Source organism: Gallinula chloropus (assembly GCF_964237585.1).
Source record: "Gallinula chloropus genome assembly, chromosome: 3".
Lineage (NCBI taxonomy): Eukaryota > Metazoa > Chordata > Aves > Gruiformes > Rallidae > Gallinula > Gallinula chloropus.
Window position 1 is genome coordinate 62,178,064 of NC_140087.1, and position 72,089 is coordinate 62,250,152.

The 72,089-nt window shown below is 41.1% G+C and overlaps 1 protein-coding gene across 1 annotated transcript; it reads left to right on the top strand.

The window, feature by feature from the left end:
- Positions 1 to 16,317: 16,317 nt before the first annotated feature.
- On the top strand, positions 16,318 to 58,817 carry CENPF (centromere protein F; the record flags this gene model as incomplete). The annotated part of the gene is made up of 19 exons (XM_084260995.1): positions 16,318 to 16,479; positions 17,821 to 18,017; positions 19,819 to 19,931; positions 21,106 to 21,197; positions 22,534 to 22,798; positions 24,307 to 24,509; positions 29,834 to 29,959; positions 33,895 to 34,023; positions 35,624 to 35,746; positions 39,223 to 39,358; positions 40,498 to 43,934; positions 45,447 to 47,720; positions 48,255 to 48,407; positions 49,843 to 50,019; positions 50,759 to 50,920; positions 52,537 to 52,723; positions 53,374 to 53,850; positions 55,509 to 55,702; positions 58,608 to 58,817. 19 exons carry the CDS (start codon positions 16,318 to 16,320, stop codon positions 58,815 to 58,817), a joined length of 8,817 nt encoding a protein of 2,938 aa, XP_084117121.1.
- Between the last annotated feature and the right edge of the window lie 13,272 nt (positions 58,818 to 72,089).

Genomic DNA, 72,089 nt, shown 5'->3' on the forward strand with positions numbered 1-72,089 from the left:
GACAGGGACCCCACAGGACATGCTACATTCACTCTGGACACCGACCGGTCCTGACACAACCAGAAGCAGCTACAAATGCCTGCTGAGTTTTGAGGTCTCCTGCACTATGCAGAGTTACACAATGGAACTAAAAATCACACTCTGATCACAATCCCAAACTTCAGCTCAGGTCTCCTTCAGTACCTTTAGGATCTAACTTTTAATCTTTTATTTTATAGTTTGGGGGTTGTGGGGTGTGTGGTTTAAGCAATTGAAGAGGTGGAGGCAACAGCTTTCACAGTCTCTGTATACAGAACCAGTAAATGTAAAAAAATTGAACGAGACTTTTTCACATAAAAGTTTCAGAGAATCTTGTGCACAGGCATACTCTTCACAGGAGGAACATCTACAAGGTAATGGACCAGGAGCTGTTCCAGCGGAACTCCACAAAGCATAATAGGCCAAGGAAGGATGCACTTCACAGTGGACTAACAGAAAAAAAGAACACTCTTACAGCATCTGCTCAGTATAAAAATTAATCCATTATTGAAATCTTTTTGTAATTGAGCTGAATACACATGTACAAATACATTGCATACTAAGTATTATAGCCTGGCTCCTGCAAATTCTTGTATGCATGTTTATTATTATTACATATATAAAAGAAATTCCGTGACTTCAAAAGTGCTATTCATCAGTATGAATTTAAGCATATGGGTGGGTCTTTGCAGGACTCAGACCCATAAGCTACTGAGCAGAACTGCCTGCTGAAAACTTCATACCTTTGTATACTACCAGCAGTCCAGCTGGGGAGCTGGAGTTCAAGTACACTTTTCACACTGCCTACATCTATGCTAAATTTAAACCCAGATTAAAATGAGCTACTTAAGTAATATTCAATCCAACAACCTCAACTGGATATGAAGAGGAACTGAATGAAGAGCAGCCCCTTTGGCTGTAGCAATGTCAAAGACACACAGAAAAAAGAAGTTGATAGAGTTACCAGAAGTACATAGACAACTCTTTTTGGTTTTGTTTTTTTTTTTTTAATTATATTAAATGCTTTCCCCAACATTGGAAGAGCCACTGGTGGCCAAGACAATTTGCTAAGCACACAAAAGCAGACATATTTCATAGACAGACATTCCATACCTAAGTTACAGTAACCGACTAATGAGCTTCTGTAGGACAAGAACGACCAGGAGAAAAGTCAGTCATTACTACTAACACTGGTTGCTAGTTAACCCTTGTGAACAGCACTGCATCAAACCTCCTTTTGCCACCACTACAGAAGCATTTAAAAGACACGTTTAAGACTCTAAATATACATACAAAAGCTCAGTTTGCTCAGTACTGAGATCAGTTCTGCAGTCCTCGCTCTGGCCTTGATCTGCACCACCAGATCTTCTTGAGGTTGCATCAACTCGGCTGTGCTTTCCAGCTTCCCACACACAAATGCAGAGGCAGAACTGACGGTCACAAGCTCCACCACAGATTTGGGGACAACCTTTTACGTTATGGGATATACTTGAAACCATACGTTTACAAAGCTCCTAACTTTCATATCATGACCCATATGATACGCACAACTGCCCTCTGCCTGTAAGCAACTCTGGCACAGCCTTCTAAAGAAATCAAAGTAAGTTCAAGAAAGTACTGCAAATAACAGAACGGGGCCTAAAGCTTATTTGCATTACTATAATATCAACACACGCTTTATTTTACACCATGTAACAAGTAGATGTCAGCTACAGGCCCCCCAGAGGGCATGAGTAAAAGCTGTATAATCTGTATTTTGTCACTCATATCTGATGGGACATTCTCAGCTTAATAACCAGAGAGCGGTCCCTGCTGGGACTGCCTCCCCTGTCCCCCAAAAGACCTGACTACCTTTTCTCATAGTACAGAAGTTGGCAGGTGGTGACTTGTGATTTGGGGGGAGCCATTTTATAGGTACACATTTCCAAAGTCTGAAGAACTTCAGCGTATAACAGGGCTTTCAGAATAACCAAACCCAGCAGCAGTTATCTGCACGAAGCTTAATGAAAAACAAAGATATGGCATCTGGTAAAAGTATTTCGGGATATATGCTCAAAGTCCCAGAAAACTTTTTGGGCAACACATATTGAATCTGAGCTTTTACCAGTCACTGTTTTTCCCCACTTTGTTAAAGTTACAGAAAGCCAAGGAGATACTTACAATGGCAACGTGTGATCGTTTTATGCAAATCAGAGATAAAACGTTCTCGACAGGAAAGCTCCAGCACACATTATATGCACGTACCACACATTTATTATCTAAAGGCTCGTCCCAAATGCACCCCAATAAAGAGAGCTAGTGCGAGATCTTAGAAACTCATTGACTTTGCCACATCAGAAAGGAGAGCAGATGTCATTCTTCCCTGCCTCGCTGCGATCTTTCCTGCATAACTCTGCGTTACATACTTGCTGAAGACGAACGGCCAGTTTAGGCTTGACTGTAACTAACAAAGAACAAGGTAAACCCCTGGGCGGGGGAAGACAAACACGGGCACGCCGCGGTGTAAATACGAGCAGCCCAGCTGTGAGCTCCCCCGCCCGTTCCCAGCTATTTACAAATACCTCCTGATTATACAAATGCCACGTTATCTGGGTGTCTGGCAGATTAAATTCACAGGCTGGACGGACTGTCCGAGGCTCCTTCACCGCAGGTCACCGGCTGGCATTTGTAACCCAAGCTTTGCTATTTTCGTAATTTACAAACAGGAGCGTACGCGTCGCTGCGCTGTAACTGCACATCGCGGAGCACAGGGAGCCTTACCCAAACGCTGCCCATCGCACACAAGAGCGAAAGGCGTAACTCAGGCTGTTTCAAAGTCAGCGCGGGCGGCTGATAGGCGCGGGGACGCGACCGAGCCCAAACTCCAGCAAACTCGGCGGCGGCGGCTCCTTACCTGCTCGGCGGCCGCCCGGGCAGCGCGGCGGCTCCGGCTTTGTGCGCTCCCGCGGGAGGCGGCTGTCCCGGCCCGGAAGGCGGTGGCTGCCGGCGGGGACCCGAAGCGGGCGGGGAGCGGGGCTGGCCGCTCCCCGGGAGGGTGGGGGGGGATAAGGGGGGGGTGGGGAAAAGGGAGACCCGCTCCCGCCGCCCCGGCCCGGCCGCCGCAGGGAACTTCGGCGGGGCGGCCGGGAACTGGGACCGCCGGTGGCGGCTCGGGGGGCCGGGGCGCCCTGAGCTCCTGCTGCCGCCCGCGGGGTGCGGGAAGGAGGGAGGCAGGGAAGGAGGGAGGGGACTGGTGTCCCGCGGGGGCGAGCGGGGCCGGCGGGCGGGCGAGCCGGAGGCGGCGGGGCCGGGGCCGGGGCGGCGCGGGGAGTCACGGCCCAGGAATGCCAGGAATGTGGGGCGGCCGCTGCGGCCCGGAGACGTCGGGGACGCGACTTGGGATTTCTTTTCTCCTTTTTTCTTTTTTTTTTTTTCTTTTTCTAAACTGTTTCCCCCCTCCCCAAGGAAGGAGGAGGGCTGAAACCCACCCCGCGGAGGAGGGGAGAGGAGAGAGGAAGAGGAGGGCACAGGCTCCTGCCAATCCGGGCGGGTGCCGGCTGCAGCTCTCCCGAGGAGGGTAGAGCTGCCAGGCGTGGGGCGCCTTCCACTCCTCAACTCTGCTCTCCCGCTCCCATCCCCTCCCGCCTCCCCGCCGGGGGGAAACGGCCGGCCCCTTCCCCGCCCCTGCGGCCGCGCGTGTCGGCGCGGGGCCCGAGCCCGCCGCTGGGCTCCGCGCACGTGTCGGCCCGGCCCGCGGCGGGATGGAGCCGGGCGGGGGCGGGCCCGGGGCCCGGCGGGGCAGCGCGGCCGGGAGGGAGGCGCTGCGGTAGCCCGAGGCGGGGCGGGGGGTACCCCAGAAGGACTCGGCGTGGGACGGAGTGTGCGTGGAGCGTCGCTAAGGCAGGCTTTGCACGCGTGGGCCTTGCAGCTCTGCGTTCCCCCTTCCCGTCGTGCTGTACGTGGGCAGGGTGCCACCCTGCTTCCCTCTTGCCTCGCGTCTGCCCTTCAGTAACCCACTCCCTATTCATCTCCCCTAGCCTAGTGTTAGAAGGCCCCCTGTTCCTCCTAGTTTTCCCTTTTGAGCCCTTTTGGTCTCCCACTTAGAGCGTGACCCTTGCCCCTGGAAGGGCCGTTCTCACTGCTTCTCTAGCTGTGCCGAGGGCTGATGCTGGAGATGTGATGGGAAGACCCATGGTGCACCCATCACGCACGTCTCACTGGAAAGCCAGGAGAAGACCTGAAGTTGTTTTGAAACGTGGTGGTTGGCAACTACATGAAATGCCCAGGATGCTGGGTGCTTGGCTGATGTGGGAAAGCCCTTCTGCTGTAAGAAAGAGAAGGGGCAGAGAGGGCACCATGCTTCTGGAAGCGAGGGCTACTGTCAGGAAGGCTGAGGTTGCAAATTAAATGGATCACACTGGAACAAACAGGCTTAAGAACAGCTTGACCATTAGAAATGGTGTGCAGATGCTCTTGCCTGCCATAGCTGACGGGCAATTTGCAAAATTAGTTTTGCTTTAGACTACATTTCTTTAAAATCATCCACATTCTGCAAAGCATATTCTGGAGAGAAGTACTTCTGGTGACTGTGGGCGCCTGCAGAAGTGTTGAAAGGAGGTAACCCTCTAAAATGGACACCAGAAGTTACGGACTCACAGGAGGAGTTATGAAAACAAAATGAGAACTGCTTCTATTTTTTTGTTGTTGCGGTTGCTGTACTTTTTTTCCTGCTTGCACACCTTACTGAAGGAGTATGTGAGCAGATTGTTGGAGTCAGGATTACTCAGATTAATAATGGTGAGAGGATCAGGAGCTGAGAAATAGCACAGATTCTTGATTTTGATAGATAAGTAATTGTATTTAAATACTGCATGTGGAATCACAGGCCTATGCCTTACCTCTGGCATAATAATATTATAATTACATTTTGCAAGGAAAGTCCTTTTCATCCGAGACTCTCAAAACATTTTACAAACACCACACCTTAATGAAGTAATTATCCCCATTTTACAGATGGCTTCAGTGAGGCACTAAGAAGTGACACCATTTAAGATTTTAACTTGAATGATACTTGACCACGTGTAGATACAGAGCTCTGAGTAATGATCTGGAAAAGACGTCAGGTGTCAGAATGAGATGATAAGACTGACCATAGAGCCACTGCGCTCTGAATTTACACAGTTCAGCTTGATGCTAGAAAACAGCTTTGCCCTACTGTGAGGGTACCATGCATCAACACTAGGGTTTAACTTGTCAGGTTCTCCCCATGCTGGGGCAGGTGTAAGGATCTTGGTTTTAAGACAATAAATAGTGTCTTTTGCATCTATGCCTCCAGGTGGTGTGGTGTGCTGGCTCCCTTAAGTCTTCCAGTTGGTTTTCTGCACCGGTCACTTTCATGCATTTGAAGAAAATTTATTTGACTGTAAGTGCCAATGAAATAATGTTGCATGAAGCATACACATGCTGACAGGTAAAGGTTTTGGAGGGGAGATTTTATCTGTTGGCTACTTGCAGTGTGTAGTCCCCCAGAAGAAGTAAAATCAGGTAGAATACATAAAATCAGACTACTTGTCAGCAAAAGCTTTTACCAAAAGGTCAGCTCAACAAACTGCAAAATTAAATGTGTTTCAAAACTTTGCAACCAAGAGAAGCTCCTGAACCCCAGGACGCTGAAGACCATTAACTTTTTTCGTGAGATTACTTAATGCCGTGATTAATGACTGCATTAGACTGTCTGAGATTGTAGCAGTAGGTGCTTTGGAAATCACACTTCTGAGATTACAGCCAGTTACTGCAACGAGTCTTCCATAAGGAGATCTCTTGTGTCGGTGCTACTACTGCTTCCTAGGACCGCTGAAACCTGTCATCTTCACATATGTCTCTGTTCCCCAGTAGGTACCGGGAGTGTGTGACCCTGGGATTAAAACCAATAGCGTCTACCTGCAATGTGGGGAGTGGTTTTATAGAATACTAAAGCTGGAGTAGATGTTCCTCACGCTGTTCAAAAATGTGATGTTAAAATGATAGAAATCACTGATTTGTTTCCAAACCGTTGTGCTGGTTCAAATTTCTCCAGAAAACTTTGATGGTTAATCTTCTGTCAATTATATGTAGGCTGTCTTACATATTTCTATGTTGCTAGGGAATTGTGTTTTGACACCTGTATTTTTTTTAAAAGATGACAATTCTAAAATGTATTTAGAGACTTGATTGATTTGCTGTAACAATTTATGGAATTTACCTCTTACGTATTCCCTCTGTGCTGGTATAATTTTTTTTAAAGTTAATTTTTATACTGGTTCCTTCTGTAATGTCATCAGGATTACTATATTAAGATGCCCTTCCAAATAGTAGACTAGATGGAATATTATTTACTGACATAGGATTGTACCTCAGTTACCTTAGCAACCAGTCTGATCTTGGGGCATGTAGCAGCACATCCCTGTGTCTTAGTTTTCTTCTCCAGAAATTGAGATGATAGTGATCTTAAGAAGGACCTTTTTGATTTGCAGATGAAAGCATTGTATAGGAGAGATTTATTTTTTTCCAAACTGTGGATTTGACAGGCTTGAATGCCTTTTTAAAACCCTTGTGAAAATAAAAGCCCAACACCATTCAGCTTAACCAAATGGTTACCTATCAGCAGAGGAAAACTGATTTTATCTGGGCCAAAATACAGTAGACATTTATAATGTCAGTATTATCTGAAGCTATTAGCATTGAATTTTGAAGTGTCTTGGTACCTTGCTAGCAAGACCCGTATTAAACATACTTAGAGTGTGTTTTAACTGAGGCTGAAGTATTCTAGAGTCTTGTTATAACATGGAAAAGTCTCAGTCCTTGTTGGTTGGTGAAACCATGTCATAACCTGTTTCATATAAAACTGTCTTTAAACTGTGCTTAAGCAACAGCTGGTGGTTTCTCCTGTGAACAGTAGATGAGGTTTAATTAGTCTTACAGTCATCTACTTTACAATCAAATCAAAGAATGCAGTTGCAACACATTCCCAATTTGTATTTTAAATGTGACCCTAACTGTGTTCCTAAAATCTCTGACATGTGCTGCAGCTGGTACGCTGACCTAACAGTAACTCAGACATAAAGTTAGTGCACTAGCAGAAATTTCCATTCCTGTAATCATATTTGTTCTTTATAAATTGATACTTTTAATGTTTGAAGCTTACCACAAAAAAAAAAAAAAGGGCTTACTTTTCTAGTATTCGGTGCTCTCATTAATTATTCCATTTAATAGTGCTTCTCAGAATCATCTCTTAGAAAAGGAATTTGGATTACACAATCTCAGAAAACAAACCTGTTGCCACCAAGCATGAGCTAACATGTTATAGTACTCTATGGCTTATCACAAGCAAGCCAGCACCCTGTTTTGGAGACTAGAAAAAGTTTTGGTTGATTACCTGTGCAAATAAACTATGCTGTGTTGAATATTCTAGCTTGCTTAAAGTTGTATCCTCCCTGAGGACTTACTTAATACCAGCCTCTCTCTTCAGCCCTTCGGTAAGAGTTGTAAAGTGAAAAACTTCTTAAGTGTTTGTGAGTAGCGAACATTTGATTCCATGGTTGTAAGTACTCCAAATGGGACTTAGACACGACCTTTCTCTGCAGCTCTTACTGCTGTCCAAGCCAGAACAGCCTTATTACTGTATTAATAACATATTTTTTCCAGATTGATCACAATTTGGATACTTTCAAATGTATCATTTAGCATTGTCTTTACATCTTCAGATCTCTGAAAATGGCTGTCTCCTGAGCCAAAAAAAAATCGCTAGCTCTAAGAGAAGTTAATTTAGTTAATTTAGCAGCATGCCTTGAAGTCAGCATACACCACTGATCTGTAGATACTTTAGCTGCTGCTCATGTGTGATAATTATGCGTCTCAGCGTGGATTTAGGTGTCTGACTGTGGGCACCCAGTTGAAAATATTTGGTCACCACTTAGAGATAAATGGTTTCTTGAGAAAGCAAAGAGCTAATGTTACAATCTGAAATGTGGGTTTGGGACTGTCACAAATTTGTGTAATGTGAATTGAGCCATTAATGTTTACTTACCTCTGTGAGATGGGTGTAAGACCACGCTTGGATATGAGAGTACTGTGAAACTTTTTGAAATTAATAGTGAAGGGCAGTGTGAAAGAATAAAACCTCAGCTAGATGTACCTCAGCTTTTTGAAACCTGCATATTGTTTCTAATAGAGCCCTGATTCTCATTCTCATTTTTGGTCAATATTAACTCAAAGCAAGTTTCCTGTTAATTTGGGAATTCTGAAAGGTATATTTAAATACTGATTATTTTCTGTGCTGACTCTCATTTGCATGATACAGTAGGTACCCTGGAAAGATTTAAAACACACACAAACATTTTCTGGAAAGGATTCATACAAAAATGGTATGAGAATTAGCAATAAAACAGTTGGAATTTAGACTTGTTGAGGAGAAATGAGGAGATAAAGTGATAAGCAAAGTCATTACGATGTAGCAGGCAGTTGTTTCTTGCATATTTACTTATTTTATTGAATCATTCCAGCTTGTGGTTCATGAACTATGGCTGTTTGAGATTGCTTTCCCACTGCAATTATTTGGGTGACTGAAAACTCTGCCTGTAAAAATGGCAGAAGTTGAGGTGGTTATAATGTGTGCATGATAAGGAGTCGAACTTTTGTCTTATCTATTCAGCCTTTTAAAAGACAGACACTGGTAGATTTTAGATACAGCCTTAAGATAGGTAGAAGCTAATAAGATACTTGATTAGTTTGTCATGAGTGGTTTAAGTGATGTTCTCAATCATTTCATGACTGGTAAAAGATTTGGCCAGTAGGTGAACAGTAAGAAGCAAGTATAGATTCTCAGACAAGGCCTATATCAAAGTGTGAGATATACAGAGATACATACACCATTACAAAAGAAAAACAAACTATGAGCTCAGATAACTCATAGGAACGGGATATTCAAATGGAGATTAGGCATAGCCACTACAGCCATGATAATTGATCAAGAATTTAGAAGAATAGAGGTCAACAAGCAAAACTCAAGATTTTTGAAGGCGAAGGCAGTCATGCAGATGATGGCCACATACCACTGTGTCAGTTGGCCTTTGAGGAAAGAGAAATTAAAGACTTAAAGGTGATAAGAGGGAGGAATGAACTTAAGGTAAATCAAAGAACATATTTAGAGAGTCCTTACAAAAGAAAGAAGCAACATAACTCACCTGTGAGTGTTTTTTACATGAATCAATTGAAAAATAAGTTGGTAGCAAAGATTGAAGGAGTCAGAGATGGCTATGAAAAGTGTATGCCTTTTAGTTTATATGTAGTGCACTTATTTCTTAACCACTTCTCTCTCTCGCTGGAAAAGAATGATACTCAGAGCAGATGCACCTTTGTACAGTTAAGACTACAATCCTAACAAAAATGGAGGTCAAGGGAAATGCAAGCTATGAACATGTGAAAATCAGGAAGGAGTGGGACATAAAGGAAATCTGTTCCCATCTTAGCAAATTCACCCTGAAACCTGATTACTCCTTGCCAATAAGATATAGAAATATTGATATTATCAGGATTGTTTTGTGTTTGTGTGTGTCAACATCTGTAGTGTGAAAGATTTGCCTGGTATTGCCATTTCTAGCTGGCAGCAGAACTATAAAAAGAGGGAATTTGCCATTAAGAAAAAGAGTTCAAATCTTATTTACAGCTCAGTTAACTGGTAATTTGAAACCCTAGACAATATGGACTTGATGTGTCATATCATACTGTAATTGCTGTAATTATTTATCATTTCCTTCACTGCACATTAGTTCTTTAAGTGTTATGCTAATGGCTGTATTCACAGTGTTTAAAAATAATTTTTTAGAACAGGAAGGAAAGACATAAATACCTTTTCACTACTGTAACCGTTGCTAATAGCTGCAAAGCATTCACAGTTCTTCAGGTCAAGACAGTATGTGTGCTAGCATCTTTTATCTTTGCTTTCTTCTTCCACCTTTCCAGTATGCTAACAAGTGTTAAGCAACTAACAGCCCCTTCTTATTTTCACTTCTTTATGTTGTTAAATAATTTTACTATTGTTTGTGGTAATGAGTCTATTAGCGTAACTGCTCAGCAGCTTTAAATTTAGAGGTTAACACTTCTACAGAAGTTTGTAGGCTATTAAAAATCACAGTAATGCTACACTGCATGCAAAGGTCAGGAAATATTTCCCCGTGGTGAAAGTTATTCAGAGTAATTGCACTTAATATGTAAGAGACACTTAAGTGAAAGCAGAAGCTGTTCTACCCTTGTAAAGCATACAAGTTCTAAAACACAAGAATCCACTTACTGTAGGAAGATTTCCTACCAGATAGGTGTTGGGGAGTAGAGCATGGGAATTTAGGGTCTTGCTACGTAGTATTTTAACTGATCTAAGATGATGCTGCCACTCTTGTGCATATACCCGTTTCATCTGTTGAGCTGGGTCAGGCATTTATCTGACCCCACAGCACAGAATGTTGGAGACCCAAGCTGCATACAAGCTGATGTTACTAGAAAGGTCTTTGCCTACTATATTACCCCTTACCAGTTTAACCACCTTGCTCGGTAGTTTGGATCAGCACTGTGGGTTGTCATAAGGGAGCAGTGACAGTATGCAGCAGTTGGGGGACAGGAGGGAGTGTGGGAATGTGGCAACATTGCCTTAAGGTGTTTTAGGCTGCTGCAGAGCCGCACCCCGGGTTCCTGTCCAGCACCTCCATGTGATTCACTGTGTCACCTTAGACAAGCCAGGTAACCTCAGTCACCTTTGCAGTACCAGGAAACCTACCCACTCGCGTTTGGTAGGCTGTATGAGACAATGTGATCACCAAACTGTGGAGCAGCTGTAGGTATTTTGTCCATTAATAAGTTCATCCAGTTGATTTTAGTCAGTACGAGCACTTCAGTAGCAGTTTCCCTTAGTATGTAAGAAATACTATAATACAGGGGAAACGTCCCATTTCCTTTGGGAACAGAGTTATAGTTTGTGATACGTGATACGCTGTGGTCTCTGATTTTGTTATTGAACTGCAAAAAAGGTTGTGCAGGTCACTTCAATCTTTTTAAAGAGCATAAGACAACACAGTTAAGAAAATAAGGTTTAAGGTTCTCTATGTATCCTAATGGCACACTCCTTTGCATTGTTCTGTTCACTGAACAGGTATGGGTTCTGTGGAGAAACACAATTGTAGGAAGGATAGGAAATCTAAGGGTATACAAACAATCAAACGTATTTTACAACAGTAAAGTTGTAAGTACAAATACATACAAAACACAAATAAAGCCCCATAGATCACAGGGCTTTAACGTGCAGACTTCACCTTGCACCTCCAGCACTAACACCTAAACGGCCGTCATCTCAGTTACCTTCCAGCACTGGCAGAGATGGAGAATTCTGTTTTCCAGAGGCAAGAGGCATCACTTAGTACAGGGTGGGGTTTGGGTGAGGCTGAGGGAAATGATCTGTCTTTCTTCTCTTTCTCCCAAACCTGGCAGAACGTTTGCCTCTAGTTGCCTCTACAGGGAAGCTGGAACCACTCAGACGCAGAACGCCTGGCCCATTTCTCTGTTTTTCTGAGTGAATGGGATTGCTCCAGCTCTTCGGGTGCTCTTTGATGTGTGTGCATGTGTGTGTATATGTGTAAATATATATATATGTATAAACATGAAATAGGCTTTACCTGACAAATTCTGAGTCTGGCAAGGACACATACAGGTGAAAAGCTCTGTCTGGTTTCTGGTCTTTGCAGTGGCCAAGCAGGGTGGGATTTTCTCATCAGAAGCTCTTTCCCTTTCTCTCCCTTCCAGTTTTGTTCGATCGTGTGCTTTGACAGTAATATGAACCCAACCTTTAGTGTTTTTTGTTTTCTACTTACTGCTCTGGCTTTACTAAAAACTTACAGTAAAGAATGCAGGTGAAAAAAAATAAAGGGTGGGTTTTAACATTTGTTAAGAACTGAATGGAATTTCAAGGACAGAGAAAACCCACTTCACAAGGCTTAGGTAGTTTTCTCTGCTCAAAATCATGGAGTCCACCAAATCAGGGAATTTTGAGAGCCTCTTTGAAAGGACTCAAGAATTCTAGCCAATAGAGAGTAATAAAAATAGTAACAAGTGTTAGGCAAACTGATGGTTACTATAAAAACCCTTTATAGCATCATTTTTACTAGTAGTTGACCTTATTCTTGTATCTTATACTTCAAACTTAGACTAATATTTTTCTTTGTAATTTATATTTGCTTCTGATAATTTTTATAATACTTATGCAGCTACTCTGTGAAATAAGGTTGATATGAGCTAAAAAGCAAGTTTCTACACTCATGAGTCCTTTTATCTTTCATGATAATTAGTTAATCACTGCAATAGTCAAGAATGCGAAATATGAAAGAATTCGTTTGTAATTCATTATTGACAGAAACCCATTACAAATCTAACCATTCTTAGAAATAGGCTGTAGAATAAATGTTCTCTCATGTTTAAGTTTACAACAGTGGCCTGGTGTTCTTATTTTTTTTTTTATCCTCGGCTATCCAGCCATTCATCAGATTCCCAACTTAAAAGTTTTGCATGCACCAGCTGATGTTTGTTTTTCATGCCTTTTGAGAACCCTGAAGGCTGTATCTACTAATTTTTTTCCCCCTTTTGAAAAATATGCCACTGGTCTTGGAAGGTAAAACTGTTTTGCTTAAGTTTTCCACAAGGGATTAATCATGATGCAGTAGTATGCATGCTAGCTAGCACTCCCTGTCCATCACTGGTCCCGCTATAGCATCTGCAGAAATTGAAAACAACTTCTGCAATTTAGTTAGAATTAAGTACCATTTGTTACTGTCAAATGAGAAGCACTTGCTCAATATAACATATACAGATTATTTACATTTTACGGAACATTTGCCCCTTGCCCACCAAGTGGGGTTTCCCTTTTAGTTCAGACTAGCCCTTGGCTTTCATGGATTATTTGCAGTCCTATGCTAAGGGTTTCCCACTCCTCCACCAGTTCCCCTTCCTCTGGTGTTCTGTGCTGTCCCCTTGGTAACACCTGCACTGTCATCTCTAAGGGTGCAAGAAGTTAATTACAGGATTTTCTAGCTTGGTGTGGTTTTGGTTTTGTGGTGGTTTTTTAATTCTCATTTGCTAAGAGGTATTTACGATGGATGGGTTCCATCAAACTCGGTTCTGGGCCTAGTGTGGAGATTTTGTAACAGTAGTATTCCTTTATAATTAAAGATCTTCCTAGCTGATGGGTGAGCTGTTTAACTCACCAAGGAGCACTCATGCAACTCGATTTCCTAAATGTGATTAAAGGAACAGTGCTCGAGTGAGAGGCAGCACATTTATCTAGGTGGGATGATAATCAGATCGGTGATTCCCAGATTCTGATAGAAAACATGTTGTTTCAGCCCTCCCCCGCCCAGGGAGGGAACACCAGGGGGAAACTTCTGGAAACCAGGCACCCGGGGGAGCTCACAGCAGCTCTTAGAACCCTTAAGCCTTCGCTGTTGCCATTTGCAGCCAGCCATCCATGTTCGGAGCACTTAGGGAAAAAAGCGGTTTGTTGTCTGTTTTGTTTTGTTTTAAAAAAACACTTTGTGGTTCCTTTTTAGAGCAAAAACCTGGGACACTGGGCTGAATCGTCTCCTCTGCGCCTCACGCCCCCGCCCCCTCCAGCCCTCAGGGGCAGTTTGGGCAGAACGAACGCTAAACCCGCTTCCCGATCCTTCGGGAGACCTGAAGGGAATGGGTTACGGCGGGGGCAGTATCGGGACAGGGGCCGTTTCTTTCGCAAAGCTCCGGTTCTCTGTGGGATGGCCAGAGCGATGTTGGATAGCGGCGCTGCCCGGACACCTGCTGCGCCTCCGACCGCGCTTTCCTCGCAGCCCGCGCCCCCTCCCCTCCCCGGCGGTCCGTACCGCGGGGCTCTCCCGGTGGCGTTGCTTTGCGGGAGGGCGCCAACGGCTCGGGGCGGCGTTCGCGGCTCCCTGCGGGAGAGCAGCCGCCCCTCCGAGCTGAAGGCAGCTTCCTCTGAGGCCAATCGCAACCTTCGCCCCGCCCCTGCGCTGCCGCCTCCAATGGAGTTTGAATGCTTCCGAACTAGCCAATCACCAGGGCTGGCGACCCTGCGCTGCGCCCTCATTGCTAATGAGGCGAGGTCCGCGTGGCGAACGGCGTCGCGGCCGGGCCAATCAGCGCGCTTGGGCGCGCCATTGCATGGGCGTGTACAACCGCCGCGGGGACAGCGGCGGCTTTGAATCGTGGTGGGGAGAGTGTCCCGCGGCGACGTTCCGCTTGTCGCTGGGGGCCTGGCTGCCGGAGCCTGACTGCCGTTGGGTCCCGGCCGGCGTTTGGGTGACTGCCGCTGGATGCCGGTCAGCGTTTTAAGAGTGAGTGAGTGAGTGAGTGAGCGAGCGAGCGAGCGAGAGAGAGGGGGGATAGGCGGGTGGGGATGTCAGGCAGCCCGAGCGGGCCGGTGGGCTTCGGCACGCCGTGGTGCGCTGTGCGCCTTGCGGTACCTTCTAGGGGCCGCTGGTTAAGCCGGGTGAGCGTCATGGACAGGGCACTGCCTCGGCTTTCCCCGCGGGCGGGCGGGCGGTGTCTGCCTTCGGCGCGGCGTGTCCCCGGGACAGCCGCTCTCTGGGCAGAGGGGCGAGCTCGGGGAGGGTCGTGACAGTCGAGCCCCCCGGCCGCGGGCGGGCTGCGGCCGCTGTTGTTACTGTGAGGTGACTTCTCTTAGGAGTACTCCCCGAGCTGTGCAGGTGTCTGGAGAGAATAAGCCCGTGCTGGATCCTCCAAGGGTGGAGTATTTGCAGCAACAAGCAATAGAGTCGTGTGAGTGTCTCAGGCTTGTGCTTACGGGCTAAGTGCCGTACAGCTGGCTCTGCCGGCAGGGAGAGTTCTCAGCAGCAGCACTGGCTTGAGGGCTTCTGCAAGGGAAGGGGCATAGCTGCGGCCTCAAAACCCCCCAAATCCTTCGGGGTTTTATTCAAGGCTTTCAGGTTAAGCACCACAGAAGTACAACACAGTCAAGTGCTGCCTGGATGGTCATATTCAGAGCTGTGGTCAACAGCTCGATGCCTAAGTGGAGACCAATGATGAGTAATGTTTTTTGGAGGTCGGTGTTGGGAGTGGCACCGTTCAGCATCCCGGTGGGCGACACGGGCAATGGGATTGAACACACCCTCAGCACGTGTGCAGTTGACACCAAGCTGTGTGATAACTGTTGATGTGCTGGAGGAAGGGATCCTATGCAGAGGAACCTTGGCAGCCTTGAGAGGTGGGCCCATGCCAGCTGAGTTCTGAAGGTCAACAAGGCCAAGTGAAGGGTCCTGCATGTGGGTTAGAGTAGTTCTAAGCACAAATGCAGGCTGGGTAGAGAATGGTTTGAAAGCAGCCCTGAAGAGAAGGACTTGGGATGTTGGTGGACGGGAAGCTCGACATGCCCAAAAGTATTGTAGACTGCTTCAAAAGAAGCATGACCAGCAGGTCGAGGGAGATGATTCTCCTATTCTACTCTGCTCTTGTAAGACACCACCTGGTATCAGAGCTCCCAACATAAGGAGGGGATGAACCTGTTGGAATAAGTCCAGAGGAGGGCCACAAAGATAGGCTGGAGCACCTATGAAAACAGACAGAGAATTGGGCTTGTTCAGCCTGGAGAGAAGACAAGAGATCTTATGGCAGCCTTTCAATACCTAAAGCGGTCCTACAGCAAAGCTGGAGAGGGGCTGTTTACAAGGGTGTGTAGTGTTAGGACAAGAGGTAATGGACACTGAAAAATGGTAGATTTAGATTAGACGTTAGGAAGAAATCCTTCCCTGTGAGGGTAGTGAGGCCCTTGGCACAGGCTGCCCAGAGAAGCTGTGGCTGCCCTCTCCTTGGCAGTGTTCAAGGCCAGGTTGGATGGGGCTTTGGGCAGCCTGGGCTAGTGGAGGGTGTCCCTGTGCATGGCAGGGGGGTTGGTCTTGAAGGTCCCTTCCAACCCAAACCGTTCTGTAATTCCATGATTTGCAATTACAAGAATATAACCCCTGCTATTATTAGGTGATTAATTTATATGAGGCTTTTAAATCTCATTTTAACTGGACAGAAGCGTGTCAAAAGAGGACTGAACATTAAAAGTTGCCGCTTTGTCCTTAGATCAGGAAAAGCTCATGGGTTTAGATCACTGTTGTCAAATATTGTATTCTAATCACTGCTAAGTTTTAAAGAAGTCATTTATATTCTCCTCTTTTAAGGTCTAATTGTGGTTGTCTTTGTTTCAGGGGTAGTATCATCTACCTGGTACTAAGCAAGAATCCTGTCAATATGAGCTGGGCTCTGGAGGAATGGAAAGAAGGCCTCGCCCCCAGAGTCCTTCAGAAGATTCATGAGCTGGAAAGTCAAGTAGACAAACTTAAAAAGGAGCGTCAGCAAAGACAATTCCAGCTAGAGTCTTTGGAGGCAGCTTTGCAAAAACAAAAACAGAAGGTAATATAGGTTCTACAGTCATTTCCATAAAATGTCATTCTCTATGCCAAACACAGTTGTAAAGATTTATTATGTGGTTATTGTTAGGAGGTGGGTTAGTGGTGGTCTTTGGGTTTTTTCTTCCCACTGACCGACTGGAAGGGTAGCATAAAACAAACGCCTTCATCTTGCTTCATACTCATCATATTTTCCATTCTGTTTAAGTCTCTGACTCTTAATAGAATTCCTGCCTCCTATCTGTGTTTGGCTTGATTTTCCATCTCCAGGTGTTTGTTTACTTTAAGGCTTTCCTGCATATCTTCATGATTAGGAAAAGAAATTGCTTTTTTGTTACACCTGTTAAAATTTTTGATAATTTGATTAGGCCTGCTTTTTACTGTTTCACCTTGGCTGTTTCACCTTGGATACTTAGTCTTTTACGTAGTTTATGTAATTCTCTGCTGTCCTTTTGTTTGTTTGCTGGTGTGTTGTTTTGTTCGTTTTTTCTTGTAGAGACTGCATTTTGGTGTTTAGTTTTCTTTTAGGGCTGTAGCTTTACATGTCACCTGATTCTACCCTGTCAGCTTGTTAGCCAGGAAACCAGAGACCCTCTTGGTTAGGGTCCTTCTATGCTTCAGATCAGAAGTGACTCATCTGGTTGGATTTTGTTTTGTAATGGTTGAGCACAGTCCAGAGAAAATTTACAAGTGTTACTTCTTACTCCTTTTAGGCTGCTACAACTTTCTTGCAAAACTTAACCCTAATAGTTTCCTGTGAGTTTCCAGGTACTTGTCTCAACAATCCAGTGGAACTGCTGTTCTCCTCAGACGAAAAGAAGGGACGTGGTGTCCTTTAGAATTTGCAGAAGCCGCTGCTACCTCTTCTTCACTACTTCTTGGTCAACATAATAATGCTGTGCAAAGATGTAGCCTTCCCCTCAGAAGCTGGAGGGGAGGGTCTATTGCCAATTTCAAAGCTGTGACCCCTGATAATTATTGTGCTTTCCCTGTTCTACTGAGTCAAGTTATTCTGGTTTCTAAAACTGATAGTCTGGAAAGAAAAGCGAGATGATCAATGAAGAATGTAGACCAGTGTGGATTGTCAATATTTAAGGACCATTTTTATTAATTTTCTCTAATCAATAACTAGAATTTTTCAGTGTTGCTAAGTTGAATTTTAGGAAATGAGTTTTTGTTCCCCCCCAAGAATGTTTAAACAGTGCATATATTTAAGACTTTCAGGATTTTGCAATGCTAGGAAGAAAATAACTGTTTGCAAACTTTGTTATTAAAATAGTAATAATGGCATAGAAGCATAGAGAGGCTTTGAGATGTTTTTTAAAATTGTCTATGTTTCAACTAGGTTGAAAATGAAAAAAATGAAGCTGCGACACTAAAAAGAGAGACCCAGAGCTTGATGGAGTTATGTGATAATCTTGAGAAATCAAAGCAGAAAATTTCGCATGATCTTCAAGTAAAAGAATCTCAAATCAGCATTCAGTCAGGGCAGCTGAATTCCAGCAAGAAAGAAATTGAGAGGCTAGAACAAGAGCTGAAAAGGTAAGGATTTGCTGTATGTCTCTAACCTAGGTGCAAAGTTTTTTTTCTCATGTTTTGCTCATTTAATATGTCCTTTGTGGCCTCTAAGTTTCTCTTTGGTCCCAAAAATCTAAAAGCATGAAATTAAGTTTCAAATGATTGGCCTTTTTTTTTTTTTTTACATACACACACGCATATAAGGACTTCATAAATGTGTGTGCCACGTGAAGCAGTTAACACCCATAGCTCCTGTTTAATTTGGGATAATTCTATGGTGTCATGTGAAAAGGGAGATACTCATCCTGTGACTTCGAAAAACAAAAAAATTCCAACAATCGTTCCCCCACCCCCTGATCTGGTATAACTGAGTTGTTTTGCAAAAAGTAACCTGCAAGAGAGCTTGGAGTTGCAAGTAAAGTGTGTGGACAATTCCATCTGAGATCAACTCTAATGATTAAATATGACCACTGGAAGATGGAGGCACAAATGTCTGGTGAAGTGGAAGAGGAAGCTACTAAAAGTAATGGTGCTGTGACTGTATCCGGTTTTGGTGAAGTGCCTAGCTCATAACACTTCCTGTAAACCCTGTTCCTACCTAGACAACGTGTATGTACTGTCTGTAGATGTGTAATGCAATTCATACAGTGAAATTTTCTGTACTGCAGAAAATCCTTCATCTGAGGGTGCTACACAAGTGGAAAAGAGTTGCCCATTGTGAATGAAATGTCATGCAGAACTTGCTCTCATACTAGAGGCACTTTCCCTGCTTTAATAAAAAGTATTTCTGAAACTTTGTGGACGTCGATAAGGCTGAGTGTTCTGATGATGCAATAGATTGTTATGCTAGTAGTGGTAATGCAGAAGAGAGGGGTGAGAGTGTGATGCCAGGTTCTTAGTAGTTTGTTTTGGTGTGGGGTTTTTTTACGGCCTGAAGTGCCTCTACTACCTTTAACTTTTGGAGGCTATGTCTCATACGTGGCTTAACAGATGCAAATAAAGAGGAAACTGTTAGCCATCTTGGCTTTTCCCATTGACTTCCCCTTCCTTGGGAAAACTGAAGATAGTTCAAGTGTTTGACTGTTGTGAGAAAGCTATAAACTGTTTACGGCGTGTAGAAACACCAGCTTTGTATAAGGAGTTTTACAGACTCATCGAAGAACAACCTGGAGAGATTCAACAGGGCTGATAGAACCACACATGTTTTCTGTATCTGCTGTCAAATGTTGACCCAGAGAGGTAGTGGGCCTAGGACAGGTGTTCTATTTCCAATATTGTTCAGTAAACTGGACTTAATGTCCTCCCCATTATATTACTTTGCATAACTGTCCAATGCAAAAGATCATTAGTTATTACATGTAGCTTTATCCTGGCAATTGGTTTTGTTTTTTATTATGTTTTGCTTTATGCTGATAACTGATCATTTACTGCTTCATAACAACTGACAGTGTCCTGGGAGAGGAGTTCTTGGTGGGGTGCTTACTGTAAAAGGGAGGGGAAATGGAAGAGTGAGTTCTGGAGTCACACTCCTGTGATGGGCTGCAGCCTGGAACCATTGTCTTATCAACTTCTGCTCGGTGTTTACAGTGATTACATTAGTGTTTACAGTTTACATTAGCTTTGATTCCTATATAGTTGATTAAATATGTTGAAACTCTAAAATATATTCTTCATATTTCTGTGTTTATAGTATCTAAAGCTTTCAATTGCCGTGTCTTGACTTGAAGTTCTTAGTCATGTAATTGTGTATTTCAGACTCTTAACAACAGTAATTAACTTTTTAGATCCCATTGCTAATTTCTGCTACTGCTCCTTTCCTAAACAGATATAAATGTGAGCTTGAGAGAAGTCAAACTTCGATTTCAGGCGATTTATCATTCAGTGGCACTCCACAGAGAAGTCTTACTGCTCCTTTAACACCAGTTCAGAGTCACAATGGTAACTGAATTTTTCTTCATCAAGTACAGATAATTAACTATCTATTTTCTTGGAAGGCAGAAGAGTATTTTGAAGATTACGCTTGCACTGAGTTGCCTGGTCCATATTACATAGCATATTATGAGTGTCTGAATCATGGCACCATATGTTCCATGTTTAAAAATTATTAGTGTGGGTTGAACACATATTTGAAATACACTATGATGATGGATGTGGAGTAGTAATGGGAATAATCATCAAAAGACTGACACAATTTTTTGAATGCCTGTTCCTAGCATCAGTTGTTCCCTTTGTGTAGCAAAGAGCAAATTTCTTCCTTCATGTATCACAAGTACTTTAAAGTTCAGTCAACAGTCAAATGACTTATTTCTTTTCTTAATTTAGACTGTTGTTATGCATGGTAATGTGCATAATTTATGCACTGTATCCACTTCAGTGCATCGCTTCTATCTTCAAATTAGTGACATCAAATAGGCTTAAAATATTTGAATTAACTGGAAAAATGGAAAGAAGTTTCTGTAACTGGAAAAGAGTTTTGTAGCTGTACACCCTTATGCTGTGTATGCTAAAAACTTTGATGGGTTCAAAATACATGCTGTTTACCTCTCTGTTGTAAACAAATACTCTTTGGGGTTGGCATCTCATTGTTGCTCTGATGGAAAATCTGAGATTCTTTCTAGAACTCTTATTCCATTTAATTTCTTCATGCATGTCTGAAAAGGGGTACAGCAATGGCAGTGTCAACCATTCCACTAAGTATGGCGCTCATGAAAGGGGCATTAGATTAAAATTATTGCAATAAATATATTTTAGATGGCCTTGGTGGGGAGGTTTCTTCCTTTGGAAGCAGAAGTCTTCTTTAAGAGCATATAGTCACAGTATCTCAAGTTGGAAGGGACCTGTAAAGATCATTTGAGTCAAACTCCCTGCAGGACTATCAAAAGCTAAACTATATGACTAAGACCGTTGTCCAGACAGGGTGGGACATTTGCCTCCCTCAAGATACAGCAAATCATTCTAGTTCTAGCACACTGGTCCTAGGTTACTCAGTCTTGTATATGATGTTGTTTCTTGTAATCTGACATTTTTACCACTCTCATGATAGTGATATGCTAGAAAAAGTTACCTATCTACTAAGTTAAATTTTGAAGAAGTGTTCATCATGTATCTGTAGATGCTAAGTTTGAAGAATTAGAAGAAAAATACAAAAAGGAAGTACAAGAAAGAAAAAAGCTGGAATTAGAACTGAGAACCATCCAGGTTAAGGTAAGTATCTCTTGAGGATGCTACGTGTGGTATCTAGGAAAATAACTACTGACTGAACTTGAAAAATGGAGTGGAAAACTAGTGAAACACATTTGGTATCACTTAAAGTATCACTTAGAAAAATAAAGAGAATCTGTGTGTACTGTCATTCAGAAGTAATCTTGGAGAATCCAGAAAGGCCAGCATAATTGAAAAACAAAGGAAAAGACGCAAAAAATGAAAACCTATCCTTCAAAAACTGGCGGAACTGCAAGCAAGCACAAAAGAAAGCAATGTCAGTTTTACCAAGTAAAGATAATAAAATAGTTTTGAAAAGTTTATGAGAAATAACTTTCCTAGCAAGTAAAAAAAAAACTTGTAAATTTTTAAACAAATAAGTTGTAAGAACAGTATTAGGGAATCTCTGATGACGAAGATGTGAAAGCCTTCAAGAAAAAAGGGTCATTGCAAAAAACCAGAAATAATATTTTAATTTGGTATTTACTACCTAAAGGCTTAAAAGGTTTAAGATTTCAAAGCCTTTCTTTATTGGGCTTGAATCTGTGGCACAGTCTTAAAAACAGCCTTAAAATAAACTAAAAAAAAAAAAAAAAATTGAAAAAATTAACAGTAATAAAAAAATCACTAGATTGGCTTAGGGCTTTACTTTAAAAAAAAAAAACAAAATCAAGTGAGAGGTATTTGAAATTTCAGTTAAATACAACAGAAGCTTTAGTGTTTGGGAGCTTTTTTTACTTGAGGAAGAGAGAAAAAGCACCTAGTATTTTGGCTTTATTTAATTTTTCTGTAGGAAGGGATTGAAAGCTGGTATCTGGCATATTTTATTACTGCTGCTTTGGGGTATTCTGTGTTTAGAAGTTTAAGTTTGTTCTGACTTTGTCTGCTTGTCCAATAGAACTAAATGTGGGTCAGATATTAGATATGTTACTCTAGACTTCTGTATTTCTTGCAGCTTACTGTTGTGAGCACTTGCCTGTAAAACTGTGGGCTTCGATTTTGAAAAAATGCTGGATGTAAACGATGGGATCTCTCTCAAAGACACAAATCTGGGCATGTTACTTATAAAGATATGCAGATCAAACTGCTGTTTTGGAGATCCTGTTTTGTGTTCATAGAAAACAGATGTTCTTGGATACTTGGGTTAAAGTTAGATATTTTTATACCACATAAATTAAATGAATCAGTAGCTTGCACTGGTGGATGATGTGGTGTTATGAAAATGTGAAGTGACCACACGCTATTATATTTTTTATTAATAATTTAAGTATTTTCTTGTATGTTGGATATGGAGCTGTGTAAAGGTAGATTATTTTTTTTTTTTTAATCTTGGATGCAGAAAATAAATCAGCCTCAACCTCAAAGCTCTTTGAGTCACAGGGAGATTGCTCGGCATCAGGCTTCCTCATCTGTGTTTTCATGGCAACAAGAAAAGACACCATCTAGAAATCAAGAAACACCTGCGAGGGGAAGTTCTACAACATCCTCTTTTCCATGGGAAAAAGAAATGAATGTCAGTATGTCAGAGAAGAATGAGTTCAACACCAGCTTTGCTGAAAACTGTAATTCTTCACTCGTGATGCAGCTAAGAGCACAGAACCAAGGTATATGATACATTTTTTTTACAGTTTCATGAAAGCTGGTGCATGGATAGAAGAGAGGTATTTAAATTAGTGCTTTAGCGAGGAGAGGAGAAAGATGCATGTTGTTGTCTTTGGCAGCTAGCCCAGTTTGCTGCTGGTGTGTGTATTTTCAGTGATAAGCCAGTACATGGAAATTGCCCATAAAACTGTGGTGTCTTTTACATAAGGGATGTGAGAGTTAGAAGGGAGGAGTTTGTATTTTTGGGGAGGGTGGGGGGCATCCTATAAAAGGTCAGTGGCCTTCTCCAATAATTCCATGGTCCACGGAACAGCTCTTTTAAAACAGAGTTAAAAACTCTTAAGGATTTTGTTAGTTTTAATTGTATTGCTTCCTTAATTTTGTATGATTCTAGATTTATGACTGAGCAGAACCTGTGTTAAAAATTCATTGGTTGAACATGCTTAATGCATGTTCTGAGTTGGTCCATGATGAATGTTACTGGAAGCACAGCATGAAGTGCAGTGTACAGTGAAAAAACAAATATGATCTTCTATTGTACCTGCTGACACAAAGAAATATTCATCCCTGATATCTGATAGGTTGTAAGAGAACAGTTTGTTGTTTGGTGAACATTTACTTAAGCCCACCATTTGGACCAGGTTTTCCACTGTTTCCTGTAGGACTGTTTTACAAACTCTTGTACTCTCCAAACTGCTTATTCAAATACTTGTATGTAACACTTCAATCTAGGTGCCATTTTCAATTTGGAAGCCATGTAAATTTAGTGTCAGAAAGACAATTTAGGTTACTTTTGATAAAAAGAATTGCCATGTAATAAGTCTAGATTACACTCCCTGTAGCTGACAAATGTTTTCTAGTGTAAAATTATGTTGTGAGTCTGCAAGGTAGGCTCTTACTAATGTATCTTGTGACAAGATCACTTGATTTCTATTTATATGTGTGTTGCTTTGGAACAAGAAAAAGATTAAAATAGAAAATACTGTATTTACAGAAGCCCACTAACTGAATAGCATCTTTGAAGCAGAGACTTGCAGCCACCCCGTTGTAGTGGATATCTTTCCTTTTAAAAATAAAATAAAGATCAAAATAGATGTGTCAAATGACATGTTTCTGTGTGTCTAGAAACAACAACAAAAACAAACAAACCAAAACACCAGAGGAACAAATTGCCTTTGTGTCTGACCTTGTGTTTTGCTGTGTTCTCCTGTACTGCAAAGTGGAAATGATTGATTTGGTCAGCTATCTTTGGGTCTTGATATCTTCAGTCATTGGTGTAGTAATAGAAGAGAGTTGAAAGTTTTGGCTTTAGCTTGCTGAACAATTTGCAAGTTTGCCTGTTTCAGGAACTTGTGTTAACATATTAACATCAATTATTTTACATATTTAATATAAATATTAAAGATCTAAAATATTTAATATAATATGTACACACTTGGAAATTTGAGTACCTGGAAGATGTACTTTTCAAAGCAGAAAGTATCCTTAACCTTCACTGTTTTTAAAATAGAGTTAAATTCCACTGTTAAAGACTTAGAACAACAACTGCAAGCTGAAGAAAAAGTGAACAAATCCCATATGAATAAGAATCAAGAGATTGAACTGCAGCTGAACAGAACGAAGTTGGAATTAACAGAGAAAGATAAAGCTCTGAGCAAAACCAGAGATACACTGACTCAAACAAGAACACAACTTGATCAGGCTACAGGACAGGTAAAATGTCGCGTCACACATCTTCTGACTGTCCTTACAATTCATTCCCACTATTAATGTGTAGTTCCTTGAGCATTTGCTAAGGATCAAATTTAGGGAAGTATATTAGCTTGGTAATAAAAAAATTGAATACTTGTAAAAATTTAAGTATTTGTAAGCAGTTGTACATTTTCTGGAGGGTTCTTGTACCATCTGAAGAAATATTTTTTTTTTCATCCTCAGGCAAGATGGAAATGGAATTCTGAAAAACATGTTTCTGATTAAGTTGCATAGAGCAACAATGACATCTGGTGGCAAGTTCTGACCTTATATAGGCTCTGTTGTGCAACTTTGGCTGAAAATCAGCATCTGTTGCTTACTACAGGATGTGGTCAGAGCATAGTCTTTAAACTGTAAATGACTTCTGTAAAATAAAACCTGGGTAAAAATGCCATGCAAGATTGCGAATGTATCTGGTTTTTAAATGGTAAAATTAAAAGGAAGTGCAATTTAAATCAAGAATTTACAGACCTTATTCAAATACATGTATAAACATGATATGGTTCAGATGTATGCTCGTGATCATGTGAAGAAGAGGAGAATGCCAGTCTTCAAAATAATTTAATTAAAATTGCACAAGTTAACAAGAAGTGTTCTTTTTTTCCCCTGGTTAATCAAGTTGCATTATCTTCCTAAAGTTCTTTTTCACAGCATTTGACAAATTTGGAAGTAGTGCACCAATGTCATATTTCCTCGAGTCTTCATATTTACAGATCTAGTTCTTAGAGATGCAGTTTAGCAGTGGACTCAATCTTTAAGGTTTTCTTCCAATCAAAACTATTCTAGGATCTTTCTACTTTTTTTTTTAATTACTTTGATTCATCTGCAGGATGAATTACTTATTACTGCGTGTATCTTCTCAGGGTATAATTGTTACCTGTCTTTGTCAGTTGGTTTTTCCATGCTACCTAAGTATATTGGAAAACTCCTGTTTCCCACAACTCCTGTATGGTCCTTAAGAAATAAACTGTCTACCTTTTGAGAGAGAGCACAACATTCTGCTATTGCTAGCTGTGTGGGGAACTGGTTTAGGGAAAGTCTTGATGGTCAATTGACTACATAAAGGTACTGTCATCACAGTGAGTTTGTGGGGAGACAGCTGACCCAACAGCTCAATTCATTTGAAAAAGTATATCCTTTTGTTTATTTGATTCCCCAAATGACCCAATTCAGCTTCCTGTGTGACTAGGGTGTTATCTATTTTTGCCTTATTCATTTTCTGTGGGTTTGAGAGCTGAATTATTTTACTAAGGAACCAAGGGGCATTAAATCCAGCACAAGGGAAGGACTAAAGTTACATAGCTAGGAACATGTCTGCGCAGGACTAGGAGGAGTAGGACTGTCTCATCTGATTTAAATTGAGGTGTGGCCCATCCTTAAGGTGCAGTGCCACATCTTGACCCAGAGGGTTCTGCCATCTGAAGGTTGCTCCTTTCTCTTCTGTTCCTTCTTTCTAGCACTAAAATGCCTGCTGCAGTCTGTCCTATCCCGCCCTCTCCCCCCAGCCCCCAGCTTTGGATGCAGAACCACATCAAGATTCTGCATTTTAGTTTCCTGCCTCATAGCTTGAATTTAATTTTGGCACTCCTTTTGCTCTTCTCTGTCACTGGTGTTATTCACCGATCTCAACCACAGCAGCTCCTCTGTGGTTTTGAGTATTTTGACATCTTATGAGGTCTGTGTTCCTTCTGCAGGCAAGTTTCCATGTGATCTTACAGGAGCTAACAATCCCTGTCATCTAGTGCCTAATAACCAGACATCCCATTGCTACTTGTACCTGCTTCTTACTTTCTTATGACATAGATGGACTGTTGTTTCACTAAGTCTTTAAACAGCCCTTGTTGTTGCAAAACAGTCCCAATCACCCTCTTACATTTTTCTTATGCCTGAGGGGACAAAAGTTGTATGTATTTGGCATTGAGTGGGTTTTTTAATTAAAATTAGTTTTTCTGCTCAGGAAGTTGAGTAGACATTGCTTCATTCCCTTAGGTAAGGTAATATTAACATAATAAACAATTAGATTACAAGCTGACATACTTTTAACATGGAGACTAGCCTAGAATATAGGCTACTTCAATAAAAATAAAAAAGTTTAAATCTCAATGTTAGGGGTTGGAAGGGACCTCTAGAGAATATCTAGTCCAACCCCCCTGCCAGAGCAGGATCACCTAGAACTGGTTTCACAGGACAGCATCCAGGAAGGTTTTGAGTGTTTCCACAGATGGAGAGTTCATAGCCTCTCTGGACAACCTGTTGCAGTGCTCTGCTACCCTCACAGTAAAGATGTTCCTCCTCAAGTTTAGGTGGAACATCCTATATTCAGGTTTGTGCCCATTGCAGCTTGTTTTGTCACTGGGCACCACTGAAAAAAGACTGACCCCATCCTTCTGACACCCATCCCTCAAGTATTATAAGCATTGGTAAGATCCCCCCTCAGTCTTATCTAGGCTAAAAAGTCCCTCAGCCTTGTCTTGATAAGAGATGCTCCTGTTTCCTTATCATCTTCATGGCCCTTTTTTGTACCTTGTCCAGTAGCTCCCAGTTCTTCTTGACCTGGGGAGCCCAGAATGGCACACAATATTCCAGACGAGACCTCCTCAAGGCATAGTGGAGGAGGAAGAGAACTTTCCTTGACCTGCTGGACACATGTTTCTCGATACATCCCAGGATGCCCTTAGCTTGCTTGGCCACAAAGGCACGCTGCTGGCTCATGGTTAACTTGTCCATCAGGACTCCCAGATCTCCTTCCACAGAGTTGCTTTTCAGCAGGACAGCCCCTAACATGTACTGGTACATGGGGTTATGCCTCCTTAGCTGCAGGACCCTACACTTGCCCTTGTTGAATTTCATAAGATTACTCTCTGCCCGACTCTCTAGCCTGTCCAGATCTCACTGGATGGCAGCACAGCCTTCTGATGTGTCAGCCACTCCTCCCAGTTTTGTATCATCAGTAAACTTGCTGAAGGTGTGCTCTATCCCTTCTTCCAAGGTGTTGGTGAATATATTGTACAGGGCTGGATGCAGGACTGACCCCTGAGGAACAACACTTGTTACAGACCTCCAAGTAGACTGTGCCACTGATCACAACCCTCTGGGCTATGTCTTCTAGCCAATTTTCAATCCACCCCACTGTATATTCATCTAATGCATTTTCTGATCTTGCCTATGAGGATGCTGTGGGAGATAGTGTTGAAAACCTTGCTGAAGTCGAGGTAGACAATGTCTGCTGTTCTCCCTTCGTTTACCCCTCCAGTCGTGCCCTTGTACAAGGTTATCAGGTCAGTCAGACACGACTTCCCTTTGGTGAATCTGTGCTGACTACTTCTGTCAACCTTCTTTTCTTCTGCATGTTTTGAGATGACCCCCAAAACGAGCTTCTCCAACATCATTCCAGGGATGGAAGTGAGGATGACTGGCCTGTAATTTCCTGGGTCATCCTTTTTGAAGATTGATGTGACGTTGGTTTTCCTCCAGTCTTCAAGCATCTCACCTAACTAGATCTTCCTCAACTAAGGGAACATCTTAACTTTGTCCAGACTTTCTCTGTTACCTCCAAAGTCTGGGACTCTTGAGGGCTAGCCTGAGCAGTAAAGATTGAAGCAAAGAAGGCATTTAGTAATTGTGTTTTGTGCATCCTCTGTCACCGTGACACCTGCCTCATTCAACAGTGGGCCCACATTTTCCTTAGTTTTCCGTTTGCCACCAATATAGTTGGAGAAACCCTTTCCTGTTAACCTTGACCTCCCTTGCCAGGTTTAGCTCTGAAGAGGTCTTGGCTTGTCTTGTTTCATCCTTGCATACCCTGACAGCATTCTTGTAATCCTCCCAAGTGGTCAGTCCCTTTTTCCATAAAATGTAACTTCCTTCTTCCACTTGAGTTTTTTCAGAAGCTCTCTATGCAACCAAGCAGGCTTCCTGCCTCCCTTGCCTGATTTCTTGCTCTTAGGGATACATTGATCCTGAACTTGGAGGAAGTGGTCCTTGAAGATCAGCCAGCTCTCATGAGCTTCCCCTGCCTTCCAGAGCCTTGACCCATGGGATATCTCTGAGCAGTTTCTTAAAGAGGTCAAAATCAGCCTTCCTAAAGTTCAAGGTTGCAGTCCTACTTGTTTTGTACCTAGTACTCACGATCCTGAACTCTTATCTTCTCATGATCACTACAACTAAGGCTACCTTAATGCTCTCCACCAGTCCCTCTTTGTTAGCACTAGATCCAGTAGTACACCTCTCCTTGTTGGCTCCTCTACCATCTGAGTTAAAAAAGTTATCATCAACACACTGGAGGAACCTCCTGGACTGTACGTGCTTGTCTGTGTGGCTTTCCCAGCAGCTATCAAGGTGGTTGAAGTCTCTCATGAGAACCGAGGCCTGAGATTGTGAGGCTGCTTTCAGCTATCTGTAGGAGGCCTTATCAACTTCCCCATCCTGATCAGGTGGCCTGTAATAAACACCCCCAACAGTATCTCCCATATTAGTATGCCCCTTAATCTTTAGCCACAAGCTCTCTATTTGCTCTTCATCTGCCACCAGGGAGAGCTTGCTTTGCTCCAGTTGCTCTCTCACATAAAGAACAACTCCACCACCTTGCCTTGTTGGCCTATCTTTCCTGAAAAGGACATGGCCATCCGTGACAGCATGCCAGTCGTGTGAGCTATCCCACCATGTCTTAGTAATCACAAAGTCATGTCCCTGTGACCACATACAGATCTCCAGTTCCTCCTGTTTATTCACCATGCTCCATGTTGGTGAAAAGCACTCTGAAAATTGAGAAAGCACTCTTGTGTTGTTGAGGTAGATGAAGATAGTTGCCTTTCTTTCATTGTGTGAATCGATGTGCTGATTCACTCTGAAATTCAGTGGAGTTATTTTCAGTCTAAACGTGTAATTGTTTAGCAGTTAGTGGTCACTCTTTAACTCATAGCCACCTGAGGTACTGAAAATATAATCTAGCTTTGGTGTCAGGTACAGTAAGTTTCAGTAGACTACCAAAGACACTGATTTTCTGAAGATGTTTTGATTAGTGTGTGTTCATATATACATCTATATACCTTTTCTTTATGTGTGCATATATATACATGTGCTATCACTAAAATAAGCAAGCATGAATTTAGCACTTTGGATTGATAGGAGTTTATATGGTACCAGCTAAAGTTACGCTGTAGGTTATATGAGTGCCAGAACAATTGCATTATGTGAAATCGGTCTTTTTATGTGAATGCATATGAATTGAAACAAAATGTCACTCACATTTTTAACTCTTGTGATTGATAACTAAATTGTTGTAGGTCCAAATGTTGGAGCAAAAGGTGAAAAAATTGTCAGAAGAACTGAATTGCCAAAGACAAAACGCTGAGAGTGCTCGTCAGTCTTTAGAACAGAAATTAAAGGCCAAGGAGAAGGAATACCAACAGGTAAGGCAAGAAGAACTTTTAAATTTTGACTTCCCGAGGAGATGAAGTCACATGGCTTGTTTTGTGTATATGCTTTTCAGTTAGCTGCAGTCCCATTTGATAGAGGTAAAAGTTGCAAAGATAATTGTAAAACTCAAAACAAGCACACCCATAGTGGGAAGAGCCTGTTGGGAGATGTAGAATGATGTTAGTATTCACTAGACAACAGAAAATATGTGAGACACCCAATTGAGATACAAATCCATGAGACACTAGGCCGCATTAGCTTCGTTGTTCATGGAATTATGCATGTGTGAGTATAAATTTAGTAACTGACTTGATTATTTCTGTGGAATCCGGGTTAATTTTTTCATACATCTCTCTCATAAGAAAAAATTTCTTTAGGCTGATATTTCAGTTACGTTAACTTTGGTTCATGGTCAGAAGATGGTAAAATATGGGGTTAGTGCAAGTGTCTTTTGTTTCCACTCTGCTAGCTCCTGCAGAGAGCCAAAGTGTAGCAGTATCCCAGGAATTTTTCTGAAGAGAAGATATGTCAAGCACTAGCATTGATTTGGATTAGGTCGAAACTCTTTATACTTTTCTTTTTTTAAGCTTAATAACGCAACCAGTGTTAGGAAATCCAAGACACAGATTTGGAAATGACAATACTGTTTCATATGGGTATTTTAAGTTTGCTTTGGGGATTTGGGTAAGGGCATTGCCCTGAGGAAGACTGCTGTTGTGTCAAATATGTAACCTAAAACCTTTTTTCCAAGGTATATACAGAAAGATACAGTAATTGGCAGAGGAATTCTGCTGTGGTGCCAGATGAACAGTGCTGCTACTGATGTTCTTGAGTGAAAAAGTAGTTTCACAAAGTCTGTTAGTCTAAATGTTAACCTAGGATCTCAAAGAGATACTGAACCTTGTCTAGAGATGATAAATAGGAAGAAGTGGTCTCTGTATTTGAATAGTTCTAGCATACAGAAAACACTGTTGAAAGATTGAGATATAGTAGCTATATTCATCAAAAGGTCAGTTGAAGGCTTGTGAAGCTTTTGGCATGGTTTCTCCTTACGAACCCAGTCCACACTGGCTCTGCTGTGCCTGATGCATGTGGCCCTTGAGCACGGGTGGTATCACTTAAGAATATGGTATTTCTGAGACATTCTTTTAGAGAAGCAGTACATCGTCTTCCACCTGGATTGTTTGTTGCTACATCTTGTCTAGGTAGCTGACAGCGTGGGTACAAATCTGTTAAGGTGTCATGCACAGGCACTGATCTTGTGAAGCAAAATTTATTTTTGGTTTAAAAGAAAAGGCCTTCAGAAGACTAATAGAGCATAAATCCACACAGTGGCATTCTAGGATGTTCAATAAGGCCATTAACTGTGTAGAATTCTTCTTGGGTTTTTTTTTTTTTTCCTGTAATGTTTATGATCTGTGAGCTGTTACAGGCTTTTGTGAAGTTTGTTCAGTGTTCATTTATTTATAATATTTGGCTGTCAACTCTAACTTAAAGGCTCTGTTTTACACGTTATGGCATCCAAGTCTGTGTAATACTGTGGAAATTCTGATCTGTGTGTCTTCCTCAGGGAGGGATTCTTTCTTTCTGTGAAACATAGCTTCTGGTGCTGATCCTACTGAATTCCATCACATACAGCCTTGCTGGTGTGTTCCTTAGAACGTTTCTGTTTCAGAAAGGCAGATGAGATCCAGGAATGTAGATATTTATAAGTAATGATCAGATCCCCTCTGTCTCCTCCAGGCTAAACAGACCCAGCTCTTGACTTTCCTTGCAGGTGAGATGCTCCAGTCCCCTCATCATCTTTGTCACAGTCCACTGTAGTCTCTCCAGTAGTTCCCTGTCTATCTTGAACTGGAGAGCTCAGAATTGGGCACAAAACTCCAGATGTGGCCTCAGCCACTCAGAGTAGAGGGGGAGGGTAACCTGCATTGACCTCCATCGAGTTAAGGGTCATACCCTTAACTCATCCCAGGATACCACTGGCCTTCTTGGCCACAAGGGCACACTGTTGGCTCATGGATAACTTGTTGTCCACAGGTCCTCTACAGTGCTGTTTCCCAGCAGGTAAATCCCTAACCTGTCCTGGTTTCTGGGACTGTTCCTCCATTGCTGCAGGACCCTACACTTGCCCTTATTGAATTTCGTTAGGCTTCTCTTCACCCAATTCAATCTGTCAAGGCGGCGTTGAATGGCAGTGCAGCCTTCTGGTCTATCAGCCGCTCCTACCAACTTTGTAGCACTTTTGGGGTTTTTTGAGCATTCATCTGAAGAAATAAAGGTTTTCTGCAGTTTTTGTGTTACAGTATAACACATAGGGCTTAGAAAGTAGAGTCTTTTCAGTGTATCTGCTTTAGAAATAATTATGGGAATGCCTGGACACATACAGATATGGAATTCATCATTTCATTAATAAGGTGTGGACTAGGGTTCCAAGGGCCTCCTTGCATGAGGTCAGGGAATGCTCCCAACTGGAGGTTTGCAGGAGAGCTCTTTGGAGCTAATATGTACTTGGCATCAGTCAGTAGTGTCAGCTACTGTGACACCCAGCTGGTGTCACGTATTTCCTTTCTTAATTGTATAGTGCTTCTGTCACCTTTCTGTGTGGGAATGCTGTTGCAGATTTTTCTATATTGGGTTTTATGTAAAGAAACAAAAAGCTAAATTAAATGTTTGTGCATATATATATACACACATACACATATGCTAACATTGATCTTTCCAGGTTTGCTGTTTATGACAGTTCCACACTCAGCCATACTTTCCCTGATAAACAAGATCTGTTTGTTTACTGGATGTCTTGCTAGTGTAGGAAGTGCTTGGCCCCTTGTGCTGGTTTTGCTCTTGAGCAGAATGTAAGGGGTGCTGGCATCACGTCCCAGATAGGACTGACTAAAATACACTGACTTGTGTGCAAGGGTGTTCGTGTACCTGGGAGCTAGAACCACCCTGCAGAAAATGTCAAATCTGGTTCACAGAATCACAGAATCCTTCATGTGGAACAGTTCCTTTCTTTTTTTTCCCCCACCTTGTAATGTTTGACTGGTGACAGTGTGGTACTGTGTCTGCTAGTGAAGCAGCTGGTCTATATGAAGTAACTACACCTGTACACTAAAACTAGTATGAGAAGTGCAAGAGCTTTATAGTCTTTTCCAATTGACAAGGATCTTCTGATTCGCTGGTAGAGCATATTGCAAATTTTGCAGTGATTATGGCTGATAAATATCCTGGGTTTTTTTCCTTCATTACTTTTTTATTGTTGTACACCCTAATAAACATCTGAAATCTGTGCAGTATCACAACTGTAAGGTCCAAAGGCATAGGAACAGGCCTCATGAGACATGACAAGTACAACCATGTATCCTAATGGACGATGACTTGACATGTCCTAAGATCCACACAAACCATATTGTCCTTATTCAAGAAGTCTGTTTTGGAAACACTATTTTTTGTGTGGTTTTTGTGACTGCCCTGCTGAGATTATCTTGTTGCTCAGTTCCATGCCAGGTATTCTTTTAAGACATTTTCTTAATTTTTCTAGGGGAAAAAAAAATCAACCCTATAGTATAGTAAGTAAATAATAGCAGAAATGAATTTGTCCACTTGTACTGCAGTGTGATGCAACTTTAAGATGAAGTTTTTTAATACCTTTACTTTCATTAGTTTAAAATTTATTTTTTCCTGTTCTGTGACAGGAACGTTGTAATGGAGTTTTTAAGCAGATGATGTAAATTGCGGTAGGACCATTCTTGTCTATGTGACATTTGCAGCATGGATCAACGTGTTTTTAAACTGTTGTTCACTCTAAGTGTCTCTGAGCATGCAGTATCTGGTAACAAAAATCAGTTGTTATAGCTCCAGTAACCAAAATAGAAACCTGTTGCAGTTCTGTATGTATTTCTTTGATTACTGTGCCACTTTTTTCTAGGAACTCTCTTGTCAGCAACGTTCCTTACAAATGCTGGATCAGCAGTGCAACCGGATAAGTAACAAACTGAACCAGGAGCTACAGCAAGCCAAAAATGACTTCAATGCTCTGCAGGCAGAATTTGACAAAGTGAGCTTTTTAATATTAAAATCTTCTGCTAGAGCTGGTATTTAGTTATCTTAGCAGTACTGCCTTTAATTATGCATTAAAAGGAATTAATGTGAGGACTTGTGTTTTGTACACTTTGCATTAGCTGTTTTGTATTTACTGTTTTTTACTGAAATACTGTGTACTTAAATGTAAACTACAGGCTTTTAAAAGTTTGGGGCTAGACCACTTCCCACAGGGAAGGAGTGAATGCAGAACACTGCAGCTATAGTAAATCTGTGTGAGAGAAGAGCAGGTAAGGCTGATCATGAGACACACATTATATGGAAAATGTGCAGAGGTGCAGTTTGATGATAGAGCTAAACTGGCCAACAGGTAGTTGCCCTCTGGAACAGCAGCTCCATTGTGTACACCCTGGCCATGCACTCCTGGTGGTGTTTTTTCAGCAGTGCTACTTGTGTGACCCTGCAGAGAAACAATACCGGAGCTAAAAGAGCAAAGAAAAATAATTATATCTAAATTAACATATGTGTATGTAGGTACAAAGTTTGCCATCAGTTTAGCTCCCAGAACTGGTTCTCCACAAAATCAGGTGAGCGTCAGGGCTTGTTTAAGGAGGACACATCAGTATGAAGATCTTCCACAGCTTTGGTTGCAACTATCCGTAAACACACATTGGTTGACACAAAACCACAATTTTACGGAAGTCGGGAAGCAACACAAGCCGGAAGATAGGGGGTGTTCAGGAACCTTAAAAAAAAATCTTTGAGAGCAGTTCTAAAGCAGCAGAGCTAACCAAGTTTCTGAAAAGGGACTCAAGTTCTTGAAAGCTGTATTGAGAAGCCCCATTAGCAGGCAGACTGAACTGAAACAGCATTTCTAAAACTAGCAGCTTTATTGCAGGTTTGTTTTAGTTTCAAATATAGCCATGGGAATACACTGTCACATCTTTTCAGTGAAGGTTCTTTCATATGCACATTCTTTTTGTATATACTTACTGAAGAAATTGATTTCACAGGAAGAAAAATTAGGTGTCTTTTAGTTCTTTCTCCAAGAAAGCTGATTTATTACCTAATGGCCTCAGAATAGACTTTTTCCCTTTTTTGATTTGATAATGTATTCCCTTCTTTTTTAATCTAGAGCATTGTAGGACTATTTTGAAAGAGCTAAAACCTGTTCATTTATTATAAAATCTGTGTCAATGGAGCACTAAGCACAGTTGTGATCCTAACTTTCTCATAGAGGAAAAGCTATTACATTCCCAATCTCATTTGCATCCTACAGAGATCATTGTGGTGATGTAGCTGCAAGTTGGACATATTAATCCAATTTCAGGTGGTCTAGAAAGACATGTGTATTAGAGATATGCCACCTTTCTGGTCAAAAGCAGCCCTACTAGGGTCACAGTTGGATAAAATAATGTAGTTTTATTTTGTTGCAGAATGTTGGAGTTCAAGAACAGGAGTTTAAAAAAAGTGTTAAGTATATGCTTGTGAATACAATGTCTATTTTCATGAAATCACAGAATCACTAGGTTGGAAAAGACCCCTGAGGTCGAGTCCAACGGTTCCTGTCCTCTACTAAACCATATCCCTGAGCAATCTTTTCAACGTTCTTGCAGGTAACGGCAGCAAAACAGCGCCTGCAACACGATGCCGGTGATCTCACCCAGAAGCTGGGCAGAGCAGAGCAGGCTGTGTTAGCAGCCCGGGCTAAGGAAGCTGATTTGACAAGAAGCTTTGAGGTAACCACTACAGAGGAATAGTTGATAGAATTAATATCATAAACTGGCAATCTATAAACACTAATGCTACTGAGCATTTAATCACACCGCGTATATTCCTGTCAGCATTCTTTAAAAACTCTTGAGGATTGTCTTAATAACGTATCTTAGCCGTAGCACAAAATACAGTCTTCATTAATACCATGTAGATCGATACAATTTGTGGAACTGGCTGCATGGTGAGCATTGTTTGCTGTGATGCTGCTGATACAGTTCTAGTTTGTGTTGGACTTAGCTTTTGTCAAAAATAGGTAAGTTTTTGTTTCAAGAGAGTCTTGTTTTTGGTTCTGAAATAAAAAAATCTGTCAATGCTTGTCTAATTTTAAAAGTAAATTCTAGAATTGTTGACTGCTTCTTTGATGCACACTGTCCTATATCCTTTTTCTTAAAAAGCATAATTTTCTTAGAAGAAACAGAGTCCAGAAAATTCACACTGCTGTAAAGACTCTCCTCAAATTAAGATAAATTCAGAGAAGTCTCTGGGATGCTGCCGTACTACCTCATACTCACACATGCAGAAATCTTTAACGTTTCCTTTGTCTTCTTGATTCTAGTGTTTTGTGTTGGTGGCAGATAGAGCAGGTACACTTGAATTTGTTACGGTTGTGCCGTGATACACATCTCAATGCAAATTTTATCCTTTATTTGGAGACTGAGAAGTAAAAAGAGAGCTCAATACCTATGTAATCCATGTCACAGTTTGTTTGATTTTTATTTTGTTTGTTGCTCGCTGTCATGAGCAGATACAATCTGGCATAATTTGTGCCAAAAATTTACCTGTCAGAATTCTATGAACAAATTTAAAGTGAAGTAGTTAGGTTTGTTCAGATCAGCAGAAATGTTGGTACAGCTTCACTATATGGTAAAACTTTAGGTACATTTATGCAGATAGCTTACAGTGCTTGGGAATGTTCCCAGCTATTGGAATATGACTATTTATACTGTTAATTGTTAGAGCAGCACTTTGCATGGCTTTGGCCAGCTGACTAGCACTCTCTTATAGAATTCCCAGGCACAATTTGGGAGCCCACATGAGCCTGGGACCATTCCCAGCAAGTGGTTTGGTTGGAGCCACCTGTTTTGGAAGACAGAATATTTACTGGTTACAGATATGGGCTGTTCCATGCCACTTGGCCTCGATGCCAGAGAGTGGTCCTTGGAATCTACTTAGTAAATAAATGTAACTAGTGCCTTTCAGTGCCACTAATTAAGGTAATATTTCTTCCTCCAGTGTATCCCAGAGGAGGAAACCTCCATCGCCATTCTGCACATTCATAATGTAAACTTTAAAAATATGAAAATTTCTATCTGATATTGTGGGTTCATGTCCTTTCTGGTTTTGAAATTATGGATTGAGGTTAGATTTGATACAGTTTTTGAGATACTGTTGGCAGCATCTTATTGATAGAAATACATCTAATTTTTTTGCTGCAAATTCTTGAGAGTGTTTCATTTTATCTACCAATCTTGTATCCATCTTACTAGAGTGTAACTATAGTCAGATTTTTTTCTTCATATTTGTTTGTCTTGGTCAGACAATTGAAGTGCTGGAGACAGTGGTGTTGTATTAGAACATGACCAATACATTTATAAAAAAGATTAATCTGGGCGAGATCGTAATATCAGTAGATATTAATAATAGAGATCAGTAATGCTGCAGTTCTCTAGCTTAAGACTCGCACATGGCAAAGTAGGGTATATTTCAGCAGAATTTAGAGCATGCTCGTAAATAAGTATAACACAAAAATTACTTGAAATCATTTTGAAGTCTTGTAGGCTTTGTTTATAGCAAAAGAAAACAAATGAGATTGGCTCCCCCCCCTGCTTTATTAAAGGGAAATTCCTGCCGTCTTACACTAACGGAGAATACAGTTGTCTTCTGCTGGTTAATCCATTGCTGTGTTTGGTCCTTATTGTAAAAACACAGATACACTTACGAGACATACTGAATATGCTTACTATAAGGACTACTAAGGTTTGCAATGGTAATATGTTAAAACAACTTAGCAGTTCTGGCATTTTAACATATGTGCTCATAAGCCTGCTCCTGAAGAATTTTTCCAGATTAATAGGACTACCTGGATATAGGTCGGGGAGTTTGCTTTGAAGGGGCAGTTTCAAAATGGCTAGCTTGAGTAAAACAATGTACAGGTAGAACTGGCAACTAGATCAAAACCAAACTGATTCTTTTGCTAGTCGATTGGAAAGTGTAAATGGTTAGTTACTGTCAGATACTTAGTCCATTAAATTATGGGTTCCTGGGTTTTGTTGAGTGCTGCTTATTGGGAATATTTGCACCAAATACAAAATAACTGGACTTCTCAGCCATTTTCCTTCTGCTTGTATGCTTTTCTTTCCATAGATCACCCTAGATTTTTCTAATGAACAGAATTGTTTAGTTTCTGTAGTTATAATGCATCTGTGTGTGTGCTTTGAAAGCAAGAAGTTTGGACTCTCGTATTTCTTCGAAAAATTATTGTTGAGATTACTGAAAACTTTCTTCATTGAAACTTACATGTAACTTAAAAAAAACCCTTTAGGTAGGGAAGGCTCTGAGTAGAAGGGACAGTAACTGTTAGTGACAGTGACAGTTTTAATCATGTTTTGAGGATGATTTATTTATGCTGTTGCAGAAACAGGCCTGCCATGACAGCAAGCTTTTAGTTTTTTTTCATCCAGACCTTTCCATTTCTTGAACTTGGCTTTTGTGAATTGCTGCCCATCTGCTGGTAGTAAATGGATGAATAACTGACAGCCTGTTTCCCGTTGGGCCATGCCAGTTCTGTGCCATCTGTTGTCCAACAGCACAGGAGTTTGGAGAAAAAGGATCAGTTTCCTTAAAAGAACTTTTATCTGTCTTCCTAGATGCAATGTAGTTACATAATTTTGTTTGTGTTTTCTTTGTGGGGTTGTTTTTAAATGTAATTTATTTGGAAGAAAATACTCTTAATGACAAAACAACCTTCTGAAAGAGTAAGCACTTCTAAATAAAATGTGACCAGTGTTGCCATGACGGTGACATTCAGTAAGAACTTGTCTCTATGTGAAATAGTAGGTGAAACGTGATCTACACATTTCTTGTTAATTTTTATGCCCTTGCAGGCATTTGTTTCCTTTGTTGCTTTAGGAAAGCAGCCTAACTTCATCAACGTATTTTGTAGGTTATGTTCTGTCTTGATCTGTTTGGGGCAGGTCACGTGGAGGTGCTTACCCTGTGCAGACAAGGGGCCTGCTAACGATGTCAGCTGGCAGCAATCTCTCAGATGCAGTAACTAGTTAAGAATAGATCAGCTCATGTTCCCAAGCAGTATTTAAGAACCCAGGCACTGTTTCCCAAAGATTTATTAGGGAATATCTATCTTTGATTTAAATGAAGTGAATGCTTTGGTCATTTTGGCAGTTGACATGAAATATGGTCTTGCTTGGATTTGCTTTAGGAAGTGAAGCAGGAGAAAAAACTTCTTGACTGTCAACTTAAAAAGAAATTGCAAGAGATCTACCAACTTGAAGAAGAACTAAATACACTCAAGCAGTCTCTAAAGCAGAGCCAGAGTTTTGCAGAAGAGATGAAAAGTGAGTTACATATTTAAATTGGCAGAACTCCTGTTGCATGTTTAATGCCGTATGTTTCCTGCAATCATCTAAGTTTCAATCTGAATTGAGTAAAAATGGATTAGTGTTTTCAGAAAACATTGAATTTGTCCAAAATGGAAATGAATTTCTGTCTACCATCATACACAGTTCCTGCAGATAACACAGTTTTGAAATGAGTTGTACTGAACTTATCAGCAAACTGAATTTCATAGAATCTACTTAAACTTCTGATGTATAGTTCTTGTATGTACTTCACCGTTTAAAAAAAAAAAAGGTAGGAAAATATTACATGACCAGTGGTAGCTGAGCCTTGCTTTCAGTGTGTTTCTAGTTGAGAACACAGGTTTTTAGAATTGAGTTGAAATATGCTGTCTAGTTCTGCTGGATTTGACTTAAACAGGATAGATTCCTACTTGTTTCTATGATTCTGTTTGCTTCCATGCATCATCAAACTTCATGTAAGATTTCAAAAAGAAGCTTTTGGATTTGATTCTGTTTTCCTTAAAATTAATGACCAAACTTTTAATTACCATTCATCTGATGATTTTTTTTTTTTTAAATCCTATAGCAAATTTGCAGGATTTACCAGCTAGCTAGTGGAATGTAATGCCTTTCTCCCCTCCTCCGCAGTACTTATCTGTGGTGGTTCTTAGTCTGTTCCTGTCAAGGCAGGGAAACAATTATAACAATTTGGAAAATGACTGTGTAGAATTTGACACTCTCTGTCAGGAACGGAATATAAGACTGACGCACAAGAAGGTCACATAATGGAATTAGATCTGTCTTCTTCTTACAAAAAAAGAGAAAAAAGCAGTGCTATTATATATAAAATCTATGTAAAAGTGAGACACAGAAATGATGGGTGAGAAGTAAGGAGTAGTCAACTTGGAGTGCAGACTTGGTTCAGATTGCACAAAGGAAAGTTGACAATGTCTATGAGTACCTAGTGTCCGATAGCCTAAAGTGATATAAAACTTTATCCACTGATACACCTTGAGTAATGTTTTGCACTAGAATAAGAATTGAAACTATTAAAAGTAAATGGTAATATTTAATCTAGAAAATTATCAGTAGAATTGCCAGGGTTTGCAAAGATTTGATGGTATTTACTTTTACAGATAAGAACACTTTTCAGGAAGCACAGCTGAAGTTACTACAAGAGGAATTTAAAAAGCAAGAGAGCTCCCTTTTGCTGGAGAAGCTGAAAATAGCTTTAGCTGACATGGAAAAGCAACAAGATGCTACCAAGGACCTGCTCAAGGAAAAAGATAATCACATTAAAGAACAAAACTGTAAGATAAATAAAATGGAGGAAGAATCAGAAGCTTTGCACAGACTCCTTGGATTCAAGCAGAGAGAATGTGAAGAATTGCAGAAAGAAACTACTGCTTTTTCCCAATGGAAAAATGAAAATGATCATCTTATAAATGAGCTTAAGTCTGAAAAGGAAGGTATGCTGAGTCATATTAATGACTTGGAAAGTTCCCTTCAAAGTCAGCAGATCAAAAATCATGAGAATAGTGAGAAACTCAGAATGATGGAAACTGACATTGATAGAAAAAACAGAGAGATTCGAGAACTTAAAGACATGCTGGAACATAAAAGCGCAGAATTAGAAGAACAAAAGAAAGCAGTTAATGAACTTCAGCAGAAAGCAGAATGTTCTGATAAAAAGTACTGTAAAGAGATAGAAAATATGTCCTGTAAAGTATTCCATCTTACTAACCAAATTGGTGAACTAGAAGAAAAGTTGCAGTTAGCAGCAAGTGAAGGACTGCAAAGGGAGCAGTGTTATAATGACCTGCTTGGTGAATATGAAAAAATACGTTCTCTTATAAAAGCACAAGATACATCAGAAGATGCAGGAGTTGATTTACAAAGTGGGCAGGGTGAAATTGATGTAGATAATACACAACTTGTGGCAAATAACTCCATTGCTGACGATCATGGATGTGCAAGAGCTCTTCTAGAAGTAGGACAAACTAAGGATCTGTCCGTTTTACAAGATCAGATCTCTCTTCTTGAGAATTCCTTAGAGGCTCAAAAGCAGCTGAATTCAGATCAGCAGCAGCAGTATGAAGACTTACTGCAAATAAAGGGTGAAACAGAAGCAAGATTATTTAACGTAGAACAGATGCATGAGAGCTTCATGATGGAAACCAAACAGCACATCAGCGACTTGCAAGCAGGTATTTCAGCACACCAGAAGTTAGTTGAAAAAACTTCAGCTGTTCTTGAGGAAAAAGAGATGCAACTGAAAACTCTGAGTGAAAGGTTAGAAAACCGAGAGGCTGAGCTTCAGGATTTAAAGATCAATAATAAATTGCTTGAGGATACAGTAAGACAGCTGAAGCTCATGTCTGGAACATGGGATTCGGAGAAGAAGGACATGTCTTCAATGATTTGCTCATATAGCAAAAAAATTGAGGACCTTACAGAAGAAAATTCAACCCTTAGGAATTTAAGCAGAGCTTTAGAGCAAGAACAAATAGCTTTACTGGAAGAAAATAAAAGTATTTCTGATAGTTTAAAGGAAAGAGAAGAAATAATTTCTGAAATGTCTGAGCAATACAAGGAGGAAAGACAGTGCATCGAATCAAGAACAGAAGAAATCAAAACAGAGTTTGAAATTTTGCAAGCAAAGTATAAATCAGTGGAAGAACAAAATGCACACATGATGAGCATTCTGAGAGAGCAGACAATTAAATTTGAGGAAAAGAAAGCAAAATTAGAACAAGAGAAACAGGTATATAGTGAGAATAAAGATATTTTATGTAAACTAATAGCCTCAGAAGAAATAAAAAAGGATTTGGTTCAAGAACTTCAGCAGCTGCAGTCAGAATTTTCCAGTATCCAACACGTGTCTTCTACAGAGCTTGACTTTTCAGGTCAGGAAATGTTAAATGTCAGGGAAACACAAAAGGTAGTGGAAGAGAAATGTGCTGCCATATTTCAAGACAAGGAGCAATTGGGGATGGAACTAGAAAGAAAAAGCAAACCTCTAATGCATGATGTTAGTTGTGAGCACAGAGTCCAGTCAGAACAGTGGAGGAAGTCCATGGAAGAAAAGGATGCTGAGCTGAATAAATACCAAGTTAAACTTGAGCTTCTTCAAATGGATTTTGAGGACAGAGAACTCACCCTAGAGAACTACAGATTACAAGTGGAGCAGCTGGAGAGTGCTGTAAAAAGCATGGAGGTGGAACTTGAGAAAAGTGTGAGAGAGAACGAGAGATTGCAGCAAGAACTACTGTCTGTCAAAGGATGGAAAACTTCAGATTCTTCTTTAGATGAAGATGACCACTCATTGGAGTATAATGATGACAGTGATTCCCAGGGTTGTGGCAAAAGAGGAATGGATGAAAGCTACTCATCAGTCTTGCTGGCATCCTCTTTGCAGGCAACGATGAACAATCTAAGCAAGCTCGAGAAAATGTGTGAGAGGTTGCAGAGTGAGAACACTCTATTAGCCTCAGGATTTAAAGACTCAAAAAACAATGGCATTATGGGTATTAATGAAGTGGCAGAGAAGGAAGAAAACATAATGAATGCGGATAAAAATGTAAAATTGGAGAAAGCCATTTTTCCTGATGATCTTATGGATCAAAGTGATAACAGTGATCTGACAGTGTCTTTTGATGATAAGGAAATGACCTTCAAATTTAAAGAATGCAGTACTGGACCCAGGTCTGACTACGAAGATTTAAAATTGTCCAGCAAAGAAGTTAAAATACACTTTGCAGAAGTAAGAGAGAAGCTTTTGTCTTTTCAGACTGAACACATAAAAGTATACGAACAACATTGCAATATGAGCTCCAAGATATCAGAGTTACAGACTTGTATTGAAATACTGAAGGCAGAAAATTCTGCATTGTCAACAAGTCTGAGCAGTGCTCATGCAGATAGTGTGGGACTGCCACTATCTTCCAGCCAAAATGACACAGTCTCTAAACTAGATGAGCCAAAGTCCACAGTTTCTTCCTCAGATCTTTTTGCAAGTTCTTGTTCTATAGAAGTGAGTGAGGTGGTTGATTCTTGTAACAGTAGTATGTGCAAATGGACAGAGGAGATGAATCAGCCAGACTGTTCTGCAGAAATAATTCCAGAAGGTGCGTCAAAAGTTTTGGTTGAAAATTGTCATAATGATTACAGTCTGGATTCTGTTAGAGAGCCCAGGAATATTACTCCTAGAAAATCTAACCTTGAGGGTAGGATTGAAGAGCTTCAGCTGCAGTGTCAAACATATGAGAAGACCATCAAGGTGCTGGAAGACCAATTTCATGTACAAGAGAATACGAAAAAAGAGGAAATACAAGAGTTGAAAGAAGTTATACTTTCTGAAAGAAAAGAAATAGATCATCTCAAACAGCAACTTCTATCTGACAAGGGAGAATGGCAGCAGAAACTAGATAACATGACTATGGAGATGGAGTGCAAACTGGCAGCAGAAAGAAAACAAGCAGAGAATCTGTCTTTGGAGCTGGAAGCAGCAAGATTCCAACTACAAGTCCTTGATCTAAGTTCTCATTCACTGCTGTGCATGGATATTGAAAATGTAAGTAATGTCTGTCATGCAAGTCGGTTTTATGTAAACCCTTTTATTTATGGTAAGCCAAACTTAAAGTTTGAGATGAAATGTGATTAAAATTGTGACCCACAGAAGAGGTTCTGTTCTTTGGAGAAAGTAGAAAAATAATCCTTACCTTGAGTTCTGGTTGATGCATCACTGGAATCATCAGAAATAATGAACAAAACCAAGGACTTTAGTCTAGTGGAGTTGAGTAATACTTGGCACCACTTTCTTGAGGCCCATGCCAGTGTGGATCCCACTGCGTGAGCATGCAAGTCCTGTGTGCAGCTGTACAATGCTTACAAGCTGAGGTCTCTGATTTAACACACTCAGTTAAAGAACCATGTCCCTTTGTGGAGCAAGTGAAATGGGACTGCTTCCACAACTCTCAATCCTTTCAGTACCATCAACAGCAGAAAGCAGTGAGCTGTTAGCAGAACAGTTAATTTTCATTTCACCCTGAATTCCTTCGGAATATCAAAAGGAACAAGAAATTTGGGACTCAGCTCTGTCTTTTTTTTTTTTTTCCAAAGCTGTAGATGTCATGCAACTAGGTTTTGATGCTCCTTGTAAGAAGTGGCAGAATCAAAACTTCACTCATAATGGAAGAAAACCTGTCTATTTCTTGCATAGAGTTTATTAGACTAATCCCCTTAAAAATAAATCTCATAAGAGCTTTTTCTATATGTTCAAATTCTGGTTTTGACTATTAATTCTGGTGCAAGTGACCTCCAGTTTCCAGTCAACACAGACTCAGAAATTAAAGTTTGATGCTGCACTCGCAGCCAGAGCATCTTGAAGCTCTACATCTTGGCCACCTGCAACACTGAGCAACTGTTGCTGGCAGAGGAGAAAATCTTTCACTTGCATGTGTTGCTTGCAGTTCACATAGAGTGCCTGCACTGATACATGAATGCTTGAAGAGGGAAATACTGTTCCTTACCATACACAGCTGGAGCTTTTTTAAGATTAAGCACTCAGTACAGATCATTCAGGTGCTGCCTTCAGACCCAGTTTGTTATTAGAGTCCTCAAGTTTTGAAGTTACTAATTTTTATTGTTTCAAATGAGAGCATCAGGTGATGCCATATGTAAGCCCAGCTCTTGACAGGCAGTGGTAACTTGGAAAAGGGATTGTTTGCAGATTTGGGCTTGTGTCCCTTGGAGATTCTCTGGTGTCTAATAGAAAGTGGGCAGTAAGCCTTCACCCCATCAGTGAAGCCAATAATTTTTCACTTTGTCACTTAGACACTTTTCTCAAAATATGGAGGCGTGTGATATCTTAGCACTTATTCTTTCCAGTAACTTTGGCTGAAATGTCTCCCTTGGTGTCTTTAAAACCTTTTGGCCAGGAGGTTCTGAAGGAGGCCATCTATCTGTTTGTGTAAGAAGAGCTTTACTACTTAAAAAAAAACACTTTAAAAATTCAACTTGTTATTTTTATACATAGTCTTTTTAGATTCCTTTTTCTTAACGGATTGATTCTTAACCCTTGCAGAACACGGAGCAAGAACCCAATTGTCCTTATCAGTTGGAAAACTCAGCACTGAAAAGCAATAAACCTGAACTAGTCCCTGTTGAGAGAATGGCTGCAGGAGATACCTCTGTGTGTGAAAAAGTAGCTGAGACCACTGAAGGAAGATTAGTAGAAGATTATACTGAGAAGATTTCTGGAGAACATGAGTGTAGAAACATGTCAGAAAAAATAGCCAGCCCTTCAGACGATGCCAGTGCGCTGTCTTTTTCCAATAGCACTATGTTACTGAGCGCAGGGGATTTCTTTGAAAATCCAAGAACCACTGAAATGCCTCAGGACAAGGCAAAACAACAAGCTGCTGAAAATCCAAAGCAGATCTCTGAGACAGAAGAAAGACATAAAAATGTTGAGTTATTAATGAAAGTTGAACAATTAAGCCCAGAGCTGAAACTTCAGAATGCGCAATTAACTCCGAAGAGCTCAGCTTTTGTGGAACTAGAGGAAGCCTCCATCCTTAAGGAAGGAAACTCTGACATAGGGGAAAAAATGGAATCCATCAATAAGCAGCAGTTATCTCTTGGAGTAGCATCACCGGAAAAAGAACCTGAGGAGGTAAAGTCTGAGATGGAGATAGATAAAGTTAGATTGCCTAATGCAGCAGACACATTGGATGATGTAGAAACGATTAAGCGAGCTTGCTATGAACAGTCTCCTGAAAATGAACAGAGGCGGCCCAGGTCCGAGCAAGTTAATATTGAGAACTGCTCTGTGTTCACAGACAACGATATTGAAATGCTCCGGGCAAAATGTCAGCAATTAGAAAGAGAGAGGGAAGTTAACCTCCAAACTATTTCTACCTTCCAAGAGCACCTTTTTTCAGTCACTGCTGAGAGGAACCATGTTGGCCAAGAACTGAGTGTTTTGTCGGAAAATAAAAAAGAATTGGATCGGAAGTATCAGGAGCTACAAGAGAAATTAAAAGAGCTAGAGTTGGCTAAGGTGGATTCTACTGAATTCATTAGAAGGCTAGAGGATGAAGTGATAGCACAAACAAATCTGCTTGAAGCTGCAAAATCTGAGGCTAATCAGTTATCAAATGAAAAAGATCATCTTCTGCAGAAGTTGCGAAGTTTGGAAGAGGATGCCGTGTCTTCTGCCTCAGAAAAAGAAAAACTCCAAAACAAAGCAGAAGACTTGAACAAAGAGAAAGAGCTGCTCATAAGAGAGTCAGAAATGATGCAGAGTAAATTAAGTTCATCAGAAATGGAAAACTCAAAACTTTCTAGATCTTTGGAAGGCTTGTTAATGGAAAAAGGTGAACTTGCTGCTAGACTCAGCTCGGCACAGAAAGAAGTAGATCAAATGCGGTACGGAATTGAGAAGCTGAAGGTAAAAATCGAATCTGATGAGAAGAAAAAACACCACGTTGCTGAAAAGCTGAAAGAGAGTGAACGGAAAGCTGACTCTCTTCTGGATAAAATAGAGAGACTTGAAAGAGAATTGGAGATGTCGGAGAAAAATCTGGAAGATGCAGTTGTTCAGTCAGAGACTGCGAAAGCAGAGGCAGAAACATTAACAATGGAGATGGAAGAGATGGCTGAAAAGCTGAAGTGTTGCAACTTACAGGTTGATGTCTTCACCTCACAAAATGAGTGTTTGGCTAAAGAGTTAAAAGAAAAGCAAGAAAGAATTCATCAGCTGGAGTCTTCGAATTTGGCCACAGCAAAACTGTTAGAAGAAAAGGAGGAAGAAAAAATGCAAATCAAGGCTGAGTATGAAAATACTGTGGTGTTGCTGAAATCTGAGCTCAGAGATATAAGTGAGAAATTAGAGTTTTCTCGCAAGGAGGAGGCAGATGCTAGAGCAAAAGAGCAAGTCATGATTAATCAGGTGGCTTGTCTTGAGCGAGATAAAACAATACTATTACAGGAATATCAGGAAATAAAAAAAGAAAATACCAAATTGGATCAAATGAAGGAAGTACTTGTTCAAGAATTGATGGATTGTAAACAAAGGCTTGATGAAAAAGTGCAGGAAAATGATGCTTTCCAAAAGGAAGTGAAAGAAACACGAGCGCTGTCTTTACAGCTTACACACATGCAGCATGAGCAGGAATGCTGGTACCAGGAAAAAGAAAAGCTTCAGAGTTTGATTACTGAGTTGAAGCTGAAGGAGCAACATTTTCCTGATAATATAACTGTTCCGGATATCCTGAATGTTCTAAAAGTGTCTTATAAGGACCTTGAGAAGGAGCTGGAAGCCACACTCTGTGAAAAGAACACTTTATGCAAAAAGGTAATGCCATTTCCCTTTCTAGGAGCGAAGAGTGAGTCCTCTGGGCTTGCCACTTCCTCAATAAATTATATCTTAAAATAAAACTAACCTCAGACTTTTATAGTAAGAGTCCTATTTTTAAAATGTTATTTCCAATGCAACGATGAGTTTGCATCAAAGTTACAGAGCTGGAAAGCAGCACATTGTTTGGTGTAGGATGAATGGGATGGATGCTTGAAAGTAGGCTTGGAAGTTTAGGTAACTGAATAATGCGGGATAGTTTCCTCTTTCCTGTAGGGAAAAAAGAGGAAAGGCAAATTGGTATTCGGTGAGCGAGTTTTATGTCAAGAATAAGTACGTTGGGAGCTCAAAAGAAAAGGAAACAATTGGACATTTTCTATGTGAAAACAGTGTTTGCCTGTAATGACTTGCTTGGAGTTGGACCAGATACGGGAATCAAATAACCTATCTTAAAAACTGTTTGTTGCATATAAGACAGTTCCTCGGTGGTCATGACACATGTATTAAAAATAATTCTGGACAATTTAATTTCAGGTAAATGAACTGACTGAAAGTTGTACTGAACTGCAAGTCAAGCTACATGAAACTGAACAGAAGATTTGTGAGTTACAGGAAGAATCTACCACAGAAAGAAACAAGCTTGCTGAAGAAATACAACTTATTCAAGAACATTTAGAAAAGAACAAGGTTAGTTACTTCATGTGTAGTATTTCTGTGTTCCAGGCCAGATGCTCAAGTACAGTCAATGCGTGGAGGTTGGTCAAGGGAGCTGTGCTAATGTACAGTAACAGTTCTTGCTTCCGAATTTCCAAACATTTAATGTTCCTCCTCTGAGCCAGAATAATTAGTAATTTTTCCCTCTTCCTTCTTATTGAAAATATGTTTTCTTGGCATAAAGGCCACAGGTGGATATGTAGAAATGTTTCAGTGCCAAGAAATTGTCTCTACTGCTGGCATTCAATCATCAAACTGAGGTTGTTAAATAAAATTGTAACATTTCTCAAGTTTGTTTTGAAACTAAATTACTTTCAGTGTTTCAGTAGCGTTAAAGTACTTTTAGGACAAAGTCAAGAAAGAAACAGTTTTATTTTTAATTTGTTCATATTTAATTCTTAATTGACAGGCTGAGACAGTTGGGTTTTGGTTAGCCTGGGGAAGAGAAAGCTTTAGGGACACCTCCTAGAAGACTTCCAGTACCTGAAGTGGCCTACAGAATAGCTAGAGAGGGGTTGTTTATCAGGGAGTGTAGTGATAGGACAAGGGGTAATGGGTTTAAACTAAAAGAGGGGAGATTTGGGTTAGATTTAAGGAAGAAGTTCTTCACTCTGAGGGTGGTGAGGCACTGGTTGCCCAGAGAAGCTGTAGATGCCTCTTCCCAAGGCCAGGTTGTATGGGGCTTTGGGCAATTTGGTCAAGTGGAGGGTGTCCTTACTTATGGCAGGGGTCAGGAACTAGATTGTCTTTGAGATTCCTTTCAACCCAAACCATTCCATGATTCTTAAAAGCTGTTTTACCATCCAGATGATTGGCTTTGTGAACAATGTTATGTGCTTAAACCAGCTTAAGTGGTTTTCTGACCTACTAACACTTTTTTACAAAATTTTATAACCAGAGACTTGTTACTGTTGTGGTCCTGAGGATTCTGAGTAGGAAGAGAAAGAGATTTCTGCAACTTTCAGAAATTCTGTATAGAAATTCAGGCCAGCTGTCCAAAATGTACACTTGTAGAAGTGCATCAAGATGAAAATACTTAGGAAGTTTTGTCATCTTAAAGAAGGTGGGGAAAGTGACCCTCAGCCTCTTGAGTCAGTCTGAGGGAACAATATTTGGAGAAGTTAAGCTTTAATTTTGGCACATAGCTGGCAAACTTGCATTCCAGATCCCTTCAGATCATAATGTTTCTTTCTAGAAGACCTTTTTTTGCCTCCTATCCTGCCTTTTGTGTTCAAATGTTATATACTTTGATTAAAGTGTCTTTAGCCACTGTTAAATGTGTTTCATGCCAAGTTGTTTCACAAAATTCAAAGATGTTTCTGTTGTAAAGTCAGATAGTTTAATGGGTCAACTGTTTCTCCCTTGAGAAAATTCTAAATACCAAAGGATGTGCTACTACTGTTTACAGATTCAGCTGCATCAAGCTATGTCAGGAAAAAATGAACTGGCTGAGACTTTGGAGGTGGTCCAGAGAGAACTGCAAGAAAAAGAAAGTGAAATGAAACGAGAAATATCGGAATATGAAGACAGGCTACTTCAAGCAGAGAAAGAGCATCAGGATGCTCTGAGGGAGGCAAACCGAAAGGTAAACCAGAAAATGGAAAAATGGTGCTGGTTTTAGTTAAATTTGAAGTATTTTACAAGATTTTGCTAATCCTTTTGCAAAAGAAATGACCTTTGCTAACAATGTTTCCAAGCTCTGAGTGCACTTACCTTAGAACTCTGTGAGAGTTAAATTAACTCTTTTTCCATATAGTAAGCAGCTGAATTTACCTCGGAACTCATTAAGTGTTAAGTGTATGTATACATTTATCTGGGAGTATATGTTTGCAAAGGGGAAAACAACAGTTTGTTTTAGCCAAAAAAATGGTTGTTTTGGTGAGAATGGGGAAGAAAGATTAACAGCTTTAGGATATAAGGGCAATTTTTTGCAAAAGACATTTGTCAGCCATGCTGCATATGAAGAGCCATCGTCCTTTCTGCAGAAGGAACTATGAATATGTACTTGAAGCCAGCAGGACACTGGCAAACAACTTGCTATAATTATTTCTTCATTTTCATTTTTATGAATATAAAGTGAATTTATGAGCAAGCTGTAGTAAAATATATGGGCTTTCTAATGGCAGATTTCTTAAAGGCAAGATTCTGCTATTCAAAATGTATACTTGAGGCAAATTGCTCTTCCAGTTTTAGACTCCTCAAAACATCGAGCAAATTTGCAGTGGAATTCCTGTGGGCTGTGATATGGTTTTATGTACATCTTTAAAGTACAAGTCAAATGTCTTTTTAGTATCGTAGTAATTAGGCACGTTTTCTTTCTCTAGAATGAAGTAGAAATTGAGGCCTGTCAAGATAAGATGAATTCACTGGAGCACTTTATTAGCTCACAAAAATTGGAAATTGAGCATTTGAAGTCAAATAAAGAACAACTAAATAATTCCCTTAAAGAAGCTAATCAAACCTTAAGAGAACTCCTAAAAACTAAGGTAAGAAAAATTACGTAAGCATTGCCAATTACATGAGACCGAAGACAACCGTAGGGTTGGGAACCAGTGCTCCAAAGCTTTGGCTTGACCTTGATACCACCTTTGTTTCATTAATGAGAATTAGGGAGCATAGAGGAAACACTGTAACTATTTATCTATGTTAGAACAATTCAGTTATGTGCCATAATTGAGATCACCGAGACTTGGTTTGCGATACCAAACACAGCAGTCTGCTGTCTGTGCTGGACATTGTGACAGGGTTATGATGCAATGAGAATGCATTCAAAGCGAATTTGCAGTGCCTCTCTTTCTGTTTGTGAATTACTTTAATGATAAATGATACCATGTTCTGCCTTAAGCATTGGTCTTGATATGTTGTTCTCGATTCCTGAGAGTTAATAATTGCTATGAGAATCCTATATAGAATGGAATTGATGAACTAGTGTAAATCTCCAAATGACAGAGCTGTTCTCAGTGATGATAGAACATGAGCTCCACAAACTTTGAACAACTGGTAGCTGGCAACAGTTCTAGATGTGCTTGGTGTGCTTTCTAGTAGCACAGGGGGAGTTTAGCTGTCCATGTAACTGAATTTCTCTATTACTTTCCCCTTTCGTTTTTCTCAGGAGGTGAGGTGAGTTGTGTGTCCTTTTTCTGCCTGATTACTGGCTCCAGTTCTGTATTCCCATTTCAGGAATGAGTGTCTCTCTAAACACCCTCTTGAAGAAACATAATCAACTCAGTTTGCTTGCAAGCAAATGCTGAATGGCAATATGTTCATCTCGCTCAGCAGCTCTTTATTCCATAGGGCCCTCCAGTGTGGTGTTAATTTGCTTACTACCAGCAGTCCAATGACAGAGTACTGTAGGATGTGTGCCAGTGACAGAAAATAGCACCCGTGGTACTGTGAATGTGGCATACAAGGCTTCCAGATGTGCTCACAGGGTGGTGTTTGCACACAGGGTGGTTTCAGACCAGGTGAGCAAGGAGCAGCCCAGGAGAGTGTCAGTGGGTGAAAAGGAAAGATCTGCTGCTGCTTCACAGAGGAGTATGTTTGAGCGGGAATTTAGAGTGCACAGCAGGCCTGGGCTGTCTCTGTCTCACCTCTGAGGTAATGAGATGAGTAGAGTAAAGGAGATGCAGACTAGGAGAGAGCACTTAAAAATTTAAGGGTATTGGTTTGGAATTAGTTGTCTGGAAAGCAGCACTTTCTTATGCCTCATCAATGAAGTGCCAACAGGTGGAAAAAGGACTGCTGTCTCAGAGTTCATACCACTTTCTCACAGGTAAGATGCTAGCCTTGACATGAACAATCTGAACATTCAAAGTGTGTGGTATAGCTGAAGAGAATAAGTCTCCCTTAGTGGTATTTCAATTCCTTTTTTTTCTGCTGACTTACTCACCTGCGTGTACCTGTGTAGTAAGAGGACTTTCATACTCCCAGTAGTAAAGGACCTTACTGGTGGCAAGGTTATACAGAAACAAGCCAACAAGTATACATTGCAACCATGCTCTATAACTCATACTGCATGGAAGCTGAGTTTCCATTTGGCACTGTCATGTTTAAATGCGAGAATTATGTTTTGGGTGTAATAACAATGTTCCTTGTTTTGTAGGCTGATAATACTAACATTATAGATCAACTGAAGAAGGAAAATGAATTTGCCCACAGCAAAGTGCAGCTGTGGATGAAATCCTGTAAGCAGATGGAACAGGAAAAGGAGATGTTGCAGAAAGAACTAGTTGAACGTGATGAACTATTAAAGAAGAAAAATCTAGCTGTGTCAGAGTATACGAAAGAAGGTAACCAAGTCTAAATTCAGTCTTAATAATGCTTTCTTAGCAGTGCATTTGTTTATAAAACTTTCTTTTTCCCCATAGTGGCCATTTGCATATGCAGCTCAAAGTCAGAGCATGATTCTTAACTAGTATAAAAAAGTACAACTTAAATCTATCAAACGTTTTCAAAATCTAGTTCATCTTCTTTCTCTTCAAGTATAAAAAGAAGCTCTGGATTATGACTATACATGTTAAATATTACATGCTTTTCTTAGTAACAAAAGCTTATGTACTACTTGTATCATTTTCCAGCAAGCTTTCCCCTTTGATTCTCATGCTTTATTATATTTCAGCTCATCTCACGAGATGTGCTGTATTGTAAGTGGTTAGGAGTACAAACTTAAGTGTTCAGAAGTTACGCAACGACAGGGAAAACATTTGCCCATGTGCTGGTCAAACATTCTTTTCACATTTTGTGTGTTTGTTTTCTATTTAGCAAAGACATTACTATATCTAAAATATTCCTGATTTTGTTCTACACTGTCACTTTTTTGTAGTTGCACAGTTACAGACCATGTATAATTAAAAGATGTGTGACCACTGAATTATAAATTCTTATATATGCAATCTTTTTAAATGTCAGTTATATGAATAATGGTATTTTGCTTTGAAAGGCGCTGATGAGAATGCTGTTACAGAAGACATTCAGTTAAAACTGGAAGAATTACAGGAATCTACGGAAATGAAAACCAGAGAAGCAAATGAGAACTTGGAGAAATACTGCTCTCTAATTGTTAAATATTATAAACTAGAGGAAGCAAATGAGATGCTAAAAACACAAGTCAGTTTGTTGAGTGCTCAGCTGAAACAGCCAGCAAGTGATGCTGTCAGCACTCCTTTAGTGAATTCGGGTCACTCATTAACAGTGAGCAATCAGTCTGTCGAAGAGGTGAGGTCAGATGAAGATACTACTAAGCTTTCGAGTAAAAGGCAGAGATATGAAGACAACTGGAAATATAATGGAGAACCAAGATCCCCTGTGCCAGAGTCTTCATCCAAAAAAAAAAGGAAGGATGGTATCTATCAGAATCTGCTGGGTCAGGAGAACGCAGACGATGAGCCAGATGGGCTTCCAGAAGTAGTGAGAAAAGGTATTTATAGTGTTGTAGAAAGGCAAATGTTCTTTGAGCATGCAAGGTGTGGTGTTGATTCTTTGGTTCCTCTTTTGTTTTGCTGAGTCAGATTTCCTCTGGGCAAGTAGATGACTACCCAAACCTTACTGAATAGGTGTGGAGTGAATCCAGTCTTAGAGCTGGGAGTGCTAGAGCCCTGTGCTGTGCTGGAGTCATGCTTTCTCCCTCCATAGCCCCACGTTTCCTCCAGTATTAATATTTAGGAGGTGAAAGAGGTGAGTAATAGCTATGCAGGGTCTGACTGGCATGTGGTTGGTGGCGAGGGTTGCCCTGTGCCAGTTGGTGAGTTCTATTTGGCTCCAAAGGACAAAACCATGCACCAAGATGGAACTAGTCAGAGGAGTTTGAGAACGCCTCTGGGAACGTGAGAAGGAAGGGTGGTAAATAATGAGATGAGGGAAAAACAATGGCAGGGGTGGAGAGACAGGAGTAATACTGAAGCCAAGTCTCATACGGAGCAGGGCATGGGGCCAAGGGCGGTGGTGGTGGCTTGAGCAGGGCAGGAGCTAGGGGGTTTCAGCCCAAGGGAGGCTGAGAGCAGACAGACGAAAAGGTACAACCTCAAAGAGAGTACAGCTGGTGGGTTCCTCTGTGCTTCAGCTACTGAGTTAAAAACAAGGAGCAGAATCTGACCTTGTCTCCTGCACTCCCATTGCTGCACCGAATAGACTGAGAGCGAGGCAAGTGGAGACCAGAAACTGGGGAGGAGAGGTGTCTGGAGGGAAGTCAAGGTGTTTTCCCTGAGTGTTTGCTTATTTGTGTACTTTTATTTCTTTCAATACCAGAATCAGTAATTAGAAGTGTGCTAATTGGCAATACATTAAATTGATTAAAATTTCCTGAGTCAAAAATGTCTTGCCTGCAGCTGTAATATATTAACATCGTCATGAGAGCTCATTCTGCTGTGAATGCAATGAAATTAGGTAGCCTGATATTTCATATAAGTGCTCCCCGTAGCAGAAAATAACTTGGAAGACTGCACAAACCAGGGCTTGAAAAATGTATTTTATGTTCAACTACCTATTAAATACCCCTTTATAAGAAAGGCAATTGCAGTCATTAAAGGACAAGTCATAGAGATAATGAATCTCCTCAACGTCAGTGATCACTCTGGAAGTCAAAGTGATCTAAGTCTACATGTTATTTCCATTTCACTTTCTTACTAGCATTATTATTTCTCTGGAAATACACCTGTGCCAGTTAATGCTTCATGTTAGGCTATATAGAGGCATCATAGACAATCTAAAACACCATAGTTTTACATAAAGAAAAATATGAAAAATCAAAGATATCATGCCACAGTATCGTGCTCTGAAAGAATTCCAGTGACGTGCACAGGATGTGTAACTTCCAGACTGAAGTTATTCTCCAGATAATAACGTACCTATAAAGAAAAAGACTGAGCACTTTGCTATAGAATTACTGTTGTGCCTTGTCTACAGTTTCCAGGGCTTGCACGTGAATTTTGGGATACACAAGATCTATTCATCAATCTTTCTGTTTCATTTTCTTTAATCAAACAGTCTATTTTAACCAGCTATTTTTATCCTTGTGAAAAAAGAGAAGATCCATTTGGAAAAGTGTAATTTATTTAGCTGAAGTTGTTTATTTTTCAGGGTTTGCTGATATCCCCACTGGAAAAGTTAGCCCTTGCATTTTACGCAGAACAACCCTGAATCTAAGACCCAGTCCCCAACTGGCTTCCCCAAGAGGTGAACTGCCTTTGCCTACACGAGACACCCAAAAATGCGGACCAGATGATCTTGGTGAGCGCCTCTGTTCAACAGCTGGTGGCAGCAAACCACAAAAGGTAAGTCTAAAAAAAAATAATCTGGGTATTAAAGCCATGGGCAAAAGAGTGCAGGCTGTAAGTGTATTCATCGTGCTGAGTAAGTTTGAGGGCTTGTCACTGTTCTTTGTGTTTCTTAGCAATACAGTGAAGATAAATCATAAATACCAAATCGCTAAAGCATCACAGAGGCCCTGGCTGTGTTAGCAAATTGTTCCTGTGATGCAATTTGTGGCTTTAGAGGCAAACCTGTTGAGAAATGTAAATTGAATACAGGTATATTTGGGGTTTTTTATAATGGCCATTAAAAAGCAGATAGTCCTTACACTGTGGTTCCTTAGGTTTCAGAAAAAGTAAGTAGCATAGGAATTAACTTAAGTTGAGGCTTAAATTTTCTTCTAACAACTTTCCTTGGAATTCCTGATTCAGGATGCTGTAAAATAACTACAGCTATTTGAGAGGCTATTAAGCACCTAAGTGTGGAACACGTAGGTGGTAAAGAAACTAGACTTTAATGTTTGTGCTTACCGGATTTTAAGGTTATCAAAACACATACAAACTGCAGTTTGGTTTTGAAAGTTGGTTTTAATAAAAAAGGTTTAGTAACTGAAGTTTACATTAATTTTGCAAATGTTTTTGGTAATAGGACAGTATTCACTGCTGACTGCTTCAGAGCACATCAGAATAAGGCTGTTCTTTCTAAGTTGATGCAAGAGAGATGCAGATAGAGAAAAATGTTTCAGCTTTAGGATAGAAATAAACTTTTGTTGTCTGAAATCTCCTCAAATTTTTAACCGCGCTATCTCGACTATTCTCAATTTCTTTATTGCTCAGCTTATTCTATAGTGACACTTCTTTATATAATGGCTGCATCCAAATATGCCAGTAGATAAAAATTCTTCCAGTTTGCCAGGTTATACAAAAATATTCTCTTGGCAATCACTGGCGTCTGTCACACAGCCAAATGTGAAGCCATAAACCAAGAGTTTTGTTATGTTTTTATAACAAAAGATTAGAGCAAAATTTTTGTTATTTTTTTATTATAAACGTGGCTATTTTGTCTTAGTGCAGAATGTGTATTGGCAAGATACCAAAGGAAAAGGCAAGAGCTGCAGAGTTGAGTGGATGTGTAGGTTTTGGGCCAGAAAGCATCACCAGGAAGACGAGTCATATCAGAGTCATGATTTGTTTTGAGCTATAGCGATAGGACATCTGCATTTTAAAGACAGAGTGAATCCACTGAATTTGCGTCTGTTGTTTTGGGGTTAATTACCCTACTTGCCAAACTTTGTTCCTGCTTACCGATGTTGCCTGGAGGTCTGTGTTTTATTACTACTTCATTAAGTGATGCCAATACGTTTTTTATACACTCCTTTATGTATGTTTTCCTGTAACTTCGGTAACTAAGGGAGGGTGTTGCTTCTAAAGAAACTCAGTAGTGCAAAAAAGAAAGGAAGCCTTGGCTGCAAAAAGTCCTGTTGTAATCACCTGCCAGCCTGGTATGAGCTTGTTGTAGGTTCTCGCCAACCACAGTCAAGGTTACAGCAAGTAACAAGTAGTCAGGAATAAATTGTTTTTAATTTAACTGGGGGAGGGATTTCCCAAACAGTCCTCTTAGCCTAAGCTTGTATTGTCTAAGTCTAAGGACAGACTGCCCCTTACCTTCAACTACATAGGCAAAATTATGATTTCAGGGCTGTTCCCTCCCCCCCACCCCCACATGTAAATACATGGAAGTCATGAGATCCAGGAATTTTTTCCCTCTCTTTGACATTGCTGGATATATGTGTTTGGTTTATTTCAAGATGATGTACATCTCAGAATTTCTGGAGGAATTCCTCATAATATAATTTTATTGTTTGTTGAAACCATCAAGACATGTTGTTTCATAAGATAGTATACAGCGTGTCTTATAAATAGAAGTGAAAGAAGCCTTGTTTCCTTCTCTTTGACATACATACTTGTGGGTACTTCATTCCAGACACCTAGTTTCAAACTGTCGCAAATTTCTCATGGTGATTCAAACGTGCCCTGTCATTTTCATATGCAAATTCACTTTCCTATGTGAATTTACTGTAGAATTGAAATTGAGTGCTTTGACTGTGCATCAGCTAAAAAGCAAAAGCAGCGGTTTCTGTCCAGATGTCAGGAAAAAAAGAGTGACAACTGTGTTTTATGTTTGCAGAACTTGTACAGGAAAAATGAAATACAGATCTCGGTACACAACACCTGGTGCCTTAGGGAGCAGATTAGGAGCACTGGCTATTCCTGGTTTAGGGGTTTTCTGCTCATAGGAAACAGCTTGCCAGCTGCGTAGCAGATATTCCACATCTAAACTGACTGAATTTTATATTCAGTGATAAATGGAGGGCAAATCACGAGGAGTGGTTGAGGGAGCTGGGGATGTTTAGTCTGGAGAAGAGGGGAGACCTGAGGGGAGACCTTATCACTGCCTAAAACTACCTGAAGAGAGGTCGTAGAGAGGTGAGCGATGGTCTCTTCAGCCAGGTGACAGGAGATGGGACAAGGGGAAATGGCACAAAGCTGCACCAGGGCAGGTTCAGATTAGATATTAGAAAAAAATTTTTTACTGAAAGAGTTGTCAGGGCCTGGAACAGGCTGCCCTGGGAGGGGGTTGAGTCACCATCCCTGGATGTGTTTAAAAAAAGGGTAGATGAGGTACTTAGGGATATGGTTTAGCTTAGGATGGGAATGGTTGGACTTGATCTTAAAGGTCTTTTCCAACCTTGTGATTCTGTGAAATGTCTTCAGAATATCTTTGTTCCATTTTCAGTAAGTATGTGTATGTTTTCTTGCAAATCCCTGGTATTTAGTGTTTGCAGGGAGGCTTTTGCCCTAATAGTTTATGGGTAATTGGGTTTTCCATCACTGGTACAACAGGCCTTTGTGTGTGTGTATGTTGCAGGTAACTGATGAACAGTGGTCCCAAGCGAGAACAGCTTCCCCACCGGTAAAATCTACTGTGAGGTCACCACTGGGCCCATACAAGCAGCCTACACAGCCTGGCTCTGATACTCCTCGGGAGAGTCGTATGATGCACAAAGCTAAAACCTCTCTAACTGAGCAAAGGCTGCCTGAGCAAGAGGAGCAGAAAGAAAATTGTAAGGTGCAGTAAATCCATGCAGATGTAACCACAACCCAGAACATCTGACCATCAAAAACCAGTTTGCAAAATAAGTATCAGAACTCCGTGGAAGGCACCGTTCTCTCTTACCCAATGCTTACATGATATATGAGCTTGTTCTTGAATATTTGTTAATACCAATAGTTAATCAAATTTAGGGAATGATAATGATGGCACAGATACAACTGCTCTTCTGTAGAACTTTATGTAAATAATTCTTCATAAATCTCTTGAAAAATACTTAAACCAAGTTGCCATGTAGTTCCTTGTTACCTTTTTTCTGTGTAATGAAGGTTGATTTACAAACAGAAACTGAACTCATCTAAAGTATTTGTGAAAATATTATTTTCCAGAAAAAGTGCTGCAAATTCAAAATGAAGCCATGAGTGTCTTTGTAAGTGCATAACCTAACATAATACCAGATACAAGTTGCATCTAGTGCAGAGATCCAGCCTTGGTATCCTTTCTTCCAGATGGAATAACACTGTGAGAATAAGGGTAAGGCCTGCTCTGAACAAACCCGGAGGGGAGATTGCCTGTTTTCCCTGAAAATAAGCACCTGCCAATCCACCTCTTTGTACTTCCCAGTATGTGCTGGCTTTCACCATAGCCAAAGGTCTGCAAAGTTAATCTTCACCTCTGCATAATGGCCCTCAGCCAGCCAGCAATCCTCAGCAGGCTGGGGATGGGTGCTACGTACCTGCCCAGGGAGAACACTGTAACAACAAACTGTGCTCACTTTGGCAGCAAGGGCTGGCTGTTGTCTCTGTATGTCACCCTGACAATGCTTGGTCTCAAATGTGTCACTTGACATGAAAATTGGTGCAGACCGTACCTGATGTCATGAGAGAGGATATGTTTGAGAAATGGTCACCTGTCAAGAAGACTCTGCATATAATGCCCTGAGTTAACCCCTCTTTTTTTCTAGAGAAACCATATTTGAGATCCCAAAAGAAGGTAACTCACCTGGAAATAGCATTTAAGATTCTAGTATTATCAATAAAAGAAAATAACTCCATCTATCTAGTTCATGATAGTGCACTTGAATACAGGATGACTACAAGTAAGCACACACAACAAACCTGTGCATTTCAAAGGTCTTACTGGGCTTGCTCAGTAGCACAGAACAATTCTGTGCAAGAGAAAAGGGTGACATCAGCCAAATCAATCATTATCAAACTGAACAGAAATGACTTTCCAGTAATTCATATTGTGCTTATTCTTGCCTACCCAGGCAAGCTGTTTCGAAAATCAAGCACCTCTATGTTTGCAGTATTCTCCTGAAAAAGACCTGGGGGTGCTGGCTGACAGCTGGCTGAAGATAAGCCAGCAGTGTTCCCAGGTGCCCAAGAAGGCCAATGGCATCCTGGCCTGTATCAGGAATAGTGTGGCCAGCAGGACCAGGGAGCTGGTTGTGCTCCTGCGCTCAGCTCTGGTGATGCTGCACCTGAAGTACTTTTAGGAGCCTCTCACTACAAAGGACAAGGAGTTGCTGGAGCATGTCGAGAGGAGGGCAAAGAAGCTGGTGAAGGGTCTGAAGAAGAGGCCTTATGAGGAGCAGCTGAGGGAACTGGGGTGGTTTAGTCTGGAGGAGGCTGAGGGGGGACCTTATTGCTGTCTACAACCACCTGAAGAGAGGTTGGAGTGAGGTGGGAGTTGGTCTCTTCTCCCAAGTAACAAGCGATAGGACAAGAGGACACGGCCTCAATTTGCGCCATGGGAGGTTTAGACTGGATATTGGGAAAAGATTTCTTTACTGAAAGAGTGATCAGGCATTGGAACAGGCTTCCAACAGAGGTGGAGACGTCACCATACCTGGAGCTGTTCAAAAAAATGTGTAGACATGGTACTTGTGGGCATGGTGGTGTTGGATACATACAGGTCTTTTCCAAACTTAATGATTCTATGGTTTATTTAGGAGTTGGACTCTATGAGCCTTACGGGTGTCTTCCACCTCGGCATATCCTGTGACTGATTTACACTTACTCTTCTATCAGAAAGATGTTGTTTCTCCTTCCAGCAAAACTGGGTGATAATGTTTTCTACTCCTTGAAAAAGATTCCTTACCTCAAAATAAAAGCCAATACTTTCCAAAGTATAGCAAGTGCTTCTCAAATGATATGAAGATAAGATTCTACTTTAAGGCCAGTTAGTTTTACACCCAAAGCAGAGTGTTTTTCTCAGCATATGCATATACATTGTTATTCCGTCTTGCTCACAGCACTGTCTGTTAGAAGGAGTTTATGAGAACAAATAACGTACTCATCAGTCTAACTGAAAGACCTTTAAAGAAATTCAGCATTTGGCTCAAATCTAACAAAATAAGACAAACCAGAATATTCCTTATATTTCAACTCATCAAACCCTTTATCTACAAGCTAGCCATCTAGAGAAGTTCTTAAACATCTCTAGCTGTTTGCTAACTTAAGTCTGAAGTAATTAAAACAATCCTTATGGCACAATGCCTAGAGGCATCTTCCAGGGAGCCTGAAAGAGGCCCATCTTAAAGGATGCATTTTGGTTGCCTCATCTTCTGTCAACAGACCTATAAAGCTGCTCATAAAAGTTAAATTATTTCAGATAAGGTTTTGTATCTTCAAATTGTTTAGGGATCATGTGTGGAATTGAAGCAATTTAAAAAAAAAAACCAACCCATAACTTCACTTGAAGTAGAAGCATCGGTGTGAAAAAGCATCAGTAGCAGACAATAGGAAACCAAAACAAAGCTGGTGTGTTTTATTTATCCCAATCATTGTTTTTCTATTTTCATCTGCTGCCTTGAAAAGTGTCCCACTTGGAGAAGAGTGTGGAAAAAACATCTATCTTTAGAAAGCTCTCTAATCTTAACCAGACAAATTTAAACAACTCTGTTACTAGTGAAGTAAGTAAATACTGTCGCTGAAAGGAAGGATCGAGGCTTTGCTAATTACATACTTTCCTACTTGGCCGCGTTTGTATTTTAAAAGCCTTTAAACTTCAGTAAGTGTGAAAAGTGTGCCTTTTGAGTGATTCCAATGCCTGTTATTTTTCAGAAACTGGTGTGCAATGTAGCACTAGCTAATCTGAGCTTTTTGACATATGAGCTAATATAGGTGAAGACTTTTCAAGTGATCTTTAGTTACTTCGCTTAATACCTAAATCACTTGAAAATGGGACTTAATATTCTCCATCCTATTGCAAGCTGGTGAGACTTAAGGTCACAATTTGTGTAGAGTTTGGAAAAGCTGTATCAAACTTCATTTCCAGCCTATCCATAAATGGAGCATGCGTAGGAAAGAACCAAAATGCCTCCTCAGAATTCCTAGGAAGAGGATTGCATAGGATGTGTTTTGTCAGTGTCTGCTATCCCTAAGGAATGAAAGGGCGCTTGCCTCTGCCTTTCTATTCTGATTGTGAAAGCTCCTGTAAAAACACCAGTCTTTAGTGCTCTGCTATTGTTCTTAGCATGCTAACCTGATTGTTGCCATAGCGATACTGTGTTACGTCATGGGAAGATGCATTAGCTGGATCTCTTCTCCATTTTCCTGTTTGTCCAAGGTTCACCTTGTAATTGGTGTAAAATCTAGTTTGCTGTCCTAACTAATTTTGAATGCTCTCTGAAACGCCCAAAGCTGTGGGTTAAAAGCATGTTGCAGGAATGCTGGCGTCCTTACAGCTGATGGAAGGGTCTGGGTGGTTTGTGATGTTCAGCTCCTTCTTCAGGCTTTGAACTATTTTTCTTCTTTTTACCTAGTAACGAGAGGAAAACACAAAAGCAGATTTGTTTGGCTGCTGCTTTTCCAGGATAATTATTAAGAGCCAATGTTTGAAAAGATCTCCCACATGTCAGAATCTAAAATGCTTTCAGGTCAGATCCTGCCCTGATTTCTTGCCTCCTCAGCTGCAGAGATTCTCAGGAGTTCCCCAAGCCACAAGCACAGGAACAGCACAGTGGCAGCAGGCCTGAGACAGCCCTGCGCTTCCCATGACAAACCCACAGTTTAATCTACCTTTTCAAAACTACCTTTTGCATAGAACTCATAGGAATTTTTTAAAAAAATTAATCCTTAGTAAGAGCACGTGCTACTTCGAGCCTCAAACACCAGTTTCCAGAAGCTGCTCTGCACAGTGGTTCCACTTTTGGGTACAGCACTGTTATCACTGATGCATGTTGGAAGAGCTTGCCAGTCCAGTAACCACTGGTGGGAGGCAAGGATGGACTTGAAAGAAGAAAACAATTCTCACTTTCCAACTTGTTAAGTGTGTTGATCTGCCCTACAACTGATGCAGACTAATACACCTTGAAGAAAGGAAGAAAAACAACAGCTGGAGTTGTGCTGAATCCGTATCTGTCTAGTCCCAGGCATGCATATCAGACAATGATCCTATCATGCCCTAAAACCTTGGAGCTGGTGACAGAGAAAAGTGCAGCACCCATCTCATGGGGATTTTCTTTGTACTATACGTTGCAAATGAGTTCCCTTTAGACAGGGAAATAGCTGAACAATATAAGTGCTCAGTGAAGGAGAAAAAGTAGCATCACTCTCTGGCCCAGGTGCCACCTCTGTGGTGAGAACACTCCAAGTTTGTGCCAAAACTGGTTTCAGCTGCCAGATTCTTGTTCCTGCTGTTGAGGGTTTGTATGTCTTACCCTTACAATGACTCCATTTCCCTCTGCTTTTGCCACCTTATCCTAAAAAGCCATAAATTATAGCAAGGCTGCCAGTAATTTGCTGCAGAAATCTAATTCAAAACAGCTGCTTGAATTTTGGTGATGTTAATGGCTGAATACATGGTGGGCTACTGTGAAAGGAGATTGCAATAGCAGTTATTACACAAAGAAATGCTGTGGATTTACTTAAAATCTGGGCCTAGTGTATCTGCAGTTCCAGTGACAGGAGGTAGGCAAAGCTCCTCTGGTACATAGGTGAATGTGCGTGCCCATTCTCCGACATGCTTGCAGGCAAACCCGAGCACTTGTTTCAGTGTGGAGTTCAGAAGCTGCATGGAACTCAGGAAAGCAGGATGTGGCTACTAAATAGCTAAATCTACTTTGCTTTTCATATTGTTTTATTTGTCTTCCTGGAAGCTTTTTTTAACCGCAGACAAATCATGATCTCTCTTCACAACTCAGCTGTTAAAATCCTTAGGTGAACGCACCGATGATTGATGGGTGCACAGAAAAATCAGCAGTATTTCCCTTTTCTGCTACTGTGCTTCGTAAATTAACCAGATGAAAGCTCAATGAGACTCTGCTCCCAGTATTAGATGGTGTTTTCAGGGTTCCTTTATTTAGAAGGCCTGCCAAGCACCACACAAAATGCCGTGCAATTGCTGCTGACATTAGGAAGGGAGATTGCCTTTACCATCAAGTCTGCATATCCACATCAGGTTACTGGTTTTGGGACATAGGGGCAGAACAGGGGAGTGGGAAATCATTAACTGTGGTTGGGGACCACTTCAATTTTTTCACTATAGAGAAAGGGAAATGTTCTGTTTTCTTTTGACCCCGTGCCAAAAAGAATGCATTTTCATTGCTGTTGCTGATTTTTAAAGATACGTGTGGCTTCAGCTATTGTCTGGCACCAAGTGATTAAAGATTTTAGTTCTCTTGAGCAGCATAGTTTGGATACTTTTTTAATTAACTTAAAGTCAGATGATGGAGGCTAAAAGTAGTAACAGAGATGCCTGATACTTTTTGTATTTTTTTTTTCTTGTTAATTTGTTGTGAGCAATTACAGAGGGAAAGTATCTGGTTTGTGATTCCCTGATCTCCCACTTGCTTAACTGCTTGTTTAACTTGGTTAGCTGCTCTTTTACCTCTCCATGTATTTAAGCATTTGGTGATGGACTCCTGACATTATCTTCAGAACAAATCCTCAGGCTGTTACACCTGGAAGCGTTGGTTTATACCAAAGAATTTAAACAGTCTCCCACTAACTGCTCAGCCCCTGACAGTGTTTTGAGCATGAATGAGAAAGGTACCAAATGATCGGCTTGAGCAGGAGACTTGATCACTGTCGCTGACTTCTTTGACACAGCAGCACGCTGCCTGTGCATAAGCATTGCTTTAGTGTGCTAGAATGTCATGGAAAAACCCCAGAAGGTTAGTGACTCCACTTCAGGAAAGAGAACATAGCCTTAGGAGTTCTGCTGGAGCATGTGTAGGTAAGTCCCTGGGTAGAGTTCACACTATGTTTGGCTACATCTTCAAACTAAAACGTGGGAAAGCTAAAGGCTTGTCTTTGTTATAGTGCTGATGCATTAAGTACACACAGTCAACCCAACCTGGGGCAGGACCGGTGCTGGAACAGCTGTATTCCACACACAGCTGTATTCCACGCCCTGTGAACTGGTCAAGGGGGTGCACGGTGCTCTGAGGAGCTCTAACCAAGGAAAGCAAGTGGTAGTGAAGGTTTCTTCCCCACTTGTTTCTTATCCCATACCTCTTCACCGAGAGAGGAAAGTGTGGGATTACAGTGGTTCTAAAGGCAAGTCTCCTGGTTTTGGCCACCCCAGTTGCTATTTCTGCCATGCTGCTTAGGGTACATTATGAGAACGCTGATGGGAATGTAAACGACTGCTGGCTTGCTGCAGCAAGCGGGAGGATTCCACAAATTCACGTTGTCCCTGTGGTACACTGGAGATACTTCTATAAATTCAGTAATGCAGCTATGATTATTCTTCTCCTCGCCTCTCAATTAACCAGTACTGCACATATTGTTCCCTGTCAAATATCTTATTTTGTCAGATGCCAGAGAGCAGTGTTGTTCTCGTTTCAAATTGCTGGTTTGATTTCTGGCAGTACTTGATTGCTTTAAAATGTGCTTTCTACATCCATTTTCCTCAATACTTAATTAACTGGAGAAAAAGACTGAAATGAGGTTTCAGTTAAGTAGGTGTTTCACTTCTGTTCCCACTATCTCATTCATTTATTTCCTCTAGCTCACTCAAGTAGTCTCAGAGACCTGGCTTTCATTTGCAAGAGATTTTGCAGCCCAGATCATCTCTCCTGTAGCTAAAACTCCTCGGAAAACACATCCCGTGCTGGGAAGAAGCACAAAGGCAAGACTGCAAGAGAGGTGGTGAAAAGCACCTCCAATATCAAACCAAAACTGCAGTGATGTACATGAGCAAAACACAGCTTGGTCATTTGAGAAGACCCTTCAACTGGCGGTGGCAAAAAGCCGTGTGCCTGAAACAGCGCTGCGGTAACAGCGCGAGAGTTGTGGCAGTCAGGAGTCACGAGGAATGACAGGAACATTCTCCTAACTGCAGTGAAAAGCTTAGGTTCAACAGACAAAGCTAGAAGCAAGCACTGCTTTACAAGATTGCAGCTATCACAGCACTAACAACGCTTGAGAAACATCTGGGGTACTTCCATGCCTGCACAGAGATGTCTTTAGGCACCTGCAGTGCAGGTAACTGCCTGAAAGCCCTTGGCTCTCACCTCATTCCCCCTTCCCTCAGTATGACCTGCTCTGCTGTAACTGCCTGAGTGGAGGTAAGAGCCTGAACCCAGTAAGCTACCGTGGAGGAGCAGCAGCTCCACAAAACACGTTGCATGAAGTAGCAGCAAATCTACCTTTTCTTTGTAAGAATAATGATGAAGGCTGCTACTAAATCATAGCCTAGGACTCCACAGGTAGGCTGCAGTGTGCATGGGTTCCTCAGAGGCAAGACACCAGCCTGAAGTTCCATAATTCACTGTTTTTCCTTGACCCCATGTGCCTTACAAAGAGCCAAGGCCATCTGAGCTAAATAGATCAGAGGTCCACTGTAAGTGTAATGGGAGAAGGGAAAATGGTGATGAAAGATGCGCTCTGCAGTTTGGATTTGAACTAGCTAGCAAGCAGTCCAAAAGTTCACCTATCTTGAAAAATACAGGAGTAGATTGTGACTGGCAGATGATTGCAGAATGGACTGAGAGAGCACCTGACCAGTGTGGGTTGACTTTCTCACAACCGAGAGAACTATTAATATTACTGTAAGAATGAATCAACTGGAAAATGAATTATAGGTTAATCAACTGGGATTACTAGAACATCCCCGTGGAGTTTTGCTTGATTAAGAGATGGTAATCATGAGGGCCTCTCTCCTGTGGGTATTCATGACAAAAAGTGGTGTCTAGAATCTAACACATAGAAAGGGAAAAAGGATGGGAGGAGTTAAAAAAAAAGCTGTTCAGAAGATTCTGAGGAACTTGTGGGAAAATAATATAACTCAAGCTCAGTTTGAAGGTCATTATGATGAGCATTCAATTTTAAACACTTAAACAGAAAATTAATTGTTCTCATTCAACCACATGGGTTTGATGGATGAACTACTCACTGGATAAGGATGGATAGTCACACTCAGAGTTGCGGTCAATGGCTCAAGGTCCAAATGGAGACCAGCGATGAGTGGTGTTCCTCAGGGGTTGGTCCTGGGACTGGCACTGTTCAATATCTTTGTTTGCAACATGGACAGTGGGATCGATTGCACCCCCAGTAAGTTTGGAGATGACACCAAGATGTGTGATGCAGCTGACATGCTAGAGGGAAGGGATGCCACCCAGAGAGACCTGGAGAGGCATGAGAGGTGGGCCTATGCCAACTTCATGTAGTTAACAAAGCCAAGTGCAAGGTTCTGCACCTGCGTTGGCAGAATCCCAAGCACAAATACAGGCAGTGTGGAGAATGGCTTGAGAGCAGCCCTGAGGAGAAAGATTTGGGGGTATCTGTTGATGAGAAATTCATGAGCCAGAAATGTGCATTTTTATCCCAAAAGGCCAACCACATCCTGGGCAGCATCAAGAGAAGTGTGGCCAGCAGGTCAAAGGAGGGGATTCTGCCACTCTGCTCTCATGAAGCCCCACTGGAGTACTCTGGGACTCCCAGCTGAAGGACATGGAGCTATTTGAGTTAGTCCAGAGGAGCACCATGAAAATGGTCAGAGGGCTGAAGCACCTCCTCTGTGAAGACAGACAGGCTGAGGGAGTTGGGCTTGTTCAGTCTGGAGAACAGAAGGTTCAGGGGGGACCTTACAGCAGCCTTCCAGTACCTGAAGGGGACCTACAGGAAAGACAGGAAGGGACTTTTTACAAGGCCATGGAGTGATAGGTAGTGGCTATAAACTGGAAGAGGGTAGATTTAAACAAGATATAAAGTAGAATTTTTTTGTTTAGTGTGAGTGTGGTGAGGCCCTGGCTTAGGCTGCCTAGAGAAGTTGTGGCCATCCCCTTCCTGGCAGTGTTCAGAGCCAGGCTGGATGGGGCTTTGGGCAATGTGGTCAAGTGGAGAGTGTCCCTGCCCATGGCAGGGGGGGGTTGGAACAAGATGATCTCTAAGGTCGCTTCCAATTCAAACCACTCTGTGATTCTGTATTAAGAACAATGAATAATATGTTCTCCATAAGCTGGAAACACATAATGTCCTGTTGTTCAAAAGGAATCACTTTTCTAGGTCAGCATGCTAGTGTTCAAGAAATACGGAGAAATCCAAACTCCTGGTTACAAAGATCCAGTGGATTTCTCTGGGCACGTGCTTTGTTAAACCGAGAAATGATATTTGCAGTCTTTAATGTTAAGGGATTTCTTTTTCTTTTGAGTAGTTTATGACCCTGATAGACATTAAAAAATGTCAAAGAACAGTGACAAGTGCAACTTTAAAAACCCTTCCATGGCCCTAAAGAAACTTTCATATTATTTCTGAACTAATCTAAAAGCTATGAAAACCTATTCATAAAACTGGTCTTTCTAAATACGATGAGGTGATTTTACAGCTGCTGTCTTCTGTTTTGCTGAGTTGACTTCTGCAGTGAACCTTCAACAAAAGGGAAAACTCCAGTACAGCAGGTAAAGCTGCGGAAGGCTGAGCACCGTGAGAGCTTGTGGTCAGACCTGCACACTGCTGAGCCAGTAGCTTTGATTCCATGTTTTAGACACGTGATGGTTACCTCTCTTTTCCCTCCAGGTCTGATTTTAGAGCTTGCTGACATGTAATGGTAAGTGCGGTCTGGGTTAGGCTCAGTTTCAGCGGCTAAAGCGAGCAAAGCTGTCAGCTATGCAGGTGTGAAAAATCTGTTGTTGCCACGTGCTGTGGTTATGAGATGGGCCGTGCTTATGTGATACCTGTTTATATTTTCCAGTTGCCTCCTGGTATGAAAGCCCTGGTATGTGTGGGCTGTACCTAAAGGAACTGGTATTGTACTGCTTACGCACAGCTGAATGTGGAAATGAAATGGGAAGAAGAGGAGGAACATTCTGGTACATTCAGCTGTGCTGTATATATGTCTTCCAGGCAGTGAAACGAGCACATCCAGTTGAAATTTCAGAAGAAATTTTAAAAAAAGAAACTCTTTGTACTGGAATTTCTAAAACTATTATCTGTGCTGCTCTGCCAAAATACAAGGTTCCTTCTTTAAGTCCTGCACAGAAGAAGACTTGTTTCACAGGCCATTTCCAATTCTGCCCACGATGGGGCCACTGGGTCAGTGCTGGTCTGGAAGAAAGTTTCCACATACCAGATCACTGACATTTTCTGTTGTGAGAAGCCAAAACTCAGGTCCCGTGCTCATCTCAGTGCAGTCATTTTCATTTTTACTGGTTTCCTTTTGAAACTTTCCCATGCACGGTATCTAATTATGGTGCATTACCAAAAAATCATCTGTATTTAAATGGTAACAGTGCGCAACACTGAAAGGGACCAGTGGTAAATTGCTTAATCATCAAAGTGAATAAGGCAGTAATTATTGCATTAGCCTCCTAAACCACACTCGTCTGCTGATATATCTCCTCCTAAGGCAATCCCAAGAGAGGTGGTGGGCTAAGTAAAAAGGGCATGGCCCTTGAAGAAGGGAAGGGCAAAGAACCTGTAAGAGACAGTACCAGGGATTAAGCAGGGATTGCTTTCTCTGCAATCCTGTTTCAGTGGGACTCAGGATAGTGCTGGGGTGTGGTACTTCAAAAAGGGTGGGTATTTTTTGCCTTAGAAATGTAAGAATAAACCTTTCCGCTACCCGGTCATGAAAGACCCTGTGACCTTCCTGCCAGGTCTCGTCACTGGCACTATACTCGCACAGCAATCAAAGCAAATCATTTTATTTGGTAGAGTGAGGTGACCTTTCAGCTCCTGCACTGCTGCTGTGCTCGGCTGCCCATCTTAGCCTGTGTTCCTATCCTGCAACGTTTGGTAACGCTGCTGGATGCTGTTGATCAGCTGTCTGCCCCCTCACCCCAGGTAAATCTGCTGGTGTCTTCACACTGCGTTTCTCTTAGAGAACAAGCGCTTTATGATCCTCCCCAAAGCAAAGGCATAAACTGAATGTAAGATATTACCTGGTGTTTTCAGGAGCTTTTGGCTTTATATGATAAAATTCCAGGAAATAGGTTACTTGGAACAGTTTGCTCGCTGGAAGACAGAGGGGCATCGGATCCCGCACCCTGGCAGGTGCTGTGTTAGTTTCCCATCAATTTCGTGAAATGATGCACTTACAGACCCATTCCAGTGGCTATTTCAAGCCCAGGGGTGACATTTTTTCCCCTCTCCTAAGAGCTACTCTTTTACCTCTTAGCAAGAACCAGCATTTTTTTTTCTTTTTAAGGAAATATTTTTTCATGTAAGTGATGGCTTCTTGAATTGTATCTGAGTATGGATCAGGTTTTGAGAGCACTATTCTGCAGCTAAAATGTCATTCTTGAACTTCTAAAGGTATAAGACTCCCTGATGGTGGTTTTGAGTAAGTGACAAGATTAAAAAAAAAACCCACCCCTCTTTTACAAGCTTTCCTGAGTGGAGCCCATTTCCTTGCTACGGAAAATCAGGGAACCTGTTCATTCTGTGAAAACGTGTTAGAAAAACTCTCCAGTTTCTTAATAAGTGTGCTAGGAAAAAAATAATAAATTATAGTTCTAAAACATCAAGGACTTTTTGAACCTTCAGGGCTGGGAAGATGAAAAGCAGCCGCATCGGAAGATTCTAGGCAAGCCACGGAATGCAGTCTGCAGAAGCAGTAAAACAGGGTGAACGGCAGAAATGTACCTTGGTGGGAGGAGTGGTGCTTGCTTTCTCCTGGGCACACCGGTTGAAATCGCATGTTCTGAAGCAAAGAAAATTGCTCCTCAGACATACCTTGATGAACCAGATTGAAAATTGCCTTGGGCTGGAGTCTGGGGAAAGAACTGCCCTCTCTGCCCCCACTTCACATCACTAGCTGTGCCATAGAGGTACAGAGAGAATAACGTGACGGGGGGGGAAGGTGCTAGTTTGTTTAAAAGGCACCATCCAATGTCTTGGAGGCACCATCCTTTCCTACGTGTGTATTTTTCCTAGATTCTTCCTTCACTGTCTCCTGCCCTGCCATACAGTTACGTCTTTTTTTTTTATTTTCCCCCCTAACTGTATTAGGCAATTAATTGCTTTCCTCTACAGTCCCCACGTAGCATCCTACCACATCCATATCTCTCTCCCTGGAAAGAGTGATGGTGCTGCTGTCTCTCAAAGCTGGAGAAGCGGCTACAGGCACTACAGCTGCATGTTCCCTGGTGAGCAGCGGGGATTGCTTGGCTGGCACATGGCTAAACATGGTCAGGTGGTGTGTTTGGATTGCCAGCATGAGCTGCAGACCTGTTGTTTTAGGGAACATATCTCAGAAACTGTGCTAGAGTAAGTGCCAGCAGGAACTTGGGGAGGGGTGTTGGTTTTGTATAGCAAGTTCCCAAATAACAGGTTGGCAGGCATCCAGTATGGGTAAAAAAAAACCACTGCAAAGACCTTGACAAAAGTTTCCACATTCTTATTTTGTCTGTCTGGTCCAGAAAACAGAGATAGAGAATAAAAAGAGTTTGGCTTGACCCCAAGAACCTAAAAGAGAAAAATATCATTTTGTAGGACAAAAAGTCTACTTGCTATGGAATTCCTTTCCATCCACTGGCCAATTCGCTTTTGAACGTCCTGAAGTAATTCAGTTTCCATTACTTCTCTCATGGGAATTGTGTCTGTTCTAATAAACGTCACTGCCCACAAGCAGTGGTGTATGTTCTGCTTACGCTTCTCATTTAACCTTTCTGAAGAATCCTTCTTTCCCCTGCACATGCTACATCTTTATAATAGGCAGAGGCAGTTTTGTTTCTCCTTTCAAACTTGCATGACTATGCATGCAAATATGCAGTTTAAAAACCCCCACCTTTAAATCTGTTCTCAGCTAATTAATTTTGTCTTTTCTGAGTTTCTCCAAAGTCTCCAGCTGGGATTTTTGCGGAGGAAAACACCAGGCTTAAGCTCTGCTCAGGTGCAGAACAGTTCA